This window comes from Anas acuta, chromosome 1, assembly GCF_963932015.1.
Source record: "Anas acuta chromosome 1, bAnaAcu1.1, whole genome shotgun sequence".
In the NCBI taxonomy this organism is placed as follows: Eukaryota; Metazoa; Chordata; class Aves; order Anseriformes; family Anatidae; genus Anas; species Anas acuta.
Genome location: NC_088979.1, coordinates 47,772,321 through 47,844,409, shown reverse-complemented (window position 1 = coordinate 47,844,409; position 72,089 = coordinate 47,772,321).

Sequence of the window (72,089 nt, the reverse complement as noted above, 5' to 3'; positions counted from 1 at the left end):
TGCTGAGGGGCACTGAGCCTTCTGTTTGCTGTCCAGATAACCTCTCCAGGGAGGTGTGTTGTCTTCCTGGAGCACATGTCAGAGACATTAGAAAGGCTCTGCTGCAGCTCATTAAACCGGAGGACTATTATGCTGTTATTGTCATTCAGGCTGGGTTCCGGGAAGCTGCAACAAGGAAAATGAGTAACATTAAAAAGGACTTTGCATCCCTGGGAAGGATGTTGAAGGGATCGGGGTACAGCTAGTGTTCTCATCTATCCTCCCAATGGGTGACCGGGACCCAGAATGTAGGAGAACGGAACAGGTAAATGGCTGAGAGGGTGGTGTCTAGACCAAGGCTTTGGGTAGTTTGATCTTGGGAAGCCTTTGAGAAGCTGGTTATGTGGGCTGTTGATGACACTGACTCAGCAAGTGGGGCACGAGTTTTTTGGGGAGCAAACTCTCTGGACTGATTACCATGGCTTTAAACTAGGTTCAACAAGGGAAGGGAGGGGAATTAAACGTGACAGAGAAGAGCTGGGGGATGTTGTTGCCACTGTCACTGTTGAAGATAGTAGGGAAAAAAGTCTGAGTTGTCCCATAGGATTGTCCAAGGTTCCTCAGAGAAGGTAATGCTCCTGATACCCCATCCGGAACTGTCTTGTTTCCCTCCAGGGGTAACTGTGCCTTCTGCTTCCCTAAAGTGCCTGTATACCAATGTGTGAAGCATGGGAAATAAACAGAATGAGTTGGAGATCTGCGTACAGTCACAGGATCACGATCTCATTGCGATCACGGAGACGTGGTGGGACATCTCACATGACTGGAACGCTGTCATTGAGGGCTATGTCCTTTTTAGGAAAGACAGGTTAGGGAACCATGGCGGAGGAGTTTCCTTTTATGTGAGAGGGTAATTAGAATGTACCCAGCTCCACCTGGGGGAGGGTGAAGAACGAGCAGAGAGCTTATGGGTAAGAATTACGGGGTGGGCTGGTATGGGGGACACTGGAGTGGAGGTATACTGCAGGTCACCCAATCAGGTGAAGGAGGATGATAAGGCCTTCTACAAGCAGCTGGAAGTATCCTTGTGATCCCAGGCACTGGTTCTCCTGGGGGAATTCAGTTATCCAGACATCTGTTGGGTAAGCAACTTGGTCAGGCACACACAGTCCAAATGGTTCCTACAATGTGTTTAAGACAATTTTCTGACGCAGATGGTGGAGGAGCCGACGAGGCGGGGGCTGCTCCTGGACCTTGTCCTTACCAGCAGGGATGGGCTTGTTAGGGACGTGAAGGCTGGGGGCAGCTTGGGATGCAGTGACCATGAGATGGTGGAGTTCAAGATGGAACTTGGTGGAAGAAGTAAGGCTAAAAGCAGGATTGCTACCCTGGATTTTCAGTGAGCCAACTTCGACCTCTTCTGGGACCTGCCTGGGGGTTGAGCTGTTTTGCTAGAAGGTAAGGGTGCTTGTGAGAGTGGGATAACATTTAAACAGCACTTCTTCCAAGCTCATGATCAGTGCATCTCTAAGAGTAGGAAATCAGGGAAGGGTGGCAGGAGACCTGCATGGTTGAGCAAGAAGCTCATCGACAAGGTCAAAAGGAAGAAGGTCTATGAAATGTGGAAAAAGGGCCTGTCCCCTTGGGAGGAGTACAGGAGTGTTGTTAGAGCCTGCAGGGATGCAACGAGGAAGACTAAAGCCCACCTGGAGATGAAGCTTGCAAAAGAGATAAAGGAAAATTAGAAGGAGTTTTTTAAGTATGTAAACAGTAAAAGGAAGACTAGGGATAATGTGGGTCCTTGGCTGAATGAAGGGAGTGTCCTTGTAAGGGGGGGATGCTGAGAAGGCAGAGATACTGAATGCCTTCTTTGCTTTGGTCTTTGCTTCAAAGATTCCCCCCTGGGATTACTGGACCCTGGAGGGAGGAGAAAGAGTCTGGGAAGTGGAGATCTCTCCCCTGGTTGAGGAGGGTGTGCTTTGGGAGTGTCTGAATGGGCTCAATGCACCCAAATCCATGGACCCTGATGGGTCCACGTGTGCTGAGGGAGCTGGCAGAGGTGATCGCTGAACTGCTCTCTATCATCTTTGAAAGGTCTTGGAGAACAGGAGAGGTGCCTGAAGATTGGAGGATAGCCAATGTCACTCCAATCTTCAAAAAGGGCAAAAAGGAGGATCCAGGAAACTACATGCCAGTCAGTCTCACCTCTCCCTGGAAAGGTGTTGGAACAGCTTGTTCTGGATGTCATCTCCAAGCAATTGGAAAGAGAAGGTTATGAGAAATAGTCAGCATGGATTTTCTAACTGGAAGTTGTGCTCGACCAACCGCATTGCCTTCTATGATGGCATTATCAGCTGGGTAGATGGGAGGAGAGCAGTGGATGTCATCTACCTTGACTTTAGCAAGGCTTTTGATACTGTCTCCCGTGACATCCTGCTAACAAAGCTGAGAAAGTGTGGTATAGAGGAGTGGACAGTAAGGTGGGGTGAGAACTGGCTGACTGGACTAGCTCAGAGAGTGATGATCAGCGGTGCAGAGTCAGGCTGGAGACCTGTGACTAGCAGTGTTCCCCAGGGGTCGGTGCTGGGTCTGGTCCTGTTCAACATCTTCATCAACAACCTTGATGAGGGAATAGTGTCCACACTCAGCAAGTACGCCGATGATACAAAGCTGGGAGGAGTGACTGGCATGCCAGAAGGATGCGCTGCCATTCAGCGAGACCTGGACAGACTGGAAAGATAGGCAGGAAGTAACTAAATGAAGATTAATAAGAGCAAGTGTAGAGTCCTGAACCTGGAAAGGAACAGCCACATGGATCAGTACAGGCTGGGGGAAGACCTGCTGGAGAGGAGCTCTGAGGAGAAGGACCTGGGGGTCCTGGTGGATGACAGGTTGACCATGAACCAGCAGTGTGCCCCAGTAGCCAAGAGGGCCAATGGGATCCTGGTGTGCATTAAAAGGAGTGTGGCCAGCAGGTCAAGGGAGGTGATCCTCCCCCTCTACTCTGCCCTGGTCAGGCCTCACCTGGAGTACTCTGTCCAGTTCTGGGCTCCCTGGTACAAGAAAGACAGGGATCTCCTGGAAAGAGTCCAGCGGAGGGCCACAAAGATGACAGGGGTCCTGGAGCATCTTCCCTATGAAGAAAGGTTGAGACATCTGGGTCTGTTCAGCCTGGAGAAAAGACTGAGAAGGGATCTCATCAATGTGCATAAATACCTGAGGTGTGGGAGACAGAGGGGTTTGGCCAACTTCTTTTCAGTGGTTTGCGGGGACAGGACAAGGGGCAATGGCCACAAAATGGATCACAGGAAGTTCCGCACCAATATGCGAAAGAACTTCCTGCTGAGGCTGTTGGAGCACTGGAACAGGCTGCCCAGGGAGGTTGTGAGTCCATCTCTGGCAATATTCAAGGCCTGTCTGGAGGCCTACCTGTGCAATTTGCTCTGAGGAACCTGCTTTGGCAGGGGGTTTGGACCTGATAATCTCTGGAGGTCCCTTCCAATCCCTCACAGTTCTGTGATGTGAAAAGGATGACCTAGATATTTTCAATGTGAAGGTTTATTAGTGTGGAACACTAATATATTTATAGGTAACGTGGTCTTTTTACAATATTGAGAGAAGCTCATATGGTAGCAGATGATGGTGCTTTCTTACGATGACTGTTTCTCATTGCAGTTTCTAAATGTTTGATAGCTAAAGCAAATAATGGCAGTGCCTGTAAGGCATTGTAACCAGACTTCAAAGAAAGAGGCCATTAGAAAAGGAATAACAAAAATGTAGTGATTTTGTGTATTGACACATTTTGTTGGAATCTGGAGGCAACTTGCTGAGCACAAGTGGGATCTGTGAAGCAGAAAAATAAATTTAGGCATATAAAGCCATGTCATGGGTGATTGCAAATGTCAAATAACAGTATGTTTAGGAAAACAATACAAGGGCATATAATAAATCTGTACTGTATATGTTTTGTCTTGTTTTGTTTTATTTTATAATTAGTTTATACTTAAGTATAATTAGCTGTTGAATACAAAACGTATATACCAATTTGTCTTAATCTCAGAAATGTAATATGTGACCTGTGACATACAAAGTCACTACAGTACTTTTCAGTAGTCAAATTCCACCTGCTGTAATACTTTTAACCAAATGAAAAAACAGTGGATTGGGTAATTTGGGTCATATTTAAAATTTAAACATATATTTGTAAAAAAAATTAAAGAAAAATTTTGGTGAGCTTTAGTATAGATCACTAATTAAGAAAAAGAATGTTTTTGCATGCAAAGTAAAAAATAGAATGCTTCTATTAGAATAATTTGCCAGTGGATAACATTTCTTTTAAAATAAGCACCATGATCAGCCTTTGAATATGTATACATTGTGAGAAGCAGCATGTGTTTGCTACTATAAGTCACCAAAAATTAAAACCTAAAAGGAAAAATGGATATTTTAATGTGAATAATAGCACCTGATAAATGAAAAGGCTCTAAAGATTGCTGCAGCAAAGAAGTGAAAACGGAATTACTTGCTTTGTAGGATAAAATATAGTTTGAACATTTTACCTAAATTGTTCTGCTCTTTTCTATACTCTCTTCATCAGAGAGTGTTATAAATTTATCCTGAACCACCACACAGTTTTACTGTTGGAAGGTATACATACTTTTTTCTTAAAAACAAAGATCAGTTGAGTTGAGACATTTTTTTAATAAATTTTAGTATCTATATTATATACAGTGGGACCTGTAGAGGGAAAATTTGTGAAGTTAGCTCTAAATCATGGCAAAGAAGTAAAAACCTTCATGCAGAATAAAATACTCTGTGAAATTTCTGTTTGAAGTTAGATGTTCAGTTTCATGTTCTTATTGTATAAGGTGAGCTGTTTATCTTCTTGGTGTCAGAGTGAAAGGGAAAATAAGCCAACAGCTGTCTGATTGTGATTAATTATAACTATTTTAGAAAATCTTTTTTAACTCTGATTTTTTTTAAAGTGTACAAAATATTATATTAAATTTACAAGATTATTTCTTAAGACTACTTTTAATTACTTTTTAAAGTTACAGCAGAAACAGAATAACTAGCTATCAAGGCACATAACAGTTGTATATTAAATTGAAAGTCACGACACCTGTGTGTTATTCCTGGCTCTCTCTTGTTCCTAAGGCACTTTACTTCTCTGTACCTCGATTTCTATTAAATGGTGTAAATGATATTGTAGCCTTATTGCAACATTCTTTGCAGTCTAGACATTAAATATGTTATATAATTGGTATTAATATAACTTCTATTATTAACTACACTACAACAGTTATTATACTTGTTCTTTTGACTAATTAAACACTTTTCATCTTCAGATTTTTTTTATTATTATTATTATTTATTTTTTATTTATTTTTTTTAAAGGCAACTTGGATGATACCTTTGTTGTTACCATACTTTGTTACTCTACTTCTGTGACATGGAAAACTAACAGGTTTATACCATGTAGGCAAATTTATCTGATGCCATTTTTTACGGTGCATATCGAATACAGGCAGATGAATACGTTTACTTGCATGCATGTACATATATATACACACATATATGAAACATTCTTGTTGAAAGCCATAAAGGATATTTTGAGGATAATGTGTAGGAGAACTACTTTTCCTTCACTTGTTTTTCATTATAAGGCCAGATTCCTATACTCTTATTCATATTCAGTACTACTTCACCATTAGTCTTATCAGACACCCACATACCATTTTGAAAATGCACTAAATATATATCAAGCATAAAGCCATCTAAGTGACACTTTCAGCTATTAGTAAAATGCTGTGTTAACACACTATTTCTATTGCTTTCTGGAAATTAAACTTAGGAATAAGCAAATGGGATCATCACTTATAAATAGTTGAGAACTCTTGTGTTTTATTTCTAACTTGCTGTGCTTGTGTAATTTAAGTAAAATCAAGCAAATAATGTGTTAAGGAAGAATCTGCCAGTTTCTTTATGTACTCCCAGAGTTTTCTTCAAAGTAAGAACAAAATGCTTCATTGCTTCATTTAAAACTGCATTATAAGAAAAAAACTTATAATGGTTCATTGCACTTAACTTCAGAAAAATGTCAGATCTTTTGAAGTGAACCTCAGATTAGTTCCATTACAGAGTACTTAGGCAGACATAGAACACCATGTCTATGTTTTGGTTCGGTTTGATTTTGTCATTCTTGTATTCATTTTTTCATCTCTAAATTATTTAATTGTTTTAGCTAATTAGAAGTGGGATAAATTTGGGTTTTTGAGTTTTCTGTTGACCTAGACCAATGTTTGTGACAAATTTTACTTTTTCACAATTTTAACAAATGCCTGAGTGAATTAAGCAACCTTTTTTTTTTTTTTTTTTTTTTGTTATTTATTGGAAATACTGATAATAAAGTTTCTATTGTTTCTAGGTGTTTATCAGAAGTCCTTGCACAAAAGGTCGTAACGCTTCCAACTCTATAAGCACCTCCCATTGCAGCATCAATTACGTTTCAACATCTTCAACCATTCATCATCATCACATTTAGACACAACTGTTTTAGAAGCCACATGGTTATCTGTTTACTTGCTGGGAAAATGGTGTAATAAAAATAATATTCCTGCTTATTTCAGGCAGAGATATGTCTAGAGATTTGTGCAAAGACTCTCAGACTCTCCACTGAACTTTGACATTTTCCTGCTGTATCCAGCCAAGGCTTTGAAAAGGTAAGCATGATTCCACTTAATTTCACACCATTAGTACCGAAAAAAAGTATCATAAAACTATCAAGTCACATGACAGCACTATTTTTTTCCAGAAAAAGAATCAAATTCATAATTTTTCCATGAGTATATATTTTCCTCCTGTCTACCTAAAACTTTCCAGTTATTCTGATTTCTCTGGGGTATCAAAATCTGTCCCTCCTGAGTAAACAACTGCTTTCCAGAGGTACATGGTGCCCTATACTATAAAATTCCCTCTTGGGACTCACAGACTCTCACTGTCACTCCTCACATAGGAATGCTTCCGTTTTGCAATACTTCAAAAAGAAGATAAAAAAAATGCCCTTACCAGGTTGCACTCCTGTTTTCAGACTGTCCCTTTGAACTCTCAGACAGTTTGCTTTTTCTGTTTTCCCAACAAGATACAAAAGCAGAATCTCAACAAGCTAAATGAAGCAGTGGTGTGCCAAGCCAAAACAATCATGGAAAACAGAGTTCAATGAGAAACTTGCTGCTCCAACTTCTAGTGGGCAGTCCTCAGTCCCAGATCTGGTCAAAAAACCAAAAAACAAACTAACTAACAAACAAAAAACTTGTACAGTTTTGTATGTGAATATAGTTAGTATATATAGTGCATAAAGTATATGTAGTTATATAGTTACAATACAGCACGCATTAATATATAGTTAGTATATGTAGTAATATAGCACTTAACAATGTTGTTTTTGTTGTAGTACTGCATGCACTGTGGTATATGATGAGCCTAACAATTGAATAGCTTGATAAATTCTCTTAGCACCATTTTTAGACCTCATTGTTGCTGATCTGAGTATGGCTCTTAGATGCGTGATACTCAGAACTGAAATATCTACCTTTTAGATGCTTAATTCCATGGTGAGATTCCTGAGCTAAATTCATGAAGACAAGTTCTTTAAAAACTTACAAAACAATGGTAAGCATTGCATGCATAACTTCACAGGCATTGGTATGTTGAAAGGAAGAATTCTGTAACTCAGTAGAGGGCATGTGATGAAAATTAACTTCCCCAAAAAATTACATTAATATGACTATAATTAAAATTAATATTTTTATGGGAATAAAATGCAGAAAATGAAATGGGATAGGTTTCAGTTTTGGAGGCCCAGACCAAAAAGTCATCTAATATCAGGCAGATAAGTAAGGTGGCTAAGCCACATATTAATCAGACAGTAAATAATGTAAAGAAATTGACATACCTTTTCAATGAAGAGATTGAAATGGGTATTTCATCAGAGAGATTAAGACCTTCAGAGGGTGATTCAGTTTATAGAGATGATATAGAACAAAGAAACAAGATGGAAGTAGTATAGGAATGACCATATAAGCCTAAAAAACTAAGTGAAGGATCCCTAGATTCCCCTAATGGAAAATTTTTGAAGACTTCATGACATTAATGTTGCATGATGTGTATGTTCCTTTGTAGGTTTGGTACGTCAGCTTCAGACTGTTCCCCTGGAGGTCTGTAAAAAATATGTATCTGGAGAGTGGATAAAGAATATCCATCCTGCCTCATGTCACATTAATAACTGCAAAGGAGAAAGTACTGGTATGTATAAAAATTTCTTAGTACTCATGTTAGTTCAGATTGCTTTGTCTATTACAACAGCTTCTGACATAGAGGATACATTTCATACATTGCTTCTCAATGTGTTTTTGTTGTTAGCAAATGGACAAATTAATGTTATTACACATTCTTAGGTGTGCCTAAGACTGAATTGTTAGATACATCGTTCCTATAGCAAATTGTAGCATAATTGCAGGCTTTTTTCTCAAAAGAAAATTGATTTTTCCTTTGAAAAATGTTCTGCTGTGTTTATTGCCCATGTGTTCATTTGGTTTCTTATTAAAAATAAAATATGTAAAAGTCATCCACCTTGAAAGTGCCTACCTAGGGCTCAATTTTATTTCAATTAATTATATTATTTATTACTACTTTAGCATCAGCATCATTATTTATCAAGCAATTTTGCAGGCTAGAGTTGTTTAAGCGCTTTAGGACTAAAGGTAAACCAAAAATCCAATAAACAACAGCATTATCCACTGCCTAAAACTATATATTGGAGTTTTAATGTTGCCCTATTTTTCTGTGCCCAAAAATGGATTTTAAGTTGTCATCCTCCTGTTCACTGAAAACATGAGTTATCTTAAACTTCCATTTTCATTGCGGAATGTTCTAGCTTCCCAAATATAGATGTCAGTTCCATTTGAAAAAAAATGATATCTGAGGTTATTATTTTTTTTTTTCCCACCCATTGTTCTCAATAACCACAGAAAATAAATTTTCTCAGTTCAGATATTGATATAAACCTAGGAAACTTCAGGAATCACCATATAGTTTGCTTCATGAAATCTAATCAAAGGAGAATTGTAGGGATGAGAGGGGGAAGGACTGCTTTTCATTGAAATTCAACATTAAACATGAATTTAAACAGTGATTACATTTAAAAAAAATGTTAATGTACAGAGAAATGCTAATAACAAATAGCAATTGGATCATATAACCATGTATAGATGGCAGTATGATATACCTGAATCAATTAAAAAGATGAAGTCACCCTTTTAATGAACTCTAAAAACCTGCAATCACCTTTCATCTCCCAGACAAACTGGAACCAGATGTATTTACAGTACTGCATTGTAAACTGGAAATTTAAAAATATGAAGTGGAATTATAAATATTGTATTTTAACAGTATAGTACCAGCAGTATAGCCTACAATAATTATTTTTTATTAAAACGTCTGCTAGATCTACTTCTACTTGGAACACAATTTAATATACATGTATTATTTTGTTGGCTTTTTGGTTTGTTTGTTTGTTTTTACAATGAAGACTCTAGAGAGTCTTATATTAATTTAGATTTAGGACAGTTTATCAACAAGAAATAAGATTGGAGATTACCTAAGAACAGAAAATGTCTAGCTGATGAATAATGAGTGAGCTGTGCCTACAGTAACCTGTTCCTTTCTATCCTTGCATATATTATAGAAAAGCACGCTGTAAGAAAACACATAAGTAAATCCAGAGCTAAACATGATTCTCAGAAGGGTCAATGATGGATCAACATTTTTTAATAACTTTGTTCTTATTCTACCTAGCACAAAGTTGAATTTTAACATAGTGTTAGTTAAGGTATTTCCAAATATTATACTATAGAAGCTATATAGCAATATTCCACAATACTGTATTCCACAATCTGTTTTATATTCCTCTTAACTATCTTTCTAATACATACATGTTTCTCATTACTTCACGAGGTCTTAGAAAAAAAAAAGTAATAAATATTGAAATCCTGGCCTAGAGGAAGCATTGTTTACTTACACTTTCTGTACAACCATTTCATCTTACACAGATCAGGTATGTCAAAAGTTAATTGCAGTGAGTGGCAGAGTGAAGGAAAAAGTATAGCAGGCACAAAACACTTAATGGGAATTGATAGGTGGCAGGAGTGTTTCAGAAGAAAAAGTAAATAAAAAGAACTATAGAATTTAACACATCAAAAAACGTAGGATTAAAAATTCTAGAGTAGTACAAATTCTAGCCCATGAAACTAAAATATTATTAGAAAAGAGACTGAGTATCTATGATAGCTGAATATTGAAGAGATTAAAATCTTATGAGCCTGAGGATGATCAGTACAGTCAGAAGAACAAAACTATGTAAAAGTTTAGGGACCACAGCAAACGAAGTAACTGAGGAGAGAAGATCAAATAGATGGGATAGCTGAAAGGAGAATATCAAAGATTCATGGTGCTACTTCAAATGCAGTGGGGAGACAACTGCAGTGGGGAGAGTTGTCATGCATATATATTTGTAGAATGTATTCAGAAAACGTATTTTAAGATACATCCTGAAATATGGATTAATACTTCATTTGCAAACCAGCTACTGGGTCTTTTCCTGCTCTCTCGAGGTAGTGAGATGTAAAAGTAGTAACTGTGCTGTAAACAGATTGTTGGGGATTTGCCTGGCAACAGCTGGTAGAAGGTTTATTATCCCTTTTTTCCTTCCTTCCTTTGATATACTTGACTGGGAGGGTACTTTATTTTAATAAACATTATAATGCTCCCTATATTTTATCACAACTGTTTGATTAATAGCAACACTGTCTACTTTAAATTATGTTGGGAATCAAGGTAGTTTATAGAAACACAAGAATTAGGGATTATAGTGATAGTTTTACATTTATTAATGTTAAAATGTGCAGTTGAGTAGAAAGTAGAGGATAGTATAACAAAATAAAAATTGTTAATAATCATAGAATGAATATTATCTTGATGTTGTCAGTTATGACAATGCTAGTATCAATCTTTCAAACACATCTGTAACTGATTTTAGACTTTAAATTTCAGACAGAAAAAATCAGTTTTCTACCTAATCCTTTCCCTATCAGATCATTGCCTTTAAAGTTCAAGCAAATGAAGCATTTTTGAAATACCTACTTTTTTTTTTTTTTTTTTTCATTTTTCTGTGAGTAATCTTAGCTAAGTAAGATACATTCCATATGTCTTTGATACATGGGAGATGAATTCAATATTGAATTTATTAGATTAAAAAAAAAAAAAAAAAATCCAAAAACTGGTAGACCAATTTCATAAAACTTTAGATAGTTACAAGGCAGGTTATTTGTTAAAAGTAGTTTTAAAGAGAAACTTTGATTAAGGACAGCTTATATTCTTTGGACCCTGGAATGTGTCCAGAGAAGGGCTATGAAGCTGGTGAAGGGTCTGGAACACGAGTCCTGTGAGGAGCAGCTGAAGGAACTGGAGTTGTTTAGTCTGGAGAAGACGAGTCTCCTTGCTCTCTCCAGCTACCTGAAAGGACATTGAGAGAAGCTGGGGGTCAGCCTCTTCTCTCAAATAACTAGTGACAGAACTAGAAGGAATGGCCTCAAGTTGCGCTAGGGTAGGTTCAGGTTGGAAATTAAGAGAGATTTCTTCTCAGAAAGAGTAGTCAAGCATTGGTATGGGTTGCTCAGGGAAGTGGTGGAGTCACCATCCCTGGGGGGATTTAAGGAAAGGTTGGACTTGTTGCTTAATGACATGGTCTAGGGCGTGACACTGGTAGTAGGGTGGTAGTTGGACCAGATGATCTCAGAGGTCTTTTCCAACCCTAATGATTCTATGATTCTATGAGTAGAACAGGACTTCAGTTTCAAACACTTATGCACTGATGTCTAATGTAGACGTTCCCAGTTAACCTCAGTGTCTAACCTGCAAGACAATAGAAATCTAGGTATAATTAATATTATAGATGTGCAGTGTCACCTGAGATGCTCCAGGTTTTACCAAGGTATCTGCATAAGGCTGTACACAAAACATGAGACTGTATGTCCAAGAAATATACCTCCTTTTAAAGAAGTGTACAAGGCAAAATACAGGAACCAAAATGGTGTTAGATGCTTAGGCTGAAGCAACTGAGTCCTGCATGTTGTTGATAGAATCAGTGAAGAATCTCACTGAAGAATCTCACACCTGTTTAGCAGAGCAAATTGGTGTTCATACTACTTGAGAGAGATCTGAACAGCTCTCATGACATCGTTGAGTTATCTTAGTTATCTCAACATGGACAAGTAGTGCTATTTGAGTTGCTACAGGAAAAATTTCCTTGCTCTGACTCTTGATCCAAAATGATATTGATATCCATGTCACATGGAACAGTCCCAAGAGGGTGTTTCAGTTAAGTGAGGATTTCCTGTGTCGTTAAGTGAGGCCTCAAATATTTGTAGTCAAGAAAGAAGACTATTAGTTTAAAAGAAACATTTAAAATTAATTTGTTTTAGAGAGTAACAAAGACAGATATGGAAACAGAAATTAAGGACTCCATTTTGGAAGGCAGTAGTATAATAAATTTAATTGGAAGCTAAAATTAGGCAAAGTTAAACTAAAATTTGCTTCAGTTACCCATTTTTTTTTAGTATGAGGAACCACAAGTAACACTGGAATGTGTTATACCAATGATTAGTCTTAATTCATTACTGCTAGAAGAGATTACTTTAAGTTTTGATATATTTTGATTTATATTAAGATACATTCTAATTAATTTATAACTCATGTCCAGTTCCTAGACTTAATGTACAGATTACAAAGAATCACACACAGAATCATCTAGGTTGGAAGAGACCTCCAAGATCACCTAGTCCAACCTCTAACCTAACACTAACCAGTCTTCCACTAAACCATATCACTGAGCTCTACATCTAAACGTCTTTTAAAGACCTCCAGGGATGGAAACTCAACCACTTCCCTAGGCAGCCCATCCCAATGCCTAACAGCCCTCTCAGTAAAGAAGTTCTTCCTAACATCCAACCTACATGTAAACCTCCCCTGGCACAATTTTAGTCCATTTCCCCTCGTCCTGTCACTGGGCACGTGGGAAAATAGACCAACCCCCACCTCACTACAGCCTCCTTTAATGCACCTATACAGAGCAATAAGGTCAACCCTGAGCCTCCTGTTCTCCAGGCTGAACAATCCCACCTCCCTCAGCCACTCCTTGTAAGACTTGTTTTCTAGACCCCTCACCAGCTTCGTTGCCCTTCTCTGGACTCTCTTGAGCACCTCAATGTTCTTCTTGTAGTGAGGGGCTGTGGTGGTTTTACTCAGGTGGGCAGCTGAGTTCCACCACAATGGCTCTTTCCCCCTCTCCTCAAAGAGGAAGGGAGAGAAAATACAACACAGAGAACTTGAGGTTTGAGATGAGAAAGGTTTAATTAAAGGGAAAGGGAATGGGGAGAAAAAGAAACAAAAGAAACAATAAGTCTGTGTGGAAGCACAGAGAGAAGGGAAAAAAGTTACTCTGTACTTCCCATCAACAAGTGATGTTCAGCCACGTCCTGGGAAGAAGGGCCTCAAAACGTGTAGTGGTTGTTCAGGAGGAACAGCCCCCTCCCCCAGGAGAGCCCCCCTTTTTATTGCTGAGGGTGACATCAGGTATTATGGAATATTCCTTTGGTTGTTTTAGGTCAGCTGCCCTGGTGATGTCCCCTCCCCATCACTTGCCCACCCCCAGCATGCTGGCTCTTGGGGGCTTGGAAGGAGTCCTGATGCTGTGCCAGCACTATGCAGCAATAGACACAACACTGGAGTGATATCAGTGCTGTTCCAGCTACGAGTGCAGAGCACAGCACTGTGTGGGCTGCTGCAGGGAAAAGGTGACTCCAGCTCAGACAGACCCAACACAGGGGCCCAAACTGAACACAGTACTCAAGTGCGGCCTCACCAGAGCTGAGTACAGGGGGACAATCACTTCCCTAGCCCTGCTGGCCACACTGCTTCTTATGCAAGCCAGGATGCTGTTGACCTTCTTGGCCACCTGAGCACCTGGCTGGCTCATATTCAGCCAACTATCAACCAATACTCCCAGGTCCTTCTCTGTCTGGCAGCTTTCCAACCACCAATCTCCCAGCCTGTAGCTCTGTTTGGGGTTGTTGTGCCCCAAGTGCAAAATAATTCAGGATTTCATTAGATAATAACATTATTATGCAAGCAAGTAGACTGCTTCCTAGGATAGACATTTGGTTTTAGACTCTGAGTCCTTTAGTTCAGAATTCAAGGTCTTTGGGGATGACATTAGACAGATAGAGGATGACTGAGAACAAAGATATAAAAAAAAAAAGACAAACGCAGTGTCCTGGTTTCAGCTAGGATAGAGTTAATTTTCTTCCTAGTAGCTGATATGATGCTGTGTTGTGGATTAGGATGAGAATAATGTTGATACCATGGTGATGTTTTAATTGTTTCTGAGCAGTGCTTACACTAAGCCAAGGACTTTTCAGCTTCTCACACTGTCCTATCAGCAGGCAGGCTGGGGGTGCAGCAGAAGATGGGAGGGGACAGACACAGCTGACCAAAACTGGCCAAAGGGGTATTCCATACCATCTGACATCAAGCACAACAATTAATATGGGGGGCAGAGGGGGCTGTCTGGGGTGGGGGAACCAGCTGCTCGGGGATAGTCTGGTTATCGGTCATCGTGTGGTGAGCAATTGCATTGTGCGTCACTTGTTTGTACACATTAGTAGTAGCAGTACTGTTATTATTATTTTCCTTTCTTTTCTGTCATAATAAACTGTCTTTATCTCAATCCACAAGCTTTCACTTTTTTTTTTTTTTTTTCCTATTCTCTCCCTCATCTCACTGAGGAGGGGGGCGAGAGGGAGGAAACATCTGTGTGGTGCTTAGCTGCTGGTGGCTGGATTAAATCACAACACAGAGTTTCAGCTTAGAAGTGGGGTCAAGAGTTGCAGGTTCCCAAAGAATAAAATAGTATTTGGGGTAACAATTTAGGAAGAGAAAGAAATTTGTATGTACTCGCTTTCACTAGCATTTACTTGGAAGATGGTAACGATTTCACTTTCATTACTTCCTGTATGTAGCTCTTAACTTTACTGTGGAAAACCCTAGAATAAAGGTGACAATTCAACAATAGCAGGGTGTTTCTTTTGCAAAATAAAGTGGAAATTAACTGTAGGAATGCTATAAACAGGTTGCATGAAGTACTCACTGCCTATCATTTCTAAAATACTTTAGAAGAATGCAATTTCCCTTTCATAGAGGCTGGCACTAACCAGAGACAACCAAGATACTTTTTGCAACTTTGAAAAGTCTTTTTCTTCAGTGAAGATTTTGAAATGACAAGATTGAGGGCCACGTTGACCATTTCTGTCTATCCCAGGTACTTATTATTTCTGATATAGAAAATGTAGTGTATGCCTTACAAGACAGTTTGTGCAAATGACATCTTTTGAGCACTGTTTCACTTTCCTAGACAGACAATTTGAATGTAAGAGGAAAGTTAGCTATTACTCACAGTCTGCTGTCAGTTTAAGCATTCAGAACCCATTGCATCTTCTGAGAACTGAAGATGCAAATCAGTCTGTCTCTTCAGCAGCTCAAAAAATGTGCCAGGTGGCATATATTCCTTTATATGCCTGAATTGCTTGAAAAGCAGCATAAATCTTTTAATAACTATACTTTACTAGCACTAATGAGCTCTTCTGTACCATTGAAAAAATATGAAATGAACTATGTCTAGAAATCTGCATTCTTCTAGACAACAAAGCCTAAATAATTCATATGACTTAAAACTTTACATTTTTCTAAGTAAAAAATATATGGAATTTACTTGTTTTATATGGGTTTTACCTGTTTCATTCCATTTTCTAACCTCCTGATTTTGCTTATTTCTATTTCAACAGAGATACTAAGATGACTTAAGTGATTAAGTACCTGAAGTATTGCTTCCAGGTTTGGGGGCCCCACCACAAGATGTGGACCTGTCAGAGGGAGTCCAAAGCAGGGATAACAAAGGTGATCAGAGTGCTGGAGCACCTCTCTTGTGAAGAAAGGCTGAGAGAGCTGGGGCTGTTCAACCTGTAGAAGAGAAGGCTTCATGGAGACCTCATTGTGGCCTTTCAGTGCTTAAAGGGGTCCTATAAAAAAGATGGAGAAGGACTCTTCACTCACGTAGATAATGACAGGACAAGGGGGAATGGCCTTAAACTGAAAGAGGATAGATTTAGACTAGACATTAGGAGGAAATTTTTCATTGTAAGGATAGTGAGGCACTGGAGCAGGTTGCCAAGAGAAGTTGTGGATGCCCCATCCCTGGAGGTGTTCAAGGCCAGGCTGGATGGGGCCTTGGCCAACCCGATCTATTTGTTGACATCTCTGCCGATGTCACGGGGATTGGAGTTAGATGATCTTTAAGGTCCCTTCCAGCCCAAGCCATTCTATGACTGTATGATTTTTACATCTTTGTATTGCAAAGACCTTTCCAAACCACATTTTTTAGATAATTTGTTATTAAGAAAGTTAAAAGGATATTTTTATCTTTGTAAATTTTTAAAAAGGTATATCTGTTGGTCTATCTACACTTGTTCATACTAACATTCATGGTTATGTAGATCAGACCTTTCTGATCTTTACTTTGTGTACAAAGCACTTCACACAAAGTGTTCCATTGATAAGAAACTACTATTTTAAGAAAATAACTTTCTAAGTAAACTTTGTAGTTAAATCATTAAATAAATAAGTACATAAAGTTTTACATTATTAGTACTGATGTAACAGACATTAGTCTATGTGTATTAAAGATTTATGAAAATTTAATTCAACTAATTTGTAAAATTCTCTGATTTTATAGGTTAATCCAGTAACAGTAGTTACAGCAATGCTCCGTTCTTTAACTCAATGAAATGCCTCACACTTTAAATCCAAGGAATAATTTTATTTATTTATTTATTTATTCATTTATTTATTTATTAATTTATTTTTCCATCTAGTGTCTGTATGGCCATATGCCATTCCATCTATGAATTATTGATGCTGTAAGAAGTAATAGATGTTTTAAAAGATCTTTGACAGTGCAGTAACATTTAGTTTTCTCTGAAGGATGTCTGCTATATCAGTTATGCAATCTAGACTAAAGGCCCTTTACTTTTGTCTTTCACTTTTGTTCAGTCTTTTATGATTTGGGTTTATCTGGTTCCATCTGATCCTCTGATCACCAGTGATTCTCACTGCTTCTGTGAATCTTAACTCTTTCCCTTAGCTTTGGGCTTGCATTTTTTAACATTTTTTTTTGCTAACACGGTTGTAGCACATTTATTTTATTGCAAAATAAGTGATTTAAGCTAAATGTATAGGAATTGACATAAGCCCAGAAAAATGTTTCATCCCCATCTATTTCTAAAGAATATAAATTGTCACTTAAAATAAGTTTGTAAACCTTATGCTTGCCATAATGCTCTGAAATACTATAGTGAAGTGCATCAGGTATGGGCAAGAAAACAATATAAATACAGGCTGAATTAGTGCAGAAGTGTGACAGCTAAACAAAATAATCATGATTTTTTATTATTTTTTTAAAGGGGTTAATTTTCTTCATGAGCCTAAGTTGAGATTTTCAACAGAAAATAGAGAAACAAGACTACAATGCTGTTCAAATTTAAAGAGATCCTTCTAAGCTTTTTTTGGGGGGGATAATTTTGTTCTTATCACTTCATATGCAAGAGGGACTAATCTCAATGGAATAATTGAAATATTTTTTAGTATGATGAAAACAAAATGATATATTATTTTCACTATCTAATTTTATTGTATAATGTTGAGAACTGCCAAGTACTTTCTGAAAATATTTTGCAGACATATGGTACAGTATGCTTGTACTATTGAATGCCATATGTTGTCTAGGCTTAAATGCACACTGATTTTACTTTTAATTCATAATGTACATGTATATGAAGAATGGAAGTGACCCATGTGCTGCGGTTTGGCTTATTCATTGGCAGGTGCACATTTAAGGCATAAAACATATTTGTAATTATAAAGTGGCTATTCACAGGTTCCCAGGTGGGTAAGTAGCCATCATTAACAAATAAATGCATGCCAGTTCATTATGTTCCCAAGCACTGTACTGGGAAAAACAACAACAAAACTACAAAGGTTAAAGGAATACAACATTCCTTTGCTAATATAGGATAACAAACATATAATATATAATGCCAAATTTAAGTCCAGTAAATATTTTCAAAATTTTGTTTGACATGTAAATTCAGACCTGCAAGCCCAGAGTTGGGAAAATTAAGAATGTCTGAATAAAGTTATAAAATTATCTATGATTTCTATTATCATATTTGCACTTTACATTTCTATTGTCATTTAAGTTTTTCTGTTGAAATGCATTCACCTCAGTCTTCAAATACCTGCTCAATGCAAAATGAAATATTTGCACATGTTTTACTTTACCACTCTCTACACTAGGACATGAGGACAAATTATCCAGAACAATCTACAGTCTGAATGCAAAAAACTTTGGCCCCAATTCAGAAAACAAAACAACCAATGAACCAACCAACCAACCAACCAACCAAAAAAAAAAAAAAAAAGAAAGAACAACAAAATATCCGTGCCCTTAATCACATGATAAATGTGTCATTTGTGACTGATTCCTATAAATTTCATCTAGATATACCATGCTTTAATGTGTTCAGTTATAAAGTATTGTCTTCACTGAAGACAATGACAGGATTCTCCCCAGTTCAACAGGACAGAATTCTTATATTTAACATCATATCCATGATTTGCGAAACTGTAATGTACTTAACAAGAAAGGATGACTGCAGTTCATGTAATGAAACTGTGTGCAAAATTTTTTTTGTTTGTTTGCTTTGTTTATTTATTTATATATTTTTTTTTCATGCTGCCTTGCCTCAGTATTGTTTTTGTTCCTCTTTACATTGAAAATTGGTTGACTTGGTCATACTGTCTATGTTGTCTGCTTGGCTTTTTGTCTTCAACTAATTGCTATTTGTGGCTGTGAAATTTAACACAGGGGTAGAATTTCTGAAACTATTCCCCTATAATGACAGCAGGCAGCTAAGTACCGCACAGCCACTTGCACACTCTCCCCAGTTTGGATGGGGTAGAGAATCAGAAAGGTAAAAGTGCAAGAACTCATGGGTTGAGATAAAGACAGTTTGCTAGGTAAAGCAAAAGATGCACACTCAAGGAAAGAAAAACAAGGAATTAATTCGCTACTTCCCATAAGCAGGCACACGTTCAGCCACTTCCAGAAAAGCAGGATTCATCACACATAACAGTTTCTTGAAGACAAAAACCATCCCTCCAAATATTCCCCCCTTCCTCCTTCTTTAGCTCAGTTTTATGGCTGAACATGACACCATATCGTACAGTATGTCTTTGTGGTCAATCTGGATCAGCTGTCCTGGCTGTGTTCCCTCCAAGCTTCTTGCACACCCCTGGCCTCCTCACTGGCAGGACAACATAAGAAGTAGAAAAATTCTTTAATTTGTGTAAACACTGCTCTGCAACAACTAAAATGATTGGTGTGTTATCACCACAATTTCTATCAAAAATCCAAAACAGAGCATCATATGAGCCTCTACAAAGAAAACTTCACCCCAGACACCATACTGCTTTTATTCATTTTACTTGGGAGGAAGCCCTATCACTTGGAAATGATCACTTCTAGGGGAATTTGTGACTTGTGGCTCATGGCTTGTTAGATACTTCACCTGTAACATTCCCTGATAGAAGAGGCATAGGAAAGAGAAGAGAGAAAATACTGGGTAGTGTACACAGCTTTTTGCAGAAGAGCCAGAAAACCCCAAAGTGCTTCAACCTCTTACAGGTTTTTTTTTTTTTAATCTTCCAGATGGAATTTGTTATTAAAATATATTTTATTTATTTATTTATTAATTAAGCAGTAATCCAGTAATATAGCATGGCAGTATATTTTGAATCAATTCTACTGGAGCTGTTATTTTCTTTACATTTGCTTTTAATAATTTACAGAAATTCAAAGACTTTACACAATTATAGAATCTCAGAACAGTTTAGATTGGAAGGGACCTCTGCAAGTCATCTGGTCTAACTCCCTTTCATAAGCAAGACCACCTAGAGTAGGCTGCCTAGGACCATGTCCAGATGGCTTTTGAAGATCTCCATGGAAAGCGACTCCACAGCTTCTCTAAGGAACCTGTGCCAGTGCTCAGTCACCAGTACATCAAGGAAACATTTCCTTATACTCAGAGGGAACCTCCTGTGGTTCAGTTTGTCCCTCTCACTGGACACCCCTGAAAAGAGCCTGGCTCCATTTTCTTTGCACCCTCCCTTCAGGTATCTATATGCATTGATAAGATCCCCCAGGACTTCTCCTTTCTAAGCTGAACAGTCCCAGCTCTCTCAGCCTTTTTTCATAGAGGAGTTGTTTTTTTAATCATCTTTGTGGCTTTTTACTGAGCTTTCTCCAGTAGCTTTGCTATTCTGTCTTCAATCTTTCTGTCTTTCTCCATGTCTTTGCTGTACTGGGGAGCCCAGAACTAGGCACAGTACTCCATGTATACCCTCACCAATGCTGAGTAGAGTGGAAGGACTGCCCTCCTTGACCTCATGGCAATAATTTGCCTGATGCAACCCAGGATACCTTTTTTATAGCAAGGACATATTGCTGGTTCATATTCACCTTGCTGTCCCCCAGGACTCTCAAGTCCTTTTCTGACAAGCTGCTTTCCAGCTGGGTGTCCCCCAGCATGTTGTGCTGGGTCTGGCTGTGATGGAGTTAACTTTCCCTGCAACAGCCCATACAGTGCTGTGCTCTTTACTTGTAGCTAGAACAGCACTGGTATTACACCAGTGTTTTGTTTATTGCTGTACAATACTGGTGCACCATCATGACTACCTCCAACCCCCCAAGAGCCAGCAGGCTTGGTGTTGGCAAGTGATGGGGAGGAGACATCACCAGGGCAGCTGGTCTAAACTGATCAAAGTGATATTATGATGTCACACTCATCAATAAAAGGTGGGAAAGAGAAGGAAAATCTTGTGGTGGAAGTATCTGTCCTCCTGAAAAAACATTATACGTACTGTAGACCCTACTTCCCAGGACGTGGCCAAACATTGCTCATTGATGGGAAGGAGAGAGTAACTGCTTTTCTTCCTCTGTGTTTTTGTGCAGCCTTCGCTTTTCTTTTTTTTTTTTTTTTTCCCTCTCCCCTTTCAATTTAATTAAATCATCCTTATCTCAAACCCTAAGATCATTGTGTCATATTTTCTCCCTCTTCCTCTTTGAGGAGGAGGAGTGAGAGAGCACCCATGGCGGAACTCGGCTGCCCACCCGAGTAAAACCACTGCATATATATAGATGCCTGAGGTAGTTCCTCACCAGGTCCAGAATCTTCATTTGCTGCACTTAATGAACTTAATGTCAGCCAGTTTCTCCAGCCTGTGAAAGATCTCTTGATCTCCATATCATAAGCAGATACTTTTATGAGTAAGCTATATGTTGTTCTAGACTTAGAGACAGATATTTATTCAGTATTGTTAGTACTACTACAATACAAATTTGCAACAGAAACAGAAACATTAGAACTAGACAAACTAAGCCACAGACACTTCACTTGAAATATCAGAGAGTTTTGCTGACTAACATTTTTTTTTTCTGAATATTCCCAGTGATTGTGAGGTGGCTCCGTGGTCAGGAGGTAGGTAGACAGAATAAGAATTCACATACGTGGATCAGACTATGGATTGGCAGGCTACAAGAACTGACACATCATGGCACAGCATAGCATAGTACAGACCAGCAAAGCGCAGGCTGGAGGTGACCTTGGCCAATCTGATTTAGTGGGTGGCATCCCCACCATGGCCAGGGAGTTAGAGTTAGATGATCTTTAAGGTCCCTTCCAAACCAAGCCATTCTTTGTTACGATTCTATGACATGATATCCATGACACTCGTTTTCTATTACATTATTGCAGTTGTCCATGTCCCCCTGCCCACTCCACTCCCTCCCCTGACCACTAACACACACACACTTTAGCTCTTTTTCAGGTGAATGGTACCTTCATACTTAAACATAAACTTTTCATACAGAAGTCATTTTGGATACTTACCACCCTGGTCACCCTTCTGTACAAAGTTTTTTTCTGTAGTTCTGCTTTGCACACTAAAATGGCATAAAAAATATTTTTCTTTGTTCTAAAATAGTTCCCTAACAATTCATAACATCTGACTCTTTTAAGCATAACTACAGTGATATTTCTTTGTATACATCTAACTACACTGGTATTTTTTTTTTGTATACATCAAACAGTTATAACCTCAATACCTCATTTAGTGTGGTTAATCATCCTTTCAGAACCTGTTACTGTGTGTAAAAAGTTGTGATTTTCTGCATCACTTTACACTTATCTTCCTTTATATTTATCTGCCACTTTTTGAAATACTTACTGAAGATATTTGGCATTTTATCACGGTTGGCCTCACCTTTATTACTTTAATAGCAGCATCCTTGTCACTTCAGTATTTATCACTTGTATCATTTGAAGTTATGGTGAAAAGCCAGACACAAAAATAGATCTTACAGAACTTAGTTACTTCCCTTCATTTTATCCTTCATCCTACTTCCCATTTTTTAAATAATCTTTAAGAATCTTTCACAAAGGACAATATTTAATCCCTTTTGGAAGCTCAAGATGATTATTTCGACCTGATCTTTGCTATCTGTTCACTTGATGGCTTCAAATAAATCCATTAAATTTACAACTAGTTAAACTCTATTGATGAACTCTATCTGTCTTAATTATTTCTCAGAATATAATTATTTATTCAGAATATATTATTCAGAATTTCTCTGAATTTAATTATTTATTTACTCCTATCCTTTTGAGTACTTTTTATTAACTTACCCAATAAGAGGTATCTAATTACTTGTCTGTAGTTTCCTGTCTCTTCTCTGTAAACTTTTAAAGTAGTATCATCATATTAGCCATATTCCAATTTCTGGTCCTAAGGATATTTTAGAAGAGAGATTATAACACATTAGATAAGAGGTTAGAGTCTTCATCACTGTGGCTCAAAGCACAAATGACTTTTCTGTTCTGACATTATCTTTTCTGAGTGCTCTTCTTGGGTTTTGATCATCTATTGACCTTATAAGCTGTCCTTCAATCTTTATTCACCAAATCTGCTTGAAGAATGATTTACTGTTATTTTTTATAAAATCTTTTGGCATTTCCCCATTTTTTTTTTCCTCTTGGCTTACTTTTTGTCAGATTTTAGTTATTTGTTTGTTTGTTTGCTTGCTTGTTGGGAAGGCAGATTAGGTAACTTCCTTTCCTGACCATTTATCCAGGACACATTTTTCAGACTTCTACCTGAAGTAGTATAAATTGCTTTTGAATCTCCAGTAGAGTATCTTTTTAAAGCTTATGACATATAAAAATATTCTTATTCTTTCCTACATTTCTTTTATGGTCTTCTTTATGAGCTTCCTAATTTTTATATTATCCATACATTCCATACCATATGACAACATACTGAACAGTAAAAACTGGGGGGGAGTTGGCCAAGTTTTCTAAAGTTTATTGGAGTATGGCTGGGCATCTGTTAGCTGGTGGTGAGCAATTGCATTGTGCATCACTTTTATTTTTAAATTTTATTTATTTATTTATTTATTTATTTAATTATTTTCCTTTTCTTATTAAACCGTCTACCTCACACAGCAAGTTCTCACCCACTGGGGCAAGACAGCATTAGCAGTGAGCAAATAGCAGTGTGGTGCTTAGACGCTTACCAGCTTAAACCACGACAGTCTTTTTGGTGCCCAACGCAAGTCAACACAGTAGAAGTAGTATTTGAGAAAGGGAAGACAATACTCCAAATTCCTCTGAAAGCCAATTTTGTCATAAAATAAAGCCAGGTCAAGAAATCTGCACAGGAAATCCAGTTTTATAGGACTAAAATGGCAAGATGGACTTCTTCAGATCCCTAGGGATGTGATCAACAAAATAACAGTTATGTCTCCACCACTCAGCAAAAAGGAAACCCAAACTTTCTTATGTGTTGTGGGTTTTTGGACAATGCGTATTCCAAATAACCTCCAGATTGTAAGACTTCTCTATCAAGTGACCCAGAAGAATGGTTTCAAATGGGTCCACGAGCAATGAAAAGCCTTTGAACAAATTAAATATGAGATAGTTCATGCAGCAGATCTTGGGTCAGTCTGGGAAGAACAAGATGTAAAAAATGTTCTCTACACTGCAGTCAGGGAGAATGGCCCTACATGGAGCCTCAGGTAGGAAGTGCTACAGGAGTTGTCTCAAGGTTCACTTTAAGGGTTTTGGACTCCGGGATGCAGTGGACCCAAGCCTTGATATACTCCAACTGAAGAGTTATTGACAGCATATGAAGGGGTTCAAGATGCTTCAGAAGTGGTTGCCACTGAAGCACATCTCCTCTCTGGACCCTGACTGCCAGTGCTGGGCTGGATGTTCAAACAGAGGGTCTGCTTTTCACTTCATACATCTACATGGAATAGGTGGGTCACACTGATCACACAACAGGCTTGAATAAGAAACCCCAGTAGCCCAGGAATCTTTGAAATGATCATGGAATAAACAGAAAGCAAGTGTTTTGGAATATCATCACCAGAGAAGGAAGTGATGTGTGCTGAAAAGTCCCCATTACATAATCAACCACCAGAAAATGTGAAGCAATATGCCTTTTTCACTGATGGGTCCTGTTGTATTGTGGGAAAACACTGGAGGTAGAAGGCTTCTTCATGGAGTCCTATCTGACAAGTTGCAAAAACTGCTGAAGGAGTAGGCAAACTGAGTCAGTTTGTAGAAATGAAGGCCATCCGGTTGGCTTTAGAGAGTGTTGAATGTGAAAAATATTCTATCTCTATACTGAGTTATGGGTGGCATGAGGGTGGCAAATGCCCTGTGGGGGTGATTACAGAAATGGAAGCAGAGCAACTGGCAGTGCAGAGGTGAACCCACCTGGGCTGTTGCATTGTGGCAATATATTGCTACCCAGGTAGAGAACCTGCTTGTAAAAGTATGCTGCGTAAATGCTCATGTACCCAACAGTTGGTCTACTGAAGAACATCAAAACAACCAGCAGGTGGATCAGGTTGCTAAAACTGAAGTGTCTCAGGTGGATCTGTGATGAGTTATAGTTCAGTGGGCCCATGGCACCTCAGGCCATCAAACAAGAGATGCAGCATATAGACTGAGGGGTGGACTTGCCCATGGTTGTTATTTCATGGGTTATCCATGAATATGACATATGTACTGCAGTTAAGCAACCCAAGCAGTCAAAGCCTCTCTGGTATGGAGGATGATGGCTGAAATATCAATGTGGAGAGGCCTGGCAGACTGATTATGGGGCACACCCACAAACCTGACACAGCAACCACCATGTGCTTAAAAAGGTAGAAGCAACCACCAGATGGCTGAAAACATGTCCTTAAGGGAAAATATGGGGGAAAAAAGGATGATATTTCTTTAATAGATACTGATTTCAGCCTGGGAATACCATCTGTGGCAGGGAATAATACTGCAGTTTCATTTCTCATGCTGTAATGAGCTGTTAAAGGTGGAACAAAGCTAGTTATCAAATTGTTCAGATTGAACAGCTGACAGTGCTTTTGATATAAAGTAATTCCACCATTTGACAATACAATGTTCCAGTCTGCTTAAGCCCCATCCAGTTTAGGGTGAGCTTTAGATGTCTGAGCCCAAAGCAGCAACCTAATCTTTTTATTCTCAAGACTTCCTAAAGCTACAGACCTCTAATTTCATTGGACATTTTCTGACTCAGCCTGAAATCTCCCTGAACATCTAACTGTAGTCACACATGACTGTTCTGGAGAGATAGATGCCAATATTTAAATTGGAGCTGACCAAAAAGTTTGATATAGTTAAGGCTACAGCCAAACTTGTGACTACTTTTTACTTAATAGATTAATGGAAGTGAAAGAACTGGATACCAGAGTTTTCCAATACACACAATGTAGGATGTTTAACCTACATCTTCTACATGATAAAAAGGGTCTTAGCTACCAGACCATGAAAAACAATCCATTTGCCTCCGCTACTTGAAGCTGGAACGTTATGAAATCAAAAGCCAGAAGGGGAATAGACAGGAAGTTTGATATAAATCTAAAGGCAGTCAACAGAGCTCTGCAGTTTGCTATCTTTATTTTACCTACATTTTATAAATAAAACATTGAAATATACAATGAATTACTCTGGTAGCAAAGCCGGACTGAAGGATTGCACTTGCCAGAGCTGAACACATTTTTTTTGTTGTTGTTATAGATGCCTTTTAAATGTGACAAAATTATATGAAAAAAAAAGGATTTAATAAGACATATTTCAGCCTCTGACATCACTGAAAAAGATGATTGCAGTCAAGATTACCTGTTTCTTCTCTGATTCGTGATTCGCACATCCCAGTATGTATCAATGTGAAAACAAGCAAGCAGACAATAAATAAATAAATAAATAGATAAATACATAGGAACATGAAATTAGCAAGTCATTTTTTCTTGTAGAAATAGTTGAAATTAACAGAAAGTATTTTCTGTATGCTTTAAATGTTTAAAACTGAAGAACAGTGATTTTCTGTTAAACCACTCAGCATAGATAGAATAATGCTTTCAATTACAGATTTGTCTTTTTATTTCTATCTTTAGGAGTCACAGAAGCAAATTACTTCTGTTATGCTTGTACTATAAAACTTAAGATGTAAAACTCCTAACAATGGCTGCAGTAGGACAGAGGAAAAAATAACTTTCCAAATACCTGAAAAGTATAAAGTAAGAATGATAGCTATCCTGATAATGTGAGAGAAATTAAGGTCAGTACCAATGTGGGAAACTAAACTTTCAGGACTAACTTTAAGCCTAGTTTGAGCTCTACTTCTTTACTGGTACTACTTTAATCAAAATAATCTATTATCATTTGTTGAGGATTGTTTAATTTATTATTGTTGTTGTTGCTGTTATTGTTGTTGTTGTTATTGCTATTATTATTATTATTATTTAGGTTGTATGATTCTTCAATTCTACAGCAAATTGTCAGAAAAATAAAGTAGAATCCAAACATTTGATACCATTTTAGTTATTATTTTTTTTCCCCAGTATTTCTTTAGGAAATATAGTTCTATAATGCCTTCCTATTTCACACTACATTTACTTTATAGACACTTCAAACAATGTGTTCAGACAATTTTGTACTGGGTCTGGCTGGGATGTTAACTTTCCCGGCAGCAGCCCATACAGTGCTGTACTCTGCACTTGTAGCTGGAACAGCAGTGTTATCACACCAGTGTTGTGTCTACTGCTGAGCAGTGCTGGCACAGCATCGGGACTCTCTCTAACCCTCCTAGGGGGTGGGCAAAAAAGTGAAAAGAGAAACATTACCAGGGCAGCTGACCTAAACCAACCAAAGGGATATTCCATACCATATGATGTCACACTCAGCAATAAAAGGTAGAAACAGGAAGAAGAGGGGAGGGGTGGGCTCTTGTTGTGAAAATATCAGTCCTCCTCCCGAACACTGGCTATGTGTGTTGAGGCCCTGCTTCAAGGATGTGGCCAAGCATCCTTTTTGTGGGAAGTAGAGAGTAATTTATTTCCTCTGCACTTCCACATAGCCTTTATTTGTTTTGTTTTGTTTGTTTTCCTCCTTTTTTTTTCCTTTCCCCTCCCCTTTTCCCGCTTCCTTTTTTTTTTATTTTCCCTTTTAGTTAAATTGTTTAGTTCATAATAATCTTTCCTTTATCATCATCATCATCATCATCATCATCATCATCATCATCATCATCATCATCATCATCATCATCATCATCAATTTCCCTTTAATTAAATTATCCTTATCTCAACCAATGAGTTGTTCTTTGTTTTACTTCTTCCCCTCCTCATCTAAGGAGGGGGAGTGAGAGAGCGGTTGTGGTGTTTAGCTGCCTAGCATGGTAAAACCACCACATATTTCTATATAGAGAGTTGCATTGATAGATTATTTTGCAGAATCTCTTTCAGGATCTAAAGTTCAGCAGCAAGACTGATCATTTCTGAGACTTTTTTTTAAAAAGGAATTAAAAAAGAAAAAAAAAAGTGGGGATGAAGAGAGGGAAAGGGAAAGGAAGTAAGGTAAGATTAGGTGAGGCAAAGGAAAGAAAAAAGCCTACAATTTTGTGAACAAATAAGAGATGTAAGCAACTTTCATTCTCCATAGGGAGGAAGAAATAGTTGCTATATGTGCTGATAAAAATAAAGCAAAACTAAATAAAACAAATACAGCACCATATCATAAAATTCAACCTAAAATCAAAACCAACATGAAATAATAAAATGTACACTCACTTGTCTTGATGAAGGACTGGCACTGAAAAGATCTTTTTCCAGATCTTTTCTCCCTGTTGACAGTGCAAACTTCAAGTATTAAATCACTATGGAACCTTATAGTCTTTAAATATTCTTTTAATTAAATTAATTAAAAAGGTAAAACACGAACTTAGAAGGATGGTCCAAATCCTTATTGTGTCGGATAATTTTACCATTAATAAAGGGACCTTTTGAGTAGTGGACAAAGGCTGAGATAATATAATTGATATAAATTATAGTTATTATAATTTATGTAATATGAAGATTTAGTTTTTGCACGTATCTGTATGTATGTCATCAGTAAGTTTACAAAAATTTTGTAAAGACACTGAAATAGTTCTTATTTTATTTCTTCCACTGCATACTAACACAGTCTTTTGGTGCAGTCTCAGCATTAGAAGATAAGCAAATAGCCTTTTTAAGAAGTTAAACATCATGGATATATCACAGCTAATATTGGTTAAAGTTATTATTTTAAGTGTATTTCCTACACTTAATCAAGCAGAGGTACAGGCATAAAAAGCAAGGAGATTACTGGACTCAATATTTTTTCTGCAATCACAACCAAAACTATGTTTTATTTGCAGAATGTTTGACAGTGTATAAGTTTAGTAAATGCATGTTTCAAATAGTTATAAGACTGCAATGTTGCAGCTGTAAAAAAATATGTAAATATTTTTCCAATGTAAAAAAATACTATGTAAGAAAAACAATGTAAAAAATATTATTCCAGTCAAAAATAGTATAAAATATTATGCCAGAAAATCAGCATAGTTTCACAGAGGAGCAGGGTTTCAGTTTCTGAAAAATGATAAATAAATTGTAAACATAAAATGTCCTGGACATAATAAACCTTGCAAAATAAAGTATTCTATAATATTAGTGATTAGTCTTCATAATCACTTCATTGTATTTCATGATTTCTTCTCATAATACAGATCAAATACTGAGATGCCATTAAAATAACAGCTACTCAAACAATATGGTCATTTACTTTCAAGACAATGAAGAATAACTGCCAGAGGACTACCAAAAATAGATAAACCCAAATTCACTATCAATTCACAATCTGTTTCACAGCTATGGCGTGACATTTGATCTTTGAGATTTTTTAAATTACTATTATTACTTTTTTAATGACAATGATGTTTGAATCTATTCTTTACAAAATGTGCTGAGGATTTTTTCAGTGCATTTCTGTATTTCTGAGATATATTCACTGGTTTTCTAAATATTGTCTTCTGTATCCTTTGTTTGTTTGTTTGTTCCCTGTAAAATGTCTTTAGCTTTAACTTCCCAAGTAATTGATTTTGAGAAATACAAAAATATGTACAAATAATGTACAAGCTCTACAAGACAGACATGAGCAGACTCACATTCACAGATCTTTCACTCAAATAATAATAAAAAAAAAGTCTCTCTCTCTCCACCCTGCCTCCTGAACCTTACTGAAAACGTACAAAACAAACAAACAAACAAAACCAACCAAAAAACAAACAAACAAACAAAAAAAACACACAAAAAAAGGAAAATAAATTCAATCAACAAAAAAAAGAAACCCACAAACAAACCACAACAAATAATCAGTAGAACTCCCCTTAGATAGGGAAAAATGCTATTCTGGCTAGATAGTATGATAGAAAAATAAAATAATATATATATATATTATTTTAACATATTATATTAATATATTAATATTAATATTAATATTATATACTATATACCATATACTATATATTATATATTAACATTATATATTAATAATATATTAATATATAATATAATATATATATTTATATACAAGAGATGTTAAAGAATTAAAAATTCCCAGCCTCCAATAAGTGTAAAAATTTTGCTTAAATTGTATCAAAGATATATTCAAATTTTAAGTGTTATGATCTGAAAAACAGAAAATCAACATAAAATCACATCATTCTCTGGTCAGGATAAAGTATAGGTATTTTTGATGTTGAATAAAATAAAAAAAAAAATAAATAATCATTTATTTTATTTTAGAAAAAAGGATGGTATATCCAGCCAGATGATAGCTGCAACATACTCCAATTTGATTTTTTTTTCATATCTTCAATTTTTGAGGATGCACCACAATGCATTTGCCAGGCAATTAAGAAGTTTTTTGAAATATAGTGATTACGGTGAAAAACTCATGCTGTCTGTCTAATGATATATTCTTTGTTCTCAAGAAGGATTTCATTAACTTTGAAGGAAGTTTAGGCTAAGCTTTTAGGCTTTTGTTGAACTAAAATTAGACCAGTGTTACCCTTGATTGGATGTCTGATGCAAATGGTAAAGTCAGTTACCACAACTCCAATTCTTTAAAATGATAGAACAATAAACAAGGAATGTAAAATTGAAAATATATCAGTAAATAAAAAAAAACAACTACATAGAACTGGATGTCCAATATCTGAAGTCTCCCTTGGTTAAGAATTAAAGGCAAAAAAACAAAAATTAATGTCTTTCAAAAGGACCACATGCTTGCTAATAAAGGTGTTTTTTGTTTGTTTGTTTGTTTACATATGTGTTTCTTACATATTTTTACATGTTTAAAATACATATTTATACATATTTATAAGTAATATGGAACTCTGATTGATTAAAGACAGCTAAGAAGTTCAACAATTTTGAACTGGTGGAAAAAATTGCTGGTGATATTAGCAGTTAATTCATAAAAAAATTTATCTCCTGGCAGCTTAGTCATACTAGCCGTAAATGTGTGTTTAAAGGAAAGAGAGAGGAAAACAGAAATGAGAGAGACACTTGCAGTGTACTCCTAATCCAAGATGTTCAAGAAAGCTGAGTTAGACCCTGTCTTAGGTGAAAAACTTTGTGATGGCTAAAAATGACCTAAAAAATATCATAGAATCATAGAATATCCTGAGTTGGAAGGGACCTATAAGGATCATGAAGTCCAGGCACAGGTCTGCCCAAAAGTTTAGACCATGTGACTAAGTGCACAGTCCAATTGCTTCTTAAATTCAGACAGGCTTGGTGCAGTGACTACGTCCCTGGGGAGCCTGTTCCAGTGTGCAACCACCCTCTCAGTGAAGAACCTCTTCCTGATGTCCAGCCTAAATTTCCCCTGCCTCAGTTTAACACCATTCCCGTGGGTCCTATCACTGGTGTATACAGAGGTCATCTGCCTCTCCACTCCCCCTTGCGAGGAAGTTGTGGACCGCGATGAGGTCCCCCCTCAGCCTCCTCTTCTCCAGGCTGAACAGGCCCTGTGCCCTCAGTCGCTCCTCATACGTCTTCCCCTCTAGGCCCTTCACCATCTTTGTTGCCCTCCTCTGGACAATCTCCACCAGTTTAATGTCCTTCTTGCACTGTGGTGCCCAGAACTGCACACAGTACTCAAGGTGAGGCTGGACCAGCGCACAGTAGAGCGGAACAATCACCTCCCTCGACTGACTAGCAATGCTGTGCTTCACAGAATCACAGAATTTCTAGGTTGGAAGAGATCTCAAGATCATTGAGTCCAACCTCTGACCTAACGCTAACAGTCCCCACTAAACCATATCCCTTAGCTCTACATCTAAACGTCTTGTAAAGACCTCCAGGGATGGTGACTCCACCACCTCCCTGGGCAGCCTGTTCCAGTGCCTAACAACCCTTTCAGTAAAGAAGTTCTTCCTAACATCTAACCTAAAACTCCCCTGGCGCAACTTTAGCCCATTCCCCCTCGTCCTGTCACCAGGCACGTGGGAGAACAGGCCAACCCCCACTTCACTACAGCCTCCTTTAAGGTATCTGTAGAGAGCAATAAGGTCACCCCTGAGCCTCCTCTTCTCCAGACTGAACAAGCCCAGCTCCCTCAGCCGCTCCTCGTAGGACTTGTTCTCCAGGCCCCACACCAGCTTCATCGCCCTTCTCTGGACCAGCTCAGGCACCTCGATGTCCTTCTTGTAGCGAGGGGCCCAAAACTGAACACAGTACTCGAGGTGCGGCCTCACCAGAGCCGAGTACAGGGGGACGATCACCTCCCTAGCCCTGTTGGTCACACTGTTTCTGATACAAGCCAGAATGCTGTTGGCCTTCTTGGCCACCTGAGCACACTGCTGCCTCATATTCAGCTGACTGTCCACCATCACTCCCAGGTCCTTCTCTGCCTGGCAGCTCTCCAACCACTCATCTCCCAGCCTGTAGCTCTGCTTGGGGTTATTGCACCCCAGGTGCAGGACCCGGCACCTGGCCTTGTTGAACTTCATGCAGTTGACCTCAGCCCATCGGTGCAGCCTATCCAGATCCTCCTGCAGAGCTTTCCTACCCTCGAGCAGATTGACACATGCGCATAGCTTGGTGTCATCTGCAAACTTAATGAGGGTGCACTCAATGCCCTCGTCCAGATCATTGATGAAGATATTAAAGAGGACCGACCCCAGCACCGAGCCCTGGGGGACGCCACTAGTGACTGGCCTCCAACTGGACTTGACTCCATTTACCACGACTCTTTGGGCCCAGTCATCCAGCCAGTTTCTAACCCAACGAAGCGTGCGCCAGTCCAAGCCAAGAGCAGCCAGTTTCTTGAGGAGAATGCTGTGGGAGATGGTGTCAAATGCCTTGCTGAAGTCAAGGTAGACCACATCCACAGCCTTTCCGTCGTCCACCCAGCGCGTCACTTGGTCATAGAAGGAGATCAGGTTCGTCAAGCAGGATCTGCCTTCCATAAACCCATGCTGACTGGGCCTGATCGCCTTCTTGCCCTGCAAGTGCCACATGATGACTCTCAAGATTATCTGCTCCATGAGCTTCCCTGGTACTGAGGTCAAACTGACAGGCCTGTAGTTTCCCGGGTCTGCCCTCCGGCCCTTCTTGTAGATGGGCATCACATTTGCTAGCCCCCAGTCAGCTGGGACCTCCCCCGATAGCCAGGACTGCTGATAAATGATGGATAGGGGCTTGGCCAGCTCCTCTGCCAGTTCTCTCAGTACCCTTGGGTGGATCCCATCCAGCCGCATTGATTTGTGCACATCCAAGTGCCGTAGCAGGTCACCAAACAGTTCTTTGTGGATAGTGAGGGCCACATACTGCTCCCCATCCCCTTCCACCAGCTCAGGGTACTGCTTGATGCATCCCAGGATACAGCTGGCCTTCCTGGCTGCCAGGACACACTGCTGGCTCTTACTCAACTTGCTGTCAACCACAAGCCCCAGATCCTTCTCTGCGGGGCCACTCTCCAGCATCTCATTGCCCAGTCTGTACATATAGCCAGGGTTTCCCCATCCCAGGTGCAGGACCCGGCACTTGCCTTTGTTAAACTTCATGTGGTTGGTAATAATCCAGCTCTCCAATCTGTCCAGATCTCTCTGCAAGGTCTTTTCTCTCTCATCAGAGTCCAGAACTTCTCCAAGTTTGATGTTGCCAGCAAATTTGCTTAGAACACCTTATAGTCCTACATCCTAATCATTTATAAAGACATTGAAGAGGACTGGCCCTAAAATGGAGCCTCAAGGGACCCCACTAGTGACCATCCACCAGCCAGATGTAGCCCCATTAACCACAACCGTTTGAGCCCTGCCCATCAGCCAATTGCTCACCCATTGTATGATGTTTTTGTTATGTAGTATGCTGGACATTTTGTCCAGTAGGATACTATGGGAAACCATTTCAAAAGCCTTGCTGAAGTCCAAAAAGATCAGCTGGTTTCCCTTGGTCATCTAGATGGGTGATCTTATCATAAAAGGAAATCAAATTTGTTAGGTAGGACCTACCCCTCATGAACCCATGTTGGCTGGGATCAGTGACTGCATTGTCCCCCAGGTGCGCCTCAGTAACTTCAAGGATCATCTTCTCCATAATTTTACCAGGCACTGACGTGAGACTGACAGGCCTGTAATTGCTAGGGTCTTCTTTCTTACCCTTCTTGAAAATTGGCACAACATTTGCCAGCTTCCAGTCTACTGGAACCTCTCCAGATTCCCAAGATCATTGAAAAATAATGGAGAAAGGTCCTGTGATGACATCAGCCAGCTCTTTAAGCACCCTGGGATGGATCCCATCTGGACCCATGGACTTGTATGGATCCAGGTGGAGCAGCAAATCCTGCACACCTTCAGGGTTGGTTGGGAGTTTGTCATTCCCACCGTCACAGTCCTTCCTCTCATGGCACCCAGGGTCCCGAAGCCCATCATCAGTGTTGAAGACAGAGGTGAAGAAGGCATTAAACGTCTCTTCTTTGCCTATGTCATTGTCTGTGAGGAGACCTTCCCCATCAAGGTCTATGTTTTTTTTGTTTCTCCTTTCTCTATTAACATATCTAAAAAACCTTTTTTTTTTTTTTTATTGTCCCCCACAGACATGGCCAGCTTCAACTCTAGTTGGGCTTTGGCCCCATGAATTTACTCCCTACAAACATGAACAGCATCCCTATATTCCTTCCTCATCTCCTGACCCTCCTTCCAGCAGCCGTACACTTTCTTTTTCCATCTAAGCTCCAGTAGAAGGTCCCTGGTCAGCCACGCCAGCCTTCTGCCCTGCCTGCCTGCTTTCCGATATTTTGGAATTGCTTGATCTTGTGCTTTTAGGAGGCAGTGCTTAAAGATTGACCAGCACTGATGGATGCCAATGCCTTCAAAAGCAGTTTCCCAGGGGATGTTGCTGACTAGTTCCCTGAGCAACCTGAAGTCTGCTTTTCCCGTATCCAAGGCTGAAGTTTTGGTGGCAGTTTTCTTTCTGTTGCCATAAATTCTAAACTCAACCACTTCATGGTCACTATGACCAAGACGGCTGCCAATTGCCACATTTTCCAGAAACGGATCAAGGAGGGCACCTTTCCTAGTTGGCTCCCTTAGCACCTGCACCAAGAAGTTATCATCTAGGTGCTTTATGAACCTCCTGGACTTGCTCGTGTCAGCCATGTGGTGGTGTCTAATATATGTCCAATATGTGTCTATTATGTGTCTAAGCAGCTGAAAATTACTGAAGACTCTAACAATAAAAGTTACTGCAAACTCTAACAAGACTTTAACAACAAGATGCAAACTATTAAGATCCTTTTGTGTATTGAAAATATTCAGTAGTTCTAATTTTATCAGATATGAAGCATCTCAGAGGAAAATTCATAGATGTCAGATAAAATAGGTTGGCACAGTTAGGTTAATAAATTGCCACAGGTGACTCAAAGACAAACAAACAAAGAAACAAAACCTTAAATGTTACTTGAGTTTCTTTCATAAAATAATGTGTGTTTCATAAAATAATGAGTTTCTTTCATAAAATATTAAGTAACGACAGTGTTCAATAGTTCCTATTGAGAAACTGTTAAATTAACTTCACATGGGCACTTTAAAAAAAAATAAATATTGAAAATATAATAGCGTATATGGAGCCTCTTGCCTTTTATAGAAATTATAATTCTATTCAGACTTTGAAACTAGTATTAGGATTGAATTTTGATTGTTTAATTACCAGCTTTCTAGTATTGTCTTGAGGCAGATGCCAGCTATTAAGTAGACAATGAAGGAACAAGAAGTTTAATAGTTATTACTTAACCTGAGCAGTGTTATTTCTTAAAAGGCTGGAAACTAACAACAAACATTATATTTAAAAACAAACAAACAAACAAACACACAAACAACCCCCCCCCCCCAAAAAAAAAAACACTGTCCCAAGTAGATTAATTGGAACATGTTATTTCTCTTGGGATTATATTAATGCCAACAAGCAACTTTTAAATTAATAAAGTTTAATCTTTTGATTCAAAACACAATATGTCTATTTTTAATCCAGTAAAATTATATTATAAATTTGTATATTAATAAGTATGCTAATATGTCTTGTGTATACACATTTTTTCTCTCTCTCCCTGTGAGTACACAGGAATGAAGGAAATTTAGCGGTTGCATTTTTATTTATTTATTGGGCCTGCTTTCCAGGATAACTGCAAGGGACAGAGATGAACTGCCAACAATTCTAACATTTAAATGAAGGAAAAAGAGAAATTACTTCTTTCTTGGAATGTCAAAGTGACTGCACTAACTTCTTTGTCTTATATTTTTATTTAATTGAAACCAACAGACATATTTGACCAATGCTCTGTAGAGGTAGGACTAACAAAGGAGGTTTAAAAAGATTTAACACATGTCAAAGACTGAAAAAAAATCTAAATGCCTGATTTTAGACTTTCAAAAAAAAAACTTTTTTTTTTTTTTTAAGAAAAAAAATATTAACGATTTCATAATGTAATTTAATGGAAAACATGAGTCTCTATGTGTTCAGAGGTTAAGGTAGCAGCCTTATAAAACAATTCTGATTTCTAGAAATGTCACAGACTTCTGACATATATCTGTCTGCACCAAGAATAAGATGATACTTTTCATTTTTGAGGTTTTCTTTGCAAAAGTATCTTGGCTTAGGAAAGCCAAATTAATTCATACTGTACAAATTCTCAGGTGTGGTCACTTGGAATCAATTTTGCATGAATGCTAAGGAATTTTTTTTTCTTATTTCAATTTTATCCCTCTACAAACATTACAATAAAATAAAATAAAATAAAATAAAATAAAATAAAATAAAATAAAATAAAATAAAATAAAATAAAATAAAATAAAATAAAATATAAAGACAAAATTTCTGATCAGTTAAAAGAAAGATTTATGAATTAGCTGAACAGATTTTATTGCTACAATAGTTTCTATGCATGTATTTATATTTATTTGTATTAGAAATTTGGAAGTTTAAATTAAACAGATTATTAGACAGTGTCCATGATGATCCCACATCAACTTTGTCTACATCTAAACTTTGTAATCCTTAAATTCTTCATCTGTGTACTCATCTCTTCCTGGAAGTGTGATGTTATACATTATACATTAGAAAGTCTCCTGCTTTCACACATCATTGGAAGAAAAGAATGTTATGAGAAATAGTCAGCATGGATTTTCTAACGGGAAGTTGTGCTCGACCAACCGCATTGCCTTCTATGATGGCATTATCAGCTGGGTAGATGGGGGGAGAGCAGTGGATGTCATCTACCTTGACTTTAGCAAGGCTTTTGATACTGTCTCCCATGACATCCTGCTAACAAAGCTGAGAAAGTGTGGGATAGAGGAGTGGACAGTAAGGTGGGGTGAGAACTGGCTGACTGGACCAGGGTGATGATCAGCGGTGCAGAGTCAGGCTGGAGACCTGTGACTAGCAGTGTTCCCCAGGGGTCGGTGCTGGGTCTGGTCCTGTTCAACATCTTCATCAACAACCTTGATGAGGGAATAGTGTCCACACTCAGCAAGTACGCCGATGATACAAAGCTGGGAGGAGTGACTGACATGCCAGAAGGATGCGCTGCCATTCAGCGAGACCTGGACAGGCTAGAGAAATGGGTAGGAAGAAACCAAATGAAGATTAATAAGAGCAAGTGTAGAGTCCTGAACCTGGAAAGGAACAGCCACATGTATCAGTACAGGCTGGGGGATGACCTGCTAGAGAGGAGCTCTGAGGAGAAGGACCTGAGGGTCCTGGTGGACGACAGGTTGACCATGAGCCAGCAGTGTGCCCCAGTAACCAAGAGGGCCAATGGGATCCTGGCGTGCATTAAAAGGAGTGTGGCCAGCAGGTCAAGGGAGGTGATCCTCCCCCTCTAGTCTGCCCTGGTCAGGCCTCACCTGGAGTACTGTGTCCAGTTCTGGGCTCCCCAGTGCAAAAAAGACAGGGATCTCCTGGAAAGAGTCCATTGGAGGGCTACATAGATGACAGGGGTCCTGGAGCATCTTCCTTATGAAGAAAGGTTGAGACACCTGGGTCTGTTCAGCCTGGAGAAAAGAAGACTGAGAGGGGATCTCATCAATGTGTGTAAATACCTGAGGTGTGGGAGACAGGGGGATTTGGCCAACCTCTTCTCAGTGGTTTGCGGGGACAGGACAAGGGGCAATGGCCACAAAATGGATCATAGGAAGTTCTGCACCAGCATGAGAAAAAACTTCTTCACGGTGAGGGTGATGGAGCACTGGAACAGGCTGCCCAGGGATGTTGTGGAGTCTCCTTCTCTGGAGATATTCAAGATCTGTCTGGATGCCTACATGGGTAGCCTGCTCTAAGGAAAATGCTTTGGCAGGGGGATTGGACCCGATGATCTTTTGAGGTCCCTTACAACCCCTTAAATTCTGTGATTCTGTGATTATTTTATTATTATTCTCATTAGAGAGGAAGAGGAAGGTTAGAGTATGGCACACTTAAACAGATCTGTGTTGGAGAACCAAGAATACACTATGTACCTCATGAAATTTTTGAGTTATTGCTAAGATAGTCTCAGTGTCTATGGTTTCACAGTATACTCTTAGTTTAACAGATAATTTTTCATTGCCTGCATTATATTAATGCAGGCAATTAATGGTGACTGTTTTCAATGTTGCTTGCATTGACCCTGCACACTGAGTGTGAATTATCTTAATGTTACAATTAATTTTAGAAAAAAAAAATAGATTTCTACTCTTAACTGGGCATTTATTCTCCCAGTTTAATCAGAGATAGGCATTTTCATAGGATGATTTTTTCTGTTGTGAAGTGGTTAGTAAGTTGGACAGAATCACAGACTGGTTGAGGTTGGAAGGGACCTCCGGAGATCATCTTGTCTACCTCCTTTACTCAAGCAGGGATAACTAGAGCTGTTTGCACAGGATTGTATTGAGGCAGCTTTTGAATGTGTTTAAGTATGGAGACTTCACAGCCACATAGGCTTCTGCTGTGGAGGTTCATATATTTGTCCAGTAACTAAAAAAATATAAAAATAAAATTAATAAAAATAAAAATAATTGATGAGTATCTTTTGTAATTCTTCAAAACAAGAATGATTCCACTTAAATTAAATGCTTGTGCATCTACTGGAGGAGTCAGAAGCAAGATGTTTAGGAAACATTAAACTCACTAGTTTTAGTCAATGCTTATGGAAGATCATAGCGTGAATTGCACCTTGGAGTGCAACTGTCTCTGTTGCCAATAAAAGAAGGTTTGAGTACCAGAGAAGATACTAGAATGTCAAAATGTTTAAGTTATGCTATAAACACTCACAGCCCCATAGTTCTGGAAATCACAGAATCGTCTATGTTGGAAGAGACGTCCAAGATCACTGAGTCCAACCTCTGACCTAACACTAACAAGTCCTCCACTAAACCATATCACTAAGCTCTACATCTAAATGTCTGTTAAAGACCTCCAGAGATGGTGACTCCACCACTTCCCTGGGCAGCCCATTCCAATGCCTAACAACGCTTTCAGTAAAGAAGTTTTTCCTAATATCGAACCTAAACCTCCCCGGCACAATTATAGCCCACTCCCCCTTGTCCTGTCAACAGGCGCATGGGAGAATAGATCAATCCCCAGCTTGCTACAGCCTCCTTTAATGCACCTATACAGAGCAATAAGGTCAACCCTGAGCATCCTGTTCTCCAGGTTGAACAATCCCACCTCCCTCAGCCACTCCTTGTAAGACTTGTTTTCTAGACCCCTCACCAGCTTCGTTGCCCTTCTCTGGACTCTCTTGAGCACCTCAATGTCCTTCTTGTAGCGAGGGGCCCAAAATTGAACACAGTACTCAAGGTGCAGCCTCACCAGAGCAGATTTTTTTTTTTTCTTAATATAATTTTAAAATATTTTATTTTTTAAATGCTGTTATATGTCAATTATTTTGTTGTTTTAAAATATTAAAATTTATTTTAAAATATTACTTTCTACTGCACTGACATTTTAAACCCTAAATTGATAAATATGCTGCTAACACTTTATGACTCAACAGAATTCCAAATGTTCCAAACGGGGAATTGGTCTCTAATTTTTTTTGCAAGGAAGAAAATTAATTTCTCTTCAAGTCATGGGATAGGACAATTGTTATACCACAAGGTAGATGTAATACTGGTTTTCTTCTTCCAGTTTTTACTTAACATTAACATTGGCAAGTTAAGTGATGAAGGATGATTTACACAAATACATCCATTTGCTATTTTCACAGGAGAAGGTGTTTTCCATGTAGAAATTATGACAATAGTGACTATTTTTATCACTAATTGGATTTAATCTGGAAGTAATTTATCTTAAACTACAGGAGAAATAAATACCAAAGAGCTGAAATGATCAGCTGGTTTATCTGTAGAGCCCATCTGTAGAGCTTCCTTATGATGCTGAAGATAACTATACAGGAGTGTTTCTATTCCCTTGCAATCAGTTCCCAACGTATGGAAGAAAGTCTTAATTTTAGATTTGTTGTTGTTGTTGTTGTTGTTTAACCTACAGGTCATTTGTTATCATTTTAGACTTCAATAAATACAAAATGATCCATCACCTATGGGGACCCAGTAGTCTGCCTCAAGACAGGATTTTGATCCAGCATAAATTGCTCAGAAGTGCAGCAAAGAAAGTTACAGAGAAATGTTGTGAAACATATTCAGTGACGCATTGCATCTGTCTTTAAAATTCTTCTGGTAGGATCTACGACATTTAGCTTACAGCCTTCCCTAACCACTCACTTTCAACAAAAAGTAAAAAAAGTGCAGTATGATCAGGGTGAAATGAATATTCTTAACATAAGAAGGCAGTTCTGGTTAAGTGTCCTTACTTGGTAACAGATTCCAGATAAATGTTCTAAACTAGTCAAATTGTTCAGAATATGTGCAATAAAGAATAATTTTGTCAAGACATTTACTTATTTGGTGGCCTAAAATATCCTTTCAGTAAAAGCTTCATCTTGCTTGAAAAATATACATGGTTTGCTTATCTTCTTGAAGTGAACGATTGGGTTAAATACAGAATATGTTGAGAACATATTCATAATTCTTTTGTATCTTATTTCAACTTGGGGTGCTTTTATCAAAAACTGCATGTTCATGAATTGTGGTGAAGAATAGAAGGGAAGAGGAAAAGGGAGAAATTCATAAAACAAGAGTGCTGCTTTGAGAACTACAAAGGGATCTGTTGAGCATGGTATTTAACTGCAGCTGTGTAAAGTAGGATCTTGTATATAAAAGCTCAAGCTGTTCGATGCTTTTTTGAGGTGTTTTATTAAAAGTGGAATATCAACAGGAAAGAATGAAAGCTGCTTGTAGAATATTTGGTATTTCCAGAGGACAAGAGAGAGAGCCAAAACTTCACTGACAGAAATCATTTAATCCTACAGACATACTTAAGTCAAAGACATGATTATTATGATTATTTTTAAAACAAACTTTGGATGAGGATTTTCCCTCAATATATACATTATTGATCAAGGAATTCTACCAGACATATCCAATAAGAGAAATCTATAGAAACTGTACCTTTCAATGATACAGGGAATACTGTGAGGGGAAAAAAAAAAAAAAAAAAAAGTCAAGTTGTCAGATACTTTCAACTATAAACACAGCAACTGTGGAGATTTTCTAGACAGAACTTGTAAGAAGTGTTTAAAAGCCAAAATTTGTTATTTTTTAATAATAAAAAAAATAATCCTAGAATCCTAGACTGTACTACATTAAGTATAAAATATATTTAATCTAATTTATTTTTTATGGATCTTAAGATCTTCGTGAGGTACATTGGTTTAGAAGATACGTGTTAGCCTTAAATATGACTACTGTTTAATGTTCCTATTCAGCACTAGATGGCAGTCTGAATTTAAACTGTAATATATATTTTTTATTTTCTCCTTAGAATACAGGAAACGTGTTACCTTTGTTCTATAATTAAAATCCATCATACAGATTAATCAAATAAATTTACTTTTTCCTGATTGCTGTAGTAGGATGTCTCCTAAGGCCCACTGCTATGCTACCAAAGAGTAAAAAACATAAAAGAAAAAATCAGTCAACTAATAATATTATGAGATGCTCACACTGAAATTCAAAAGCTTCTTTAATCTAGAAAAGTAACAGTGCTATTTAAATGTATGTTACAATATGTTAGGTTGCTTAATGTACAAAGTAAAAAAAAAATAAAAAAATTAGGTCTTAAATTTAAATGTAGCGATTAACCTGGGTTGTAAAAATATTGGGAATTTTGTAGAATTCACAGTGCTGTATCTCTCTAATTCATATTCAACATACAAAAACATCTTTTGCAGTTAGCTTTAAACCAAGCTATTCTATTGAAAATGAGCTTTGGATGCATAATTTACATAAGAATAATGAAACAGTAATAACAAATTGTTTTGAAAATAGAATAAACAAACAATACTATAAAATCCTTAGACAGACTACATTTGTTAAAACACTGACTTTCCACGTCTTCTATTGTTTTGTAGGAAATAATTTAACATTCTTTTTTTTTTTTCTTTTTTTTTTTTTTTTCCCCCCTGTAAATGCTGCTAGATATTCAAGCTTTATGTTGAGTGTTAACATTCTATCATAATGTTTATTTTTAGGTACTCGGCTTTTGTAATATCCAATTATCTATGTGTATTGCAGTGGGACATTCAAATAAATAAAACTATTGTTTCTGATAGAATTTTGGAAGTTAAATAATTTCAAATGGAAGTTTGCATATATATTTTTCTTTGAATACAAAAGAATTTTTATTTGAATACATAAGAAACATCTTAAGTACAGCTGAAGTGTGGTGCATATCTCAGAATTAGAATTTAAGAAGGTCACATGGCAAGAGAAAATAATCATGTGTCAGAGTTAGATGAAAATAAATTTCAAAATCCTCTGTGTTGTTTTTAGAATGTCCCATAGTATGGGTTCAGGCTAGCACTCCATTACCTCAACTTCTACTCACAATTGCTTATCTTGGTCTTCAGATATTAAGGGGATGTTCAGCTTGCTTCTAGTCACAACTATATCTAGCTTCTACAGTACAACTGAGCTACTATTGTGTTTCAGTCTCACTCTGATTTCTGATCTCTATTTACTTTATAACCTAACATGCACTTTGTTATACGCTACTTGTTACTAAATTAAGTTCTTATGTTATCTGCAAAGAAGTGTTTTATTAAAACTTTTATGGTATATGTCAGAGATTTTATTCTAAATCAGGTAAATCAATTTAAATACCCCAAAAGCCAAATGAAATCTAAGAAAGTGTGTAACCAATGTACATTAGTTATTTTATGTTATATTAGGATCATAACAGTGTTTTCATTAATCCTGGAAAAAATACACTGTCATTAATAGTCCTCAGTTCACTCACTTATTCTTGATTTTCCTGAAACTTGTGAAGAAATGCTCTTTTGCTAAATGAATCTATGCAAACATAGGAGCTTGTGATTTCTCTGTAAGATTATCTCACTTTTAGAACATAGTAAATTGTTCCCTCCATACAGATCTGATATGTCTTTTACTTTTCTAAATGAAAAAGGATTGTTCAAATAAAATCATTTTTCAACAGAATATAATAGTTTATTATATATCTATACTTATTATAATCATCAATATAATAATAAATATAATACATAATATAATAAATTAATGTTAATACAGTGCTTTCAGAATCTGACTAAGTCATGGAGGTGTAGCTTTGGTATTTCTGCATAGTGAGGTAGACACAGTTCTGGAAATCACTGGCAAATTCTGACATATTCACACATGTGATAGCTTTACTCTGCTATGCAGCAGAGTTCCACCACTACCATTCTGTCACTCCCCCTCCTCAAAGGGAAAGGGGGAGAAAATACGATGAAAAGGGCTCAAGGATTGAGATAAAGATGGGGAGATTACTCTACAATTATTGTCACAGGCAAGACAGATCAGCATAGGGATATTAATTAAATTTATTTCCTATCACTAGCAGACTAGAGCTGTGAGAATCTTAAAGCAAATTAAACCACCTTCACCCCATCCACCCTCTTCTGTGTCTTCCCCCTGAGCAGCACAGGAGAATAGGAATTGGGGTCATGATCAGTCCCTAAGTCTTCATTTCTGCTGCTCCTTCATGGTAACTCTCTGCTCCTGCTCCAACATGGGGTCCCTGCCACGGGATGCTGTCCTGCCCAAACTGATCCTGCATGGGATCCCCACAGGCAGCAGCTCCTGCCAGACCAGGGCCTTCTCCTGCAGGGGCTCTCCATGGGCCCTCAGACTCCTCCACATCCACAGGCTGCAGCATGGAGATCTGCTCCATGGACTCATGGGCTGCAGGGGGACAGACTGCTCCACCAGGCCACAGGGGAAATGCTGCTGCATGTCTGTAGCACCTCCTGCCCTCCTTCTGCACTGACTTGGGTTCTGCAGGGCTGTTTCGCAATCCTGTCTCCCCAAGCTGCTGTTGCACAGTAGTTTTGTATCCCTTTCTTATAAGCGTTCTCACAAAGGTGCAAACATTGTCTCAGCTCTGGCCAGTGGCAGGTCCCTTTTGGAGCCATCTGGAGCTGGCTCTGATCTGACCTGGGGCAGCTGCTTGGCTGTTCTCACAGAGGCCACACCTGTACCCCTACTGTTACTTAAACCTTGCCATGTAAACCCAATACAGAATGCTGTTCAGATTCACATGTCAACAAGTCTTCATATATGCACTACAACCTAAATTATGAGAGGTAGCAACAATCTTAGATTAAATTAGGGCTATGCTGATGTTATGTGTGTATGTTAATTTAAAATATATGTATATATATATATTTTTTTTCCAGAATTAAAGATTTGGTTTGTTTTATTTTTTTTTGGGGGGGGGAGGGAAGCAGATGTAAATGTCTAGAATTCTATGAAAGGTCATTAATAAGCATTTTTTAAAAAATATTAACTGCCATATCACATTTTTTTTCTATCTTCCATAATAGATAGGATCTCCTTAGTTTTAATAAAATGATGTTTGCAAATAAATACCTTTTTATCATATAGACATGTGCTTTGTTAGAACTAGAGGGAAATTAAACAGATATAAGAATATGTTTGTACTTCCAAATGTGAGTAATATTTAAAACAGATAGTGGATTCTTCTTGTTTGTTTGTTTTGATATTTATTGATAAGAAGAAAGCATAACTACATGGCACAAAGAATGCCATACTGCTACAATATAATTTTAATAACAACTACAAGCATTCAGAGGTAGTAAAAACCTTGAAAAAATAAAATATACAGGGATTTACAAATATATATCTGTATACAGATATATATATACAGACATGCATTTATATACATACATATACATATACATATACATATACATATACATATACATATACATATACATATACATATACATATACATATACATATACATATACATATACATATACATATCATCTTATTTTTGTTTCCACAGCATTTCCATAGGGAATAGATGGTAGTTGTTGAGAGAGAAACGGATAAGTTTTTGTAACAGGAATGCCATGGTACAATCAAGGAAATTTAGTTATATAGGTCTATCACAGACATCATTTCCGAAATAAGAAGCAACAAAGTGCTTAGTTATCTGCACAGAAAATAACAAGTAAGGACTTCTAGTCTTTGGTGAGTGATATGAAGTGAAAACAACAACAACAAAGGATTTTTGGATTGCCTATATTCAAAGATGATTCAAAGATGATTAAGTTACTATCAGAAACCATATTACAGAAATCAAAGAAGTGTTAAAGTACTGTATCTAATAGATACTTTAAAAGTTTCATTCTACTCTGATCTATTTCTGATATTTGCACTATGATCAGATGCCTACATAGGCACTAGCCAAAATATTTTAAACATCTTTATATAGGCAGGTACATTATGGATATGGGAAAAAAAAACAAGAACAAAAACAAAAACATAAATTAAAACTGCTTTTCCATTTTGTTTTGATTTTCTTCAGGGAATATTCCATTGTACCACGTGTTTTTCATGTACCAAAACTGAGAAAAAGTAATTTGCAATTATTCTGTGAATGTGTAGGTTAAAAAATAAAAAAGTATAAATTATAGCATGAGTAAAATTTGCTTTATATAGACTGTGAAAGAAAAAAAAAAAAAAACTGCCTAAAAAGGCAGTTAAAGAGATAATTAAATACATTAATATATATATATATATACATACAGAGATTTAATTTAGAGCAGAAATCCTGAATGTTCTTACTTTGCTCCTGCTTTAAGTCATAATTTTTATTATATTACCAAAACACTCAGCCCAAAGCTATTCACTTGACTAAAATTCCATTGAAATCAGGGTACTGTTTGTTAAGTTTCAAGCAATTGTAAGTTTCAAAGATTTTCTAAGGCTAAAGAGGAAGTTGATTTACAGAAATGTGCAACTACTTTGTCTCAAACAAATTAATTAATTTGATACCACATGTTCCCAAAACTAAAGCTACAATTCATAGAGTCATAGAATCATAGGATGGCTTGGGATGAAAAGGCCCTTAAAAATCATCTAGTTCCAGTCCCCCTGCTCTGGGCAGGGTTGCCAATCACTAGAGAAGGCTTCCCAGAGCCGCATTCAGCCTGGCCTTGAATGCCTCCAGGGATGGGGCATCCACTACCTCTCTGGACAACCTGTTCCCGTGCCTCACCACCCTCTGAGTGAAAAACTTCCTCCTAATATCTAACCTAAATCTCCCTGTCTTAGTTTAAAACTGTTCCCTCTTGTTCTATCACTATCAACACATGTAAACAGACGTTCCCCCTCCTGTTTATAGTACTGGAATATATATAGTACTGGAATATAGTACTCCCTTCAAGTACTGGAATGCCACAATGAGGTCTCCCCGGAGCCTTCTCTTCTCCAAAGGAGTTTCCTCAACATAAGAAGGACATGGACATGTTGGAGTGAGTTCAGAGGATGAAGATCAAAGGACAAAGGACAGAAGGACAAAAGAAGGACTGAGGACAAAGATCATCAGACGGCTGATCACTGATCAAAGATGATCCTATGAAAAAAAGGCTGAGAGAGTTGGCGTTGTTCGGACTGGAGAAGGCTCAAGGGAAACCTTATAGCAGCCTTCCAGTACCTACAAGAGGCCAACAAGAAGGCTGAAGAGGGACTTTTAAAAGGGCGATTAGTAATAATACAAAGGTTGTGGCTTTAAACTGAAAAAGGGTAGATTTAGATTAGATATAAAGAATAAATTCCTTAGTATGAGGGTGGTGAAGCTGTGGAACAGGTTGTCCAGAGAAGCTGTGGAAACCCTATCCTTGGAAGTGTTGAACGCCAAGTTGGATGGGGCTTGGAGCAACCTGATCTAGTGGAAGGTGTCCCTGCATATGGCATAGGGTGTGGAACAAGATGACCTTTAAGATTCCTTCCAACCCAAACCAGTTTATGATTCTGTCATATCTATTATGACTGTGATGACTATTATGGTTCTACGGTTCTATGATAAAAGAGAAGGCTATCAAAAATATTAATGAAAAGATCTGAAAATCAAATCCATCGATAGAACATTTGATTGAATATATATTTGATATATGTATATATACATGCATTTATAACATCGATAGAATATTTGATAGAATATGATTGATATTAACCATAAATAATTCAAAATTGCATCAACAAAATGTATAAACTGTTGATATTTTTGCTGATATGATTTATATCTGTACTGGGTCTGGCTGGGATTTTAACTTTCCCTGCAGCAGCCCATACAGTGCTGTGCTCTGCACTTGTAGCTAGAACAACAGTGTTATCACACCAGTGTTGTGTCTACTGCTGAGCAGTGCTGGCACAGCATCGGGACTCTCTCTAACCCTCCTAGGGGGTGGGCAAAAAAGTGAAAAGAGAAACATTACCAGGGCAGCTGACCTAAACCAACAAAGGGATATTCCATACCATGTGATGTCACACTCAGCAATAAAAGGTGGAAACAGGAAGAAGAGGGGAGGGGTGGGCTCTTGTTGAGAAGACGTCGGTCCTCCTCCCGAACACTGGCTATGTGTGTTGAGTCCCTGCTTCAAGGATGTGGTCAAGCATCACTCATTTGTGGGAATTAAGAGAGTAATTTATTTCCTCTGCACTTCCACATAGCCTTTATTTGTTTTGTTTGTTTTCCTCCTTTTTTTTTTTCCTTTTCCCCTCCCTTTTCCTCTTTACCTTTTTTTTTTTTCCCTTTAGTTAAATTGTTTAGTTCATAATAATCTTTCTTTAATTATTATTATTATTATTATTATTTCCCTTTAATTAAATTATCCTTATCTCAACCCATGAGTTGTTCTTTGCTTTACTTCTTCCCCTCTTCATCTAAGGAGGGCGAGTGAGAGAACAGTTGTGGTGTTTAGCTGCCCAGCACGGTAAAACCACCACAATATCAAACATATCTAACAATCTCTTACTAAGTTTTACAAAGAGAAGTGCTAGGTTCTCTTTCAATGTGAGATTATTCTGCAGGTAATGTACTAAATGTGGCATAAAAATGTAATGTGAAATTCAAAAGCACGTAGAAAATGGAGTTCATTTTGTATAATGTTTCAAAGAGTCAATCTGAATTTATCTTCATAGAAGGATTATTTTTAAATATAAAATACACAATATATAAACTTTATATATTGATTCTTTAAATCTAAATTTATTTGATTTATTATTATTATTATTATTATTATTATTATTATTATTATTATTATTATTATTATTATTAATCTCACTCCTGGACTACCTGCATTCTCTGTCAGTAAAGTTTCTGCCAATATTATTCTCTATGGCCTATGTGGAAAGCACCTATGGGAACAGAAGTATGTTAAAAATGATATACCAATTTGTAAAGTGATTTTTAGTACTGGCAGTTCAATGTTTCAAGACTTTTCTGCAACATATAAATGTACTACTGTGCTATTCTGTTACTGGAGGATTACCTTCCCTATAGCAAAATAGGCAGAGGCTGATTTGCCTACTTTTCTATATGCTTTTACTCCACTGTTGCCCCAGGGAACAGTATAACTCTATATCTAATCTGATACAATACCAAGTTAGGGCTCTGGTTTACTATGCAGTTACAGTTGTGAAAAAAAAAAATAAATCTGTAGAAGACTGCTGAAGTGAAGTACATCTCTTTTCTCCATTTACTGCATGACAGGTTTAGGTGCTTTCAAAAAACTCTCCAGTGTTCACCAGAAATGAAATTCTGTGAGACAGTAAGATACAGAAGGTGCCGAGATGTGTCAGATCAGTATGCTGCTCACTCTGACAATTCACAAAATGAACCCCCTGGGGGACTGGAGAGTGGCTAATCCCTTCGTGTTCTGAGAACCTGAAACCAAATCTGATTTAAGTGTTCTAACAACAAGAATATCACACTTATTATAGTAAACTGTGGTTTAACTCTACTTTTTGTGCCTCTGGATATATTTTGAGCTGAAGTTACTGCTGTGTGTGTACAAGTATATTTAAACCATGCCTATAATGCCAAGAACCAAGTAAATTATAGAGATTTTTCATACCTCTTTACTTATCTCTGAATCATATTAAAGCGTAGGCAGTAAGCTTCTAGCATGAACTTCTAAACATGAAAGGGAGTGTATGAGTAAGTGTTCATGAAATGAAAACAAAGTGCCAATTAAATGTATCCCCAGAACCTGACAGTCCTGCTTCGTAGGTGGTCTGAATCATGTTCTTAAGCCTGTAGGTAAATTCCTCCCTGCTCTGTCTTAGGAACACTAACAGACAATCTGAACAAACCATATGTGTTTAAAGATTTGCTTTTAGCTCTGGCAGAATTACCTTAGGATTCCCAGATTAGCATCATGGATTCTATGATGCCTGATTTAGCAGGTATGCTTTAAGGTTGCCTACCAGGCCAAGCTTTAACAAGTTTCTGGGGCTAATTAAAGTAAATATAAATATTCTGCCATTCTGGAGGGCAATAGGGATTTTTTTACTTGTCCTTTACTTGTCCTTTTTCTGTATTTTCTATTGTGACCTTAAAAATATTACATTAAAGAATATTCTTCCTTAGGATGATCCATTTCTTTGCTATTCAGAGCTAGATGTGCTTCTCACCATGTATATTTACTCCAGAATGAGACCAATTTTGAGTACAGCTGTACCAGTTTTGGTACCAAAATTAGCTCTTTATTATGACGTACAGCCAAACATATAAATAAATAAATAAATAATAATAATAATAAAAGATACTTTAAAGGGCAGAAATAAATCAGCTCATCTAATTTAATCTAATAAATAGAAAATCTTCTATTCTGGATTCACCATATTTTTTTCTGTACATTTTTACCAATCAAAGCAACTGTTAGGTGATTTTTTTTCTTCCCAGTGATTTCATAAAAGTGACTGATATTTACATTTAACTAGTTAAGAGTTTTCAATAAAATGTCTTTTTTTTTACAAGTTAACAGAGGGCCAACACTTTAAAACTTTAAATAAAGTTAATGGACACATTAAAAACAAAACAAACAAACAAACAAAAAGCACAAAGGAAAGACATGAAAACCTTATAAAAACAAAAAAACAAACAAACAAAAAACAAACAAACAAACAAAAAAAACACACCATGACCAGGCGTAAGAAAACAAATTACTTTTTCAGCCTAACTGATAAAACCTAACATGAAAATATTATCCATGTATTGAATAATATTGGAGCATGTGATCCAAAGTTGTAGTTTATTCAGGAGAGTCACAAATGCTGTATTATATAGTTTATTTGAAAATTACAGAACAATGAGAAGCTGACTTGTTAAATATTGATGCGTGCAAAGGATAGAACTTATACGAGTGATTTTTAATTACAATATACCCAGTGACCTGTTCCAAGAAATATTACAGCACACAAAGTCCAACAAGTTTTTGGAACATAATGGATAGAAACATGTTCCTTGTTCTTTAAAGTACTAGTTCACAAAAATACATAGCCATTTTAGAACTGAATCCAGTTATAAGAGAAGAGCTAATTGAAAATTTAAAGTTGTAAGATAATTTGGGGAAGGTAATCACAAAGAAAGCTCACTACTCCTAGAGAAGGAATGAGAACAGTTAAATAAAGATAATAAAATTAAAAAAGCAAGGTTCAACAAATTCAGAGAGCTGGTTGGCAGGGTGTCTTGGAAAGACAATCTAAAGGATAAACTTCTCTGTCAGTTACTGAAAGAGGTCATATACTAAAGACACAACAGCAAACTACCACAGTGCAGACAGAATACACTGTAAGAGATCATTATAGTTGCATGAAGAAATTCAGAAAAGACTTACACAAAAATGAGACCGAGGACTAATGTTTGAAGATGACGAGAAAAGAATAACAAAAGCAAGCAGAGCATAGTCGATAAGATTGAATAAAGGGATGAATGAATTACAATTAGCGAAAGACATAAAAGAGAATATGAAAAGCTTCCACAGTTATACTGTGAAGAAGAGGAAGGCTCCCTTGCTGTGTGGTGGAACAGAACAAATAACAGGTGATAAAACTCTGAAGAATCAAATGTCTTCTTCTGTTCAAAAACAGGCTAACTTGAGAAATAATTAAACTAGCAGGGAGAAAAAAAAAATATTGTACGACATTGGTATCATCAAGATGAATATATTTTAAAAAGTACTTAAAAAGTATTTCTAGGGGGGATAGATATATTTTACTTCCTAGTAAAACATAGCCCAATCTACTTTATTTCTATAAAAATAGTGAGCAAACCATGCAATTGATTAATATTAGCAAAGATGAAGAAAAATATATGAGGTGTATATGGTAAGACAAAGAAAAAGCCTTTTGAGTGACATAAGGGTGAAAGTCTTACTGCCTCAAAAATAGCCATAAAAGTTAGTCATAGTCGCCTTGTCATCATAGTGGTAGAACATTAAACAGAGATCTCATAGGGTATATCTTTTGAGATGGTTTCATTAAACATATATATATATATATATATATTCTAACAAGATGCATGATGAGAAAACAGAAAAGACTTTAAAAAATGTGGATTTCATCAGTCTGGCAGAGGTGAGAGTAAATCAGAAGACAGGATCAAAAACCAGAATGATAAATTGAGGACACGGTTGATAATAATGAATTGAGTAAAACTGAAGTGCAAATTGCTGTATTAAGGAGAAAACAACTAAGGCTTAAATCAGAGGTAGCCCAAAGGCAAAAAATCAATATTCATGAAAAAAAGATTGGGCTGTTATAAAATATCAAAAACTGCTTGTGAGTCAGAAGTCTGAAGAAATGGCAAAAACAGAAAATCTTCTAGGATGTGTTAGCAAGAATGTTCTATGTATTATATAATGGGTAACTTTGTTCCATAATTTCAAAGCTGACTAATTGCTATATTACATTTGTTTCTGGGCAATTGGGCAATAAATAATAACTTTAAAGATAATAAATAATAATAATAATATGAGGAAAATCCAGAGGAGGGCATCAGCAGTGCACAGTAATTGAAAATGAAAATTGAAAAGTCCCTCATCTATGGATAAAGGTAAGATTTAATCCAAAAATTAGAGGACTAAATGCAGGAGCACGAGGAGGTATGGAATAGGATTTGATGACATAATCTCAGTATGTAACAGATTGTTAGAAAATAGTTTACTATTTTTTTTTTTTTGTGCTTTATAAGCAATGGGATAGGACTAGAACAAATCACCTCATTTACAGTTTGCTTTTTATTTCTAAAGTAAAGCTAGTGACATTGCTCAAGCAATAGCATGAGGGAAAGATACTTGCGCATATGTTTACATCTGTAATATGAAAAATGTTCATCTAAGTTCTTATCATAATTTTAAGTTACAGTGATGGATAACCAGCTTTTCATCTTTCATTAAAGGATACAAAATATTTACTAGAATGATTACGAATATTTTAAGCAAATTAATTATTTTTGTGGAGCTATCTAGAAACATCCTATATACCCCCTATATGGCCATATGACCTTTTCTAATCTGAAAGTCTTTGAAAAACAAAAAATGCCAAAGCATTTCTCTCTCTCTTTTTTTTTTTTTTTTTTCCCTACATAGAGGTAGAGGGAAATATGTACTTCCTAAAATGCTTAATCAGGCACAAACTGCTCACTCAAATCTGTGTTCTCTCTCTCTTTCACCTCTTCACACGCCTCTTTTCTTATTTTTCCTAGCTTTGAGGAAAATTTTTGATAGCCATTGACACCCTTTTCATCAGTTAGCTGTGCTGATTGCAGTGCTAAATGGCTGAACCCTAGCACGCTCGTTCTTGTTCAAACAGGCAGCCATGCCACACACACTGTAACTCGCTGAGCTAAACCTGTGCATAATAACTATTGCAGGATGTACTGTAAATTATAGCATACATAAGTTTTCTGTTTAGTGTACATGATTAATGAGCACTCAGCCCTGGAAAGAAAATCAGTACAACCCGCAAATGCTATTTGCTAGACATGTTTTTACATTTCTCATCTTTCCTAATATGATGGTTAATTGTCACTTTCTCTTCACCCCCCAGAGACCAAGCATCTACTCTGAGAATGGGATTTTTATATCTATGTATTTGCTAAAGAATAATTACATTAGTGTTCAGTGCTAAAACTGGAAAAAAAAAATATTGTACAAAACAAGAATGATTACATGCACTTGTATTTTTCAGTAACTATAAACATAATGCAGTCGCATGTTCCTAGTACTGCAATTATTTGAAAACTGTAGTTATCCTGTAGTTGAAATATTTCTGTTATATGTATTTTTTAAAGTACATTACCCCTCACTTTCTAAATCAAGTGAAAACACAGGACAGGACATGTTAAGTTTGGTTATGTTGTAATCCTTACAAAGATTGCTTTGAATAAATAAAAGAAATACAGTGTTTATAAAATATATTAAACTGATAAAAGTCTATAAATAGCATAATTATGTAATTTTGAATAACACAATTCACAACAATAAAATTCATAAAAAATATTAATGCCTCACTAAAAAAAAAATAAACGTAATTGATGAACAAGTAGATTTGCTGTAACGACACACAAATTCCATCAGAGTTTAATATATATACAGACAGAACAAGAAATGTACAAAAACTGAAACTCAACACTCCTCTAACCATTCAAATTAGGAAAAACATGACTTAAAACAAAGCATTTGCAATACATCTCAATTTGAGAATTTGAGCACTGTTTTTTTTTTTTTTGTTTGTTTTTTTTTTTTTTTTTTTTTTTTTTTTTTTTTTTTTTGTTAGAAGACAGAGTCCTAAATCTGGGAGAAAATTTTAGACTTCTCAGCTTGAACTTAATGATTTTGACCTGAAAACTAAACTTCAATGTATTGGTTCCAATTTATTTTTTTAACCTTAGTTATGTATTTTCTCGCACCTTTTAGTTTGTTCAGTGATACTTGTGTTTGACTGTGATACACTCTACTATATCAAGGAATGGCAACAGGTGAAGGTATCTAGCTGCAACTAATTATTTTACCATTTCTAAATAAACTCTCAATTAAACAACAACAGCAACAACAAAAACCCCTCTGAACTTAGATCATTAGAACATTTGGTGGACTGTCCAGCATGTTGTCTTACATTCAAAAACTGTTTTGAAGGCCAACACAAGTGACAGGTATTGGTATGAGCTTCTTCCATGACATGTAGTCCCAATGTCCAGGAACTTTCTCAGTTAAGTTTATATGTATAGGATGCAGCTCTTCTAGGAAAATAATAGAAGCTGTTGTTATTTCTTTCAAGATTTTCTATTGTTTCTACTGTTTCCATTTTATTTTTTGTGAAATCAGTTTCTACCCTGACAACAAAGCCTCTTCATGTTGAGCTAAAATAAATCCTCTGAAAACAACACAAACTGAACACCAGCTTCTCACTACAGTTAAGTTACAAGCCTATTAGTTTTGTTGTTGTTGTAGTTGTTGTTTTTTTTAGTTTAACACCCTACTAAAAATAATTAATTTTTAAGAACTTTTTCTCCTATCTGTCTCTCTACTTAAAATGCAGCATGTTTTATTCATTACAAAGGATTTTTGTTTTGTTTTGTTTTATTTTAAGATGACAACAAGTTAGAATAGGATTTGTGTAAACTCAGGATGTGTGTGGGGGAAGGAAGCTGTACTTCTAACTAAATGGTTACAGCACTCAAACCAGATGAAAGGATAATTTATTTAATAAACAGTTCAGCAATTACTGGTAAAGTGATTCATTCTTTCATCTTTGTTAAATTCACTAACACATTCAAAAAGATAAATTCAATCATCAGTTCTATTGGTATATCTTTAATGGAAAGCTAGAGAAATCAGTCATTTTCATTTAAATTTATGTCCAAATCATCCTGTCAGTTTTAGCATAACTCCAATGCCATGAGTAATTTGAAATGAAATCCACATTACATTAATAACTTAATTCCAATTCTGCGATGTCTGAAGCTAATCAAATCTGTGTCTATTTATAGTAAGTCAAAATTCAGTCAATTATTATATTTTTACAACATTAATGTTAGCATTACTATATGTGATAATTTACCTGTTGAAAGAACATTTATTAACGTAGATGAAAATACATCTTTACAGATATACATCTGTATAGACGTATACAATACTAAGGAAATGGCCTTGCAGGCTAACACTGGAAAAACACTTCCCATAGATCCTAGTTGCATAATTTGCTGAAATAAAGCTCACCACTTTGAAAAACTAACTACTACATAAAAATGGAATCCAAAGCAAAAGATTTTAGAAGTATGTAATGTTATATTCAGAATGGTCTTTTTTGTTCTTTTTGGTTCTGAAGTCAAAGTACTACAGAAGAAATAGAACAGGAATGTTTGTGGATTCAGAGTTTTCCGAAGAATTATTTTAATAGAATCATAGAACCATAGAAACACAAGGTTGGAAAGGGCCTACAAGATCATCTAGTTTAACTGTCCTCCTATCACCAATACCACCCACTAAGCTACGAAATCATATTTCATACCACCTTGTCCTGGCACTTCTTGAATACCATGAGGGATGGTGACTCCACCGCCTCCTTAGGCAGGCATCAGCACTCTTTGAGAGAAAAAGCTTTTCCTGTTATCTAATCTAAATCTCCCCAGGCACAACTTGTGGCTATTTCCTCGACCCCTATCAATAGTTATCAGACAGAAGAGGCCGACCCCATCCTCATCACAACCTCCATTCAGGAAGTTGTAGAGTGCAATGAGGTCTCCCTTCTCCAGACTCTTCTCCAGACTCCTCCTCTTCTCCACACTAAACAATCCCAGCTCCCTCAGTTGGTCCTCATAAGACTCAGCAGTTTTCTTGCTCTTCTCTGGACATGCTATAGGGCCTCGATGTCTTTCTTGTAGTGAGGGACCCAAGATTATTTACATAATCTCTATACCATATTTGAGTTGTGTTTTTTAGGAAAAGTGGAAAATTGAGGCCTGAAAAAAAAAAAAAAAGAAAAAGAAAAAGAAAAAAAAAGTGTCACGTGTCTGAAGTTTTAATGTAATCAAAAATCATGTCACGCAACTTTTCTATATTACAGAATCACAGAATTGTCTAGGTTGGAAGAGATCTCAAGATCATCAAGTCCAGCCTCTGACCTAACACTAACAAGTCCTCCACTAAAGCATATCGCTAAGTTCAACATCTAAACATCTTTTAAAGACCTCCAGGGATGGTGACTCCACCACTTCCCTGGGCAGCCCATTCCAATGCCTCACAGCCCTCTCAGTAAAGAAGTTCTTCCTAATATCCAACCTAAAACACCCTTGGTGCAACTTTATCCCATTCACCCTCGTCCTGTCACCAGGCACATGGGAGAACAGACCAACCCCCACCTCACTACAGCCTCTTTTAATATACTTATAAAGAGTGATAAGGTCACCCCTGAGCCTCCTTTTCTCCAGGCTGAACAAACCCGGCTCCCTCAGCCGCTCCTCATAAGACTTGTTCTCCAGACCCCTCACCAGCTTCGTCGCCCTTCTCTGGACTTGAGCACCTCGATGTCCTTCTTGTAGTGAGGGGCCCAAAACTGAACACAACACTAGAGGTGTGGCCTCACCAGAGCCAAGTACAGGGGGACAATCACTTCCCTAGCCCTGCTGACTACACTACTTCTTATGCAAGCCAGGATGCTGTTGGCCTTCTTGGCCACCTGAGCACACTGCTGGCTCATATTCAGCTGATTATCAACCAATACTCCCAGGTCCTTCTCTGCCAGGCAGCTTTCCAACTACTCATCTCCCAGTTTGTAGCTCTGTTTGGGGTCCTGCGCCCCATGTGCAGGACCCGGCACTTGGCCTTGTTGAACTTCATGCAGTTGACCTCAGCCCATCGGTGCAGCCTATCCAGATCCTCCTGCAGAGCTTTCCTACCCTCGAGCAGATTGAGACACGCACCTAACTTGGTGTCGTCTGCGAACTTACTGAGGGTACACTGGATCCCTTCATCCAGATCATCGATAAAGATATTAAAGAGGACTGGCCCCAGCACCGAGCCCTGGGGAACGCCACTAGTGACTGGCCTCCAACCTGATTTGACTCCATTCACCAAAACTCTTTGGGCCCGGCAATCCAGCCAGTTTTTAACCCAATGAAGCATACACCAGTCCAAGCCATGAGCAGACAGTTTCTTGAGGAGAATGCTGTGGGAGACAGTGTCAAATGCCTTGCTGAAGTCAAGGTAGACCACATCCACAGCCTTTCCGTCGTCCACCTAGCGCGTCACTTGGTCATAGAAGGAGATCAGGTTTGTCAAGCAGGATCTGCCTTTCATAAACCCATGCTGACTGGGCCTGATCACCTGGTTGCCCTGCAAGTGCTGCGTGATGACAATCAAGATAATCTACTCCATGAGCTTCCCTGGTACTGAGGTCAAACTGACAGGCCTATAGTTTCCCGGGTCTGCCCTCCGGCCCTTCTTGTAGATGGGCGTCACGTTTGCTAGCCGCCAGTTGACTGGGACCTCCCCTGATAGCCAGGACTGCTGATAAATGATGGAAAGTGGCTTGGCCAGCTCCTCTGCCAGTTCTCTCAGTATCCTTGGGTGTATCCCATCTGGCCCCATCTACTTGCAGACATCCAAGTGCCGTAGCAGGTCACCAACCATTTCCTCATGGATTATGAGGGCCACATTCTGGTCCCCATCCCCTTCCGCCAGTTCAAGGTACTGGGTATCCAGTGAGCAACTGGTTTTGCCGCTAAAGACTGAGGGAAAAAAAGGCATTAAGCACCTCAGCTTTTTCCTCATCTTTTGCAGCTAAGTTCCCCCCCACATCCAGTAAAGGATGGAGATTCTCCTTAGTCCTCCATTTTGCACTGATGTATTTGTAAAAAGATTTTTAATTGTCTTTAATGGCAGTAGCCAGATTGAGGTCCAGATGAGCTTTGGCCTTTCTAATTTTGTCCCTGCACTGCCTCGCAACATCCTTATAGTCCTCCCAAGTGGCCTGCCCTCTTTTCCAAAGATTATAAACCCCCTTTTTTCTCCTAAGCTCAAGCCATAATTCTGTTTAGCCAGGCTGGTCTTCTTCCACGACAGTTTCTATTTGGGCACGTGGAGACAGACCACTCCTGCACCATAAAGATTTCCTTCTTGAAGAGTGCCCAGCCTTCCTGGACTCGTCTGCCCTTCAGAACCACCTCCCAAGCGGCTCTGCTAACCAGTGTCCTGAACAGATCAAAGTCAGCCCTCCAGAAGTCCAATACAGCAGTTTTACTGGTCCCCTTCTTGGCTTCTCCAAAAATGGAGAACTCTACCATTTCATGGTCACTTTGCCCAAGACAGATTCCAACCACCACATCTCCCACCAGACCTTCTCTGTTTGTGAAGAGAAGGTCTAGCAGGGCACCTCCCCTGGTAGGCTCACTAACCAGCTGCGTCAGGAAGTTATCTTCCACGCTCCCCAGAAACCTCGTAGACTGCTTTTATCTCTTTCTCTCTGTGTCGTGCTTCCAGGATATGTCTGGGAAGTTGAAGTCCCCACAAGAACAAGTGATGATGATTTTGCAACTTCTGTCAGCTGCCTGTAGAACTCCTCATCAGTCTTTTCATCCTGATTTGGTGGTCTATAACAGACCCCCACCAGGATGCTTGCCTTGTTAGCCTTCCCGCTGATCCTAACCCATAGGGACTCTCTCTCTGATATAGAGAGCCACACCACCACTCCTTTCATACTGCCTGTCCCTTCTGAAGAGCCTATAGCCAGACATTGCAGCACTCCGGTCATGAGAGTGGTCCCACCATGTTTCCGTGATGGCAACCAAGTCATAGCCTGCCTGCTGCACAATGGCTTCCAACTCCTCCTGTTTGTTACCCATGGTGTGTGCATTAGTGTAGATGCACTTCAGCTGGGCCATTGCCTTCTTTCCCAGCCTTGCCATTGTTCCCCCTGGCACAGATCCAACAAGCCTTGTTTCAGCCCTGTCCCCCGTCTTACCTAGTTTAAAACCCTCTCAATGAGCCCTGCCAGCTCCTGGCCTAGGATCGGTTTTCCCCTTAGAGATAGGGACCTGTCTGTGGCCATCAGGCTGGGTGCCAAGTAAAGCGCCCCATGGTCAAAAAAAAATAAAATTCTGTGTTGGCACTAGCCTCTGAGCCACGTGCTTATCAGGTGGGCTTTCTGTGTCCTGTCAGTACCCCTCCCTGCCATCATAGGGATAGACGAAAATACCACCTCTACTCCCACTCCATCCACTAACCGTCCCAGTCCCCTAAAATCCCATTTGACAGCCTTCAGGCTTCCCTCTTCAATATCATCACTGCCAGCCTGGACTATTAAAAGAGGATAATAGTCAGAGGGGCGAACCAGGTTGGGAAGCTTTCTGGCAATGTCCCTGACTCTGGCTCCAGGGAGGCAGCAGACTTCCCTACGAGTAGGGTGAGGCCGACAAATAGGGCCCTCTGTTCCCCTGAGAAGGAAGTTGCCCACAACAATCACCCTTCTTTCTGTCTCAGGACTGGTGGAGGGAGTCCTGAGGTGTTGAGTTGACTTCCTTGCTATAGGCATCCTCCTGGGTAGACTTTCTACCTCTTCCTCACCTACCAGTCTCTCAAGTTCCAGGGCCTCAAACCTGTTGCGTAAGGGCACCTGGGAATGTGGGGCTGGTGGGGGGGACATCGCCTGCGATGTCAAGCAGGGACCTGTTTCCATTCCTCCTCAACTCCTAGGTCCCCTCCTTCTGCCCGACAGCAACAGGGCAGGGGGTCCACCCCCAATTGGAGTGTCTCACCCTAGTACCTGTCCTTCAGGCCCTGCAGGGAGTTGCTCCCCAAGTCTATCTCCCGCTCACACTCCCTGATATCGTTCAACCTCTCGACCTCCTCCTTGAGTTCTGCCACCATGCGGACCAGGTCATCCACCTGCTCGCACCTCATGCACACAGTTTCTCTGTTGTTGGTAGCAACAAGCTCAGGCACTCCCTGCATCCAGAGACCTGAACTGCCGCATTTTTGAGTGGGCCGTCAGTCTGGGTGTGTACAGACTTTCTAGAAAGAGCACTGTGCCTGGTGGAGACCATTGCAGCTTAGCTAGCAGTAGACCGGCGTTAGATGAGTTATTCGTATGGGTGGGGGGGTCAGTGCTCTGCCCTGCCTGCTCAAACTGCCATGCTAACTGCCACGCCACTCCCTACTGATGCGCCACGCCCTGTTTGACCATTCTGGTTGCTGAGCTCCCAAGGGACAGCTTTTGAATGGCCGGGGAGGGGGCGCTGCTGGCTCCACCTATGCCTCGTCCCCCTCCCTCGAGAGGGTTGCTGGGTCCTGGCAGCTCCCTCGAGTGGGCTTGATGCCGGAAAAAATAGCCCTGCCTGTCAGATACCCCGCTTCGCTGCAGAACACATCTGCCTCAGAGCCGATTGCCTTGGCAAGTTCCTAATATTAAAGCTATATTATAAAAATATGCCCTTTTCTTAGTCCAAGACATATGGCAGCAGACAAAGGTCATTTTACATTTTAGAGTCATTGAAAGGGGAATTGCAGTCAGCATTTCAGTTTAAAAACAATAAAAACAATAAAACAATAAAATAAAATAAAATAAAATAAAATAAAATAAAATAAAATAAAATAAAATAAAATAAAATAAAATAAAACTTCTTGCAACAGTTCAAAAGTCATATTTAACTGAACTCTTCCTGAATTAACATGTAGAACCACATGCATATGCAATACCATGTAAAATAAAATGTATATTTTAAGGCTGTGCTTCCATTTATAAGATTTTTTAATGGTTATGTATTTTAATCCTTGAAGAATGAATGCCATTTTAAGTCATTTAATCAAAACCTGTTTTTTGTCTTCAACTCATTCAACACTACCTGTTATGAATGGTGACCAGATATTTCATAAGAGAGCTTTGAGATTTGATTTCATCTTCCTATAACAGAGACAATATTGATTATTAATAATTTGGAATTCAGGAGTTCACAACCCCCATCTGTTTTTACTTTTCTTCTTGTCTTTCTTCAGATCTCAAAAAGAGTTTATTTTAGTGATGGTATTTTTGTTGTTTGTTTTGGTTTTGTTGATTTTGTTTTGTTTTGTTTTGTTTTGTTTTTCAGGACTCTCATTTTGAATCACAAGTTTACATATGAAAGCTGAAAGACCTGACCTGCTCCTCAGTGTTCAGTATCATTTTGTTTGACAGATGTTATTACCAGGTCCTCCTTCTTGGGCCAGAAAAGTCTTTATTGGCCTTGGCATGTTTCAGAGGGCATCGTATCCAATATACCACACAGCAGACAACAGGTTCATTATCAAGCAATTGAAGTTTAAACTAGAATGAAACAAAGGCAATACAAAAACAAACAACAACAACAACAACAACAACACTATGTATTAGCATTTCTTGTCACCAGGATTTAACATACATAGTTTTCATCTCCTGAGACATCTGTCCTTTGACCATGAATTAGAAAGCTGATGAACTCACTTTTTAAATGCCTTGACACTTCACTCATCTCGATGTCTCTTCCTATATAATCAGAATAATAAGGCAATGTGTATAATTAAAGTTAATACATGTATAATTAAATGTGTATAATTAAAATTAGTTAGCTATTATATCAAGAACATAACTAATCCAGACTATGTAAACATTTTCCTTGACTGCCTTTCAATGTTTATTCTAAAACAGCTGGTCACTGGAAATTGAATCAGGATTTGAATGTTCATAAATAAGATGAAAGGTTTTATTTTAACTAATATGATAGAAAGTTTTTATTTTCACTAATATTCTTTGCCCATTGTGCTGCTTTAGAACATATGAGTACATATTTTTCAGTTAAATCAATGAAATATGTTATTCTTATGATCATGTTAGTTTTATATTACAATTGACATTATGGTAGATCCTGTTTTCTTTCACAAAGCACTTATCAGCAATTCATTTCATTTTTAAATAAAAAAATAAATCCTAACATAAATATTATTCAGAAAAGTGTTTCTCAGTATCGGCAACCATGCTACAGTTTGTATAACTGTACTTGTTTAATGTCATTTTTTTTTTCTCATTTTTTTTTCAATATTAAATAATATTTCAACCATCTGAAAACCTCAGAATAAATTCTAAGTTGTCTTGTATTGCTTTCAGGTTACAACATAAGTTGGAGTGTCTACAGAACTGGAGGATCCCAAATCACTACATGATGGTGATTATTCATCACTACATGAGGATTTCATCAAAGGGAAATAAAATATTTATACTGAAGATAGGAGGAAGGATAAGAAATTATTTCCTTTCTGCATGATGATTTACAGAAGAGGAAACATAATTAGAGATCCATTACTGATGCAAGACAAGATAAGGGAAAACACAAGATAATGACAATATTGGTAACTGATTCTAAAATATCTTTGGTAAGTGATATATTAAGACAAGCAAAGAAATACTGGAAGAGGCCATGTAAAACAACTTCAGGGTGATATAACTAAAACAAGCAAATAATTTTTGCTTCTCTGTGTGGTGGGCTTAAACTGAAAACCTTCATCTCTTAGAGCACCGAGTCTTAATATCACCATAGTACTAAAATGTTATGGAGATCATAAAATTAGAGACTGGAGATCTGTACAGAGTGAGACGAAAATCACTTATTTAATATTTGGAACATTAAATACCTTGCAAATGATTATGGGGTCAGTAGGGACCATTTTTTTTTCCCTTGACAAGGTGTGAGGGAGTGGTCCCTATAGTGTCATTCTCTGAACTTGTAGCTAGAACAGCATTGGTATCACACAGTTGTTTTGTCTATTGCCGAGCAGTGCACAGCACCAAGACTCCCTCCAAACCCCCCATGAGCCAGCAGGCTAGATATGGGGAGGGGACCAGGGCAGCTGACCTAAACTGACCAAAGAATATTGCATACTATATAATGTCACACTCAGCAATAAAAAGTGGGAAAGGGGAAGGAAAAGGGGGGGTCACATTATGGAGGTGTCTGTCCTTCTATATAACCGTTATGAGTACTGAGGCCCTGTTTCCCAGGATGTGGCTGAACATCACATGTTGGGACGTAAAGAATATATATTTTTTTCTCTCCCTGTGCTTCTGTGCAGCCTTTGATTTTTTTTTTCCTTCTTCCTTTTGCATTTAATTAGATTATCCTTATCTCAACCTGTGAGCCTTTTTTGTCCTTTCCAGCATACTTTCTTCTCCCCCTTTTCTTCCGAGAAGGGTGAGTGAAAGAGCGGTTATGGTGGAGTTTAGCTGCCCAGTAAGGTAAAACCACCACAAAAAGTAAACCTGCTTACCTGCTTTTCAGAAATCTAAAATATGAAATGGTCAGACTGTATGAGGTCCATTTTAAAATCCTGATAAGAAAAATAAAAGGCAGATGGCAATTATGACTACCTGAACTGAAACTAGTACTAAACAGTTATATGTCCATTATAGGAAGACGGTAAGATGGTATTAGGTAACTGATGAGAATTCTGTCGACTAAGATAAAAAATATATAAATATTTTAAACGCTATTATGTATAACATTACTAATGTTAATAATTTTTAGACAATATTGACTGTTACAGATGGGATAATCTTCTTAAAAAAATTCATCGGATAACTCAAATTTTGGATTCTATTCCTCTCTTTTCTAAAATTTTCTTTCCTGACTGTTGTGGTTTAACCCAGCCGGCAGCTAAACACCCTCAGCCGTTCGCTCACCCTCCCCCCTCCCTCTGTGGGATGGGGGACAGAGATGGGAAAGTGAAGCCTGTGAGTTAAGATAAAGACAGTTTATTAAGACAGGAAAATAAAAATAATAATAATAACAATAATGACTATAATAGTACTACTAATAATAATATGTACAAAACAAGTAATGCACAATACAATTGATCACCACCTGCTGACCAATGCCCAACCTAACCCTGAGCAGTCTGGCCCTCCTCCCCCTGGCTAGCCTCCTCTACATCTTGTTTAGCATGACGTCAGATGGAACAGAATACCCCCTTTGGCTAGTTTGGGTCACCTGTCCTGGGTCTGTCCCCTCCCAGCTCCTGCTGCACCCCCAGCCTGCCTGCTGACAGGACAAAGTGAGAAGCTGAAATGTCCTTGGCTTGGTGTAAGCACTGCTCTGCAACAAGTAAAACATCAGCATGTTATCAGCACTCTTCTCATCCTAAGTCCAAACATAGCATTCTGCCAGTTATTAGTGTTATAAATGCTCTCAGTCCCAAAGTAGGATTAAATAAAAAATAGGATTTATTAAAAGAATAGAGGTAAGCGAACAGCGCTGGGTTCACTGGAAGTCTCCGCTCCACCAGGACGCACACCAGTTACATCAAGTAGGTGATTTTTATGCTCCTAGACTAATACATATACATTACTACTTCTAAAAAAAAAATAGGTATTTATAATTAGCTTCCGGGATCCAGTCCCTCCTACTGGAGCATGCGCATCAGTCTCCCATGGTCCCTCTGGGGGTCTCTAGGGGTCTTTCATGCTGAAGGCTCGTAGTCTTCCTCTCCAAGTTTTTTTCTTGTCCTTCCCTTTTGTACTCCTTGGCAGCATGTCAAGCTTACACAGAGCCCCCTGCAAGTTTTGTCTCCTAGCCGTCCTTCAGCTTATTTTTTTCTTCTCCTTAATCTCCTGGCCACCTGGCCAGATATCAGAGGCTTGCATAGTGTCCCATTCAGAAGCCATAACAGTCAATAGTTGTTAGCAGTTGTTTTGAAACCCCCAGACATTAAAGACTTCAAAGAAAAAAACATACAAACACAAATAGCTCTCTTATTGACACTTCATGAGTAGTTAAGACATTCCTTACAGGCCATTCACAGGGACAGTCACACCTATAGCAACGCTAAATCATCCACAAAGAAGACAAAAAAGGCTGTAACTATTAGAAATAAGAGTTCGGAATAACAAATGCAAATATGCTCATGGATTTGAGGAATATTTCTGAAGATTTGATAATTTGACTATAATGAGGGGGAGACTGGGACACACTGGGAAGAAAGCGAAGAAATGTTCCATACTGACACGAATCAGATGAACATATATAACACTAGGAAGAAAATTAACTCGGTCCTAACTGAAACCAGAACAATGACTTCCATTAAATCTCTTAGACTGTAACTCAAGTGGTCAGAGTTGTATTCCATATAAGCCACATAAAATATGAAAATATGCATGACCTATATTATATTTCTATATATACTAAGATTTGGTCTTAGTCTCTAATATACTCTGTGCCATCCCTCATTTACAAAATATGAACAGGAATACTTCTGACCACCAAAAATTTGAGCAGTGTTCAAATACTGTGTAAGGGTGAAAATGCAGATGTAATACCTAGACAGAATGGATGAATTATCAGGGACTGAAATACAATCTAGTCACTGCAATAATAGTTACAGCAGAGACTTCTCACACCTGCAAGAATAGAAACACATTTACCACACTTTAAATTAGCTTTTTTTTTTTGACCCCAGGAATAAGCATACTAATATAGAATAACTGGAGAAGCATTTTTCTACCCAGTGACTCCTTAAAAAACAGGTTTGCCATTATTAATTGTAGGCCACTGGCCTGTTATTGTAAGGCACTGATTATGCCTTTTGCTGACTGTGTGAGGTCCCAGGCCTGGAATGTTTTTTTACCAATTCATAAAATCATAGTGTGTTTTCTGTTGGAAGGGACCCTAAAGATCATATAGTCCTCAAAACCCCATCCAGCCTGCTTGACGGAGTCCAGAGAAAGGCAACGAAGCTGGTGAGGGGTCTGGAGAATAAGTCTTAGGAGGAGCGGCTGAGGGAGCTGGGTTTGTTCAGCCTGAAGAATAGAAGGTTCAGGGGTGACCTTATTGCACTCTTTAGTTACCTTAAAGGAGGCTGTAGTGAGGTGGGGATTGGTCTATTCTTCCACATGCCTGGTGACAGGACGAGGGGGAATGGGCTGAAGTTACTCCAGGGGAGGTTTAGGTTGGATATTAGGAAAAACTTCTTTACAGAAAGGGTTGTGAGGCATTGGAATGGGCTGCCCAGGGAAGTGGTTAAGTCACCATCCCTGGAGGTCTTTAAAAGACGTTTAGATGTAGAGCTTAGGGTATGGTTTAGTGGAGGACTTGTTAGTGCTAGGTCAGAGGTTGGACTTGGTGATCTTGCAGGACTCTTCCAACCTAGATGATTCTATGATTCTATTCTATATTAGGCTCATGTCCTTTTTGTGGTTTTGGCCCCAGTGCTGAAGGCAGTATTCCAGGTGGTAGGCCCCAGCTCTGAATGCAGTACTCCAAATGGGGTCTCACAAGAACAGATTAAAGGGAGAGAATCACCTCCCTCCTCCTGATCATGTTTCTTTTTATGCAGTCCAGTTGGCTTTCTCCGGTCCTCCATTCATTATGGCAACTAGCAATATGAGCATGGTACAGAATGTGTCTTGTTATGATTAGGAGTGGAATAATGTCAGACTTTGAAAATATGGAAACAAGTTTGAATCGGAGGCCTCAGAACAAGCAGTTTACTGATAGTCAAGTGTAGGTTATTTAAGATGCTCAACAGCAGATGGAAAAAGGCATCTTTTTCTTTAAGGAAAGAAGCCACAGCTAAATAAACAAATAAAACAGGAAAAGAAAAGCAAAAACAAAACAAACAAGCAACAGGTTAAGACACCTTCCAAGGTGGGGAAACAACCTCCACCTGCCACCCAGGCTTCATGTAACTCAGGGGCAGAAGCAAGGAACTGGACTTTCTAGAAACTTGTAGGACACCAAAATTACAAGTTGGGGATGGAGAAAAAAGAAAGGTTTCATTTCTTCTTGGGGGGACCCTTGAAAGACTCTAGAGCCTTACTGTCTTGATGTCAATGACTGAAATCATTAAGAACTGTAGCCATCAACAATAATAATGCAACATTAGTTTTACAGTACTGATTGCTCAAACCTAATGTAGGTTATGATTATTAAGGAGCGATCACTTTGAGTATATAGTGATAATGATTGATCATGCATGACAATAAATTGAATTATTCATTGGCATTAAGGGTATTAATGAATGCCAGTCTAGTAAAGTCTTATTTTTTTGAAGCTTAAAATTGCCTGATTAATCAGTTTTCTGAAAATGCCCATCACAGCACTCTTTATATCCCTGATTATATCTACATATTCCTAATACTGAAGATCTGAATAACATAAAGCAATTTATAAACTTTTAAAATTATTATTTTTTATTTATTTATTTTTATATTTAGGCTGAGACCTGGAAATAAATACTGGTTCTCAGAAATGGCATTGGAAGCCTTGAAATCCAAAAAGAGATAATGCTGTTCTTGTTTTGGCTAGGATAGAGTTAAGATAGAATACTTTTCATAGTAGCTGTTGTGCTTTGGACTTAAGATGAGAATAATGTTGATAACATGCTGATGTTTTAATTGTTGCAGAGCAGTGCTTACAATAAGTCAAGGACTTTTCAGCATCTCATAGTGTCCTGCCAGCGAGAAGGCTGAGGGTGCACAAGAAGCTGGGAGTGGACATAACCCTGGGATAACTGACTCAAACTGTCCAAAGGGACATTCCACACCATATAACATCATGCTGAACAATAAAACTAGGGAGCTGGTTTCAGGGTCAGCCACTGCTCAGGGACTGGCTGTGAATTGGCCAGTGGGTGGTGTGGGGTTCAGTGGGTTCATATATATATATATATATATTTGTACATATATATATTTATTTATTTTTGCATATGTAGTCAATTGTCCCAGTCTAACAAGAGGGTATATGCTTTACCATGTAAGATGAGAACAGTATTTATAAGTAATGAACCCTGGCCTCCTAGCCTGCTCAGTCCTTACCCGTCCTGCTCAGTGGAGAGCCTATTGAAAGGAACACATCCATTACTATTTCAACCCCACTTACGGCAAAGTCAAAGCTGAGAGAAACTGAGAAAAAGAGATTGGTCTGGTGGAATTAAAGTGTATGCATTAATATAAGTTCATACAGAACACCATTTACAGGTGCAGCTTTAAATTACTTTACCTCTGCTAACAGTGGCTAACTCAATACAGGCACAATGACATCATATGTTTTCTGAGGGATTTTGGATCTCCACCATACAACGTTTGCATGTCTGTCCTGCTGAAAGCTGTGTTTTCCCTGGAGACTCAGTATAGATCAATGATACTGTGACACAAGCAGTATCAAGGAGCATCACGGTGGCATAGGCATGTTACATAATGGGTAACATGCCTATGTTACCATCTGATGCTCCTAGTCTTGTAGAAGAATATTCATCATTATTTAATGGATCCTACTCTCTGTTGTTAGCATTTTGACTAGACCATACTGAGGTACATATTTATCTGGGGCCATCAGATTCTTACTTACTCAAAAGTCTATCCATCACCTCTACACACTGTCCTCCACGAAACTCGATGAATACCTATCAGGAATAACAGTGTATCATTTACAGACTGGACCTTAATCCCATAGCACAATGGTTACAATGGAAGAAAATAATGCAAAAGTAATAAAAGTTTCCATATGTGTAAGTTTGTGAAGGATTTTGTTTCTTACCATGACACAGAAGATCTAATTAAATTTATCTTAAAGGTTTTATTTTTCTGTATGTATTACAAATAGTCCATTGGCCACATGCAAATGTCTATACCCAGACTAGAATGGGTGAAGAAAATTACAGCCATGGCATAAGTGCACAATTTTATTTTATTTTTCTGAAACTAGATTATCAATGTCATGTTTTCCTTTTTTAGAAGGTTCTTGGAAGCTATTTCTCATTTATCTCTGCTACAAAGAATTAAAATGTAAATATGTTCTGCCAAAATTTTTGTCTCTATGAACATACTATTTCTTTTTCCTTTTGGGTATGAGAACCCCTTTTCAATAGAACATCATTCATTCATTGCTAGCTTCATTCATTTAACCTTTCTATTCTTTTCTGCTGTTGTTTTTCTGCTAACATGTTTGTCTCATTAAAATTTTATAAGACTACTTCTGAACAGCTAGAACACCTGTCATGGTCTCTAGAAAGCAAGTGGTGAATATGCATTTTTTGTGTTTCACTGAGAAATACTGTCTTGGAAATGCTTTAGTTTAGAAGAAATTTTCATTGTGAGAAATGCAAAGAGATGGATCACAGATGGAGCTTCAGATGGTAGAGGCAACCATCCAAGTCCCAGGCTGCAGGGAGTGCCTGGAGCCTGTCTTTGATGCCAAGAGAGATGTTCCCCTGTCTGGATTTGTTCTACCTAACCCTAAACCACTCAAAGCCACCAGGAAAAAATAGCAAGTGATTGTAACGGGTGACTCCCTGCAGCACAGGACAGAAGCACCCATCTGTCAACCTGACCTGTTATCTAGAGAGGTCTGCTGCCTGCCAGGGGCCCAGTTATTGTGGGGGGACTGTCAAAGCTCATCCAACCATCTGACTACTATCCCCTGCTCTTACTGCACATGGGCACACATGATACTGCCAGGGAAACCTGGACAGTATCAAAAGTGAGTACAGAGCTCTGGGAGCAGTAGTAGCATGGGGGTCCAGGTGGTGTTCTCCTCAGTCATTCCATTGAAAGGAAAGAGTATGAGGGGAAGGGTTCTAATAGGACAGGATATTAATAGGACAGGTTAATTGTCTGTTGAACTGGTACTGGCAAAAGTGTTTGGGGTTCTGTGACAATGGGACCCCAGATCGGGATCTGCTTGGGTAAGATGTATTCACTTCTAAGTGGGACTTAGAAGTCCCATTTCACATATTTTTGCCAATATGATGTCTGATCTTATAAAGAGGTCTTTAAATAAGAAAGACAGGAGAGGGAGAGTAAGCAGCAGCTCTGTGAGAGAGTGGTAGACAGGGCTGCTGAACCAAAAGCAAAAGGGATGTGAAAGGAAAGGAAAGCAGCAAAATGGGGCTCACCTGCAGCACTTGCATGTAAGCAAAGAAGTGCTTAAAAAGCACCATTAAGGAGAAATCCCTCAAGAGCTTTCTAAGAACACAGCATGCTGGTGGGCCTCTATACACTGCCTGTATAATAATGCATGCAGTATAGGGAATAAATGAGATGAGTTAGAGATACGTGTGCAGTTGCAGGGCTTGTTGGAATCACAGAGATGTGGCAGGATAGCTCCCATGATAGCTCCCAGGATTTTTGCAATGGAGGGATGCAGGCTCTTTAGGAAGGACAACATGAGAGGATTAGGAAGGGGTGTTTTACCCAGCTAGACTCCTGAACTTCCCATCCTCAAAGGGAAAGGGGGAAAAATATGGTGGATAAGGGTCAAGGGTTGAGATAAGGACAGGGAAAACATTCAACAATTATCATGATGGGAAAAGCAGACCCAGCATAAGGAGATTAATGTAATTTATTGCACGTCAGTAGCAGACAAGAGATGTGAGAAACTAAATCAAACTAAAAACACCTTCCCAGCCCCCATCCACCCTCTTCTACCCCCTCCTCCTGAGCAACACAGGGGAACAGAGAATTGGGGCTGCTGTCACTTCCTAGCACTTTATCTCTGCTGCTCCTTCATGGTCACTCTCTGCCCCTGCTCCAATGTGGGGTCCCTCCCATGGGATGCAGTCCTTCCTGAACTGATCCTGTGAGGGCAGCAGCTCTTCAAGAACTGCTCCACTATGGGTCTGTACCATGGGGTCCATCTGTCACGAGTAAGCTGCTCCAGCACTGGTCCCCCACTGGTGGAAACTCCCTGCTCCTGCATGGGCTCCTCTCAATGCACTACAGCTCCAGCCCAGAGCCTGCTCCTGTGGGGGCTCTCCATGGGCTGCAGCTTCCTCCAGACCACATCCACCTGCTCCACTGGGTGCTCTTCCATGGGCTGCAGTGTGGAGATCTGCTACATGTGGGACTCATGGGCTGCAAGGGAACAGCCTGTTCCACCAGGGGCCTCTCCACAGGTCACAGAGGAACTTCTGCTGCTTGCCTGGAGCACCTCCTGCCTTCCTTCTGCTCTGACCTTGGTGTCTGCAGGGCTGTTTCTCACTCCTCTCTCTCTCAGCTTCTGTTGTACACGAGTTTTTTTCCATTTCTTAAATCTCTTCTCCCAGAGTCACAACCAACATCGCTCACTGGCTCAGCTCTGGTCAACAACAGATCTTTCTGTAGCCAGATGGAGCTGGCTCTGATCTGACTTGGCTCTGCTTACAGAGCCCACCCCTGCAGGCCCCTCTGCTACCAAGCCCTTGCCATGTAAATCCAATACACATTTAAGTGAGAGCAGCTGTAGTGCATAGACCTCTGCCTGAGGATGGATGAGGAACCAGCTGAGAGTTTATAGGCTAAGATTAAAGAAAAGACAGGTAAAGGCAACTGTTACAGGCCACCTGACAAAGGAAAGCAAATGGATACAGGCCTTTACAGACAGGAGAAGTCTCAGGTTCTTCCTCACAAATGAGTCATTGACCAAGCACATAAGGAAGAAGTCAGGAAAGTTAAATCCTTAACGGAATTGAATCTGGCCAGGGATGTCAAAGACAACAAG